Raw genomic sequence first — 67835 nt, 5'->3', positions numbered from 1 at the left:
CTGACGCCAAATGTCGTGCCGTTTGCGCGCCGTGCTGGTTTTCTTTCAAGACGATAACGCTCGTGCTCACCGTACACGTATCATAACTGACTACCTCCAACAGCCAAACATTACCAGAATACAATGGCCATCCACGAGCCATGACCTTTCACCATAGAGCACGTTATGGACATGAAAGGGAGACGTTTATGCCGACGTCAAAGACCACCCGCTACGTTTGCCGAAAAGGGTCAGGTGCAAAAGGAGTTGACAGGACTTTATCAAATTTCTTTTAGGAGACCGATTCGGACCATTACACACCGTATAAATGAATGTTTGACCAATCGTTGAGCAGGACCCATTATTGATCGAGCCATAGTAAACATTCATGTTTTTACTACACCCTTACAATACAAAGCCAACATGTTCTTCATTTCTTTCTTATCCATCCAATGGTATTTCTGTAATCATCTATTTGTTTCAAATATCCCCTACTTTTGTGGAAGAGTATATCGCCAATTATCAGAGGACAAACTTCCTTGTCTATCAAAAAATGTACCAAGAACCATTTACATCATATTCTTTCTGCATATGAATCGGAATTTCTGTTCCTATTTACCGCCACCGTGTTCTAGTGGATAGAGCTTCTACACGGAAAGCAGAATGTCAGTGGATCGATCCCCGGCAGCGTCATAGAAAAAGACGTTAAAAAACACAAGGCAGACACGAGTGTATGGACGTCAATATGTAAAGGGGGGCACGGGTGGCCCAGTCGTCTAAGGCGCCGCTATTCGCTGTGCAGAAACCTATGATTGTGGGTTCGAATCCCGGTTCGCCCCGATTATGTTTCTAGGTTTGTCAGCACCATACCCGTGCTCGTGGGTTTCACCGAAGTGGTAAACGTCTGAGACCTGCATCACTTCGGGCTTTCCTCCCACATTAAGCTGACATGCCGTGATATAACTGGAATACTGTTAAAAGCGGCGTTAAACCCAACTCACTCACTCACTCACTCAATATGTAAACGTTATCATCTTGACCGTGATGTTAAACCCCATTTCACCTCACCTAAGCTTACAGTATACCGATGATCTGATGGTCATAATGTCAAACACATTAGTCCCTTCTACTGATTTACCGACCTCAGCTTGATATACAAGAGTAGAATAGGTCTTCAGCAACCCATGCTTGCCCTAAAAGGCAACTATGCTTGTCGTAAAAGGCGACTAACATGATCGGGTGGTCAAGCTCGCTGACTTGGTTGATGCATGTCATCAACCCCAATTGCGTGGATCGATGCTCACGATATTAATTACTTGGCTCTCTGGTCCAGACTCGATTAAAAACAGACCGCCGTGATATAGCTGGAATATTGCTGAGTGCGGCGTAAAACAACAAACCAACCAAAGATATATAAGAAACTAATGAAACGACCTAATCTGATTCTGATTTTGATCCATGCATACAGAATCAGAGTGACAAAATAACATAAACAAGACTGTGAGATAAATGGATTGTTTCAACTTTCCAATATCAAACTTTCCTTTTATGTCGAGCAATATTCCAGCAGCTCCTACTTTCGTATCCACATGTCACAACCTTTGAGGAACAATAATGCTTCCTTTTTCAAAGAAGATCAAATTACATTTGCTCACAAGTTACAATATCCAGGGCCCCAGTAAAGCGTTAAAAATACAATGGTAAACATGTCAGGATATTGTGACCCGAAAAATACCATATGCACTTCCCTACTTTGTCTTGTTATGAATTTTATTATGATATGCTGGTTTTAAATCTACATCTGTGATAGTCTAGTGTTTTTACTGTCTTTGTCGACAGATTTTTATGTCTATATGTATTAATATATAACTTGATTTAGTCGCTATATGGCTGAAAAATTGCCGCTGTGACTTTAAATATTAACTCACTCACTCACTACTTGAGTGCCACATGATCGCCTGCTTAGTCAGAAGAAAAATCTAATGCCCTGTGTGAGTGAGTGAGTTGGGTTTCACGCCGCTTTTAACAGTATTCCAGTTATATCGCGGCGTGTCAGCTAAATGTGGGAGGAAAGCCCGAAGTGATGCAGGTCTCAGATGTTTACCAGTTCGGTGAAACCCACGAGCACGGGTATGGTGCTGACAAACCTAGAAACATAATCGGGGCGAACCGGGATTCGAACCCACAATCATAGGTTTCCGGCGTGCCCAAGGGACGCAACTCTGCACAGCGAATCGCGGCGCCTTTGGCCACTGGGCCACCCGTACCCCCCTAATGCCCTGTGGTCACCATACATATCGAAATCCTACAAAATATCAATAAAGCACAAAACACCATATTTATAAGCCCTCTCTTTGTAGTCCACTGTACGATCCCGAGTATATTAAGAACATGTGTTAATAAAAAACTAGTTTGTGCGATCGGCGTAACTTGACCTACTTTTGGCACCCGTCACCAACACATGAAAAGGCAAGTCAAGTGTTCACCTGCTAAAACATGGGAACATATGGTACAAGTTAAAAAGTAGGCAATGTTGTTTACAAGGAATGGTCGTAAAGACGATATTCTGTCACAGCCATTGTCACGCCGAAACCCCGAATTAGATCCCCAACATGGATACAACGTGTGAAGTTCATTGCTTGTTTCCCAGGCATGATATTCCTAGTGCTTAACACTGAATCTCTTCATGTCCAAGATGCATTCATTAATAGTATCTTCTGCTTTAACATTGGGCATTACTCATTGTAACGTGATGCATCTACATCTTCAACTTCAAATAACTACTGACACCTAGAAAATATATTATAATAATAAATACATGTAGTTGTTTAAGTTGAGACAATAACGGGTTTATTTTATGATTGATAATAGATTTTAGATAAATCATCACAGATGTGTAACATCAGCTCCTTTAGTTTTACTATTAGTCATAAGTTATTTAACTGTGCCTTACAATATCTTTCTTACGATTGTGAGACATTTTTCTTAGAATTCTATTTGGAATTGTATTCATAATGTTTGTTAAGTGTTTCATGAAAATCATTAGGATTTATAATATAATTTATATAAATTTTATATGGGTATAGGAACATTCTAAACACGGCGTAAAACTCAGGGATCACTTCCCTTACGTTGACCCAATTCAAGCCGGATGTTTGATTCAGAGAAACTTAATACAATATATTGCACACATCCCCTGACAAGGTTTACCGTGTTTTCCACACAAGCTTGTAACTGATATATGACTGTAACATGATGAATGGTGAAGTACGCCCCTTAACTCAAGTGTATCCTCCGGTTACTCTCGCTCTCATATGTAATTTCGATGTTGCACAATTATACTACATCCGTAATGACTAGAATGCTATAACTCATTGAGGAAGAACCAAGTGGTCTTCGTCTAGCAGTCTGGCAGAAAACAAATTCCATGAATGTTAGTTTAATGCTGAACACTATTAAGCTTAATGACGGCGGCCTGAAAAATGGACATGCCAATCCAGTGATAGATAGTATGAGCAAACGTCCGCGACGTCCGAAACGATGGCACACAATCAACATAGTCACCAAGCCTTGTTAGTCGCCGGCCTATTACTTCACATATTACGAATGTAATGATTAAACCAGACCCGTGAAGATTCCGGGGTAGAATAGGTCTTCAGCAACCCATGCTTGTCGTAAAAGGTGACTATGTTGTCGTAAAAGGCGACTAACGGGATCGGGTGGTCAGGCTCGCTGACTTGGTTGATGCATGTCGTCGGTCCCAATTGCGTGGACCGATGCTCATGACATCAATCACTGGATTGTCTGGTCCAGACTCGATTATTTACAGACCGCCGTCATATAGCTGGAATATTGCTGAGTGCGGCGTAAAAAAATAAAAAATAAAAAAAATAAATTGATTAAACCAACATGTGCTGACTAGACAATTTTAATGGAACGATAGATCTGTTATGTAAACCATAAGAATTATAACTCACGAAGTTTTAGATTAAATTAATTGAACTACAGTGGAATTACAGTCGAAGTAAGCAGTAGTGTGTGCGAGTAAAGATGAGAGGATGAAGAATCGCTGACTGATTTAAGTTTGCACATTTGCGAAAAGACCTTTTCTCAAAGGAGTGAGTGAGTATGATTTTACGCCGCTTTTAGCAATATTCCAGCAATATCATGGCGGGGGACACTAGAAATGGGCTTCACACATTGTACCCTTGTCGGGAATCGAACCCGGGTCTTCGGCGTGACGAGCGAACGCTTTAACCACTAGGCTACCCGACCGCCCTTTTCTCAAAGGAAACTCATATATGAAACCAACGCTCGTTATTACACTTACGTAAATATACCGACACTAACAAAGACTATTGAGGCAACTGATACTTGTTAATGGGGACAATAACATAGATTTACCTACTTAGAAATTGTGGACGCTACTTGTTATTTCACTTTCATTGGATTGATGTGTTTTAAATTTCGATGTGAGGGAGTGAGTGAGTGAGTTGGGTTTAACGCCGCTTTTAACAGTATTCCAGTTATATCGCGGCGTGCCAGCTTAATGTGGGAGGAAAGCCCGAAGCGATGCAGGTCTAAGACGTTTACCACTTCGGTGAAACCCACGAGCACGGGTATGGTGCTGACAAACCTAGAAACATAATCGGGGCGAACCGGGATTCGAACCCACAATCATAGGTTTCTGGCGTGCCCAAGGGACGCAACTCTGCACAGCGAATCACGGCGCCTCAGACGACTGGGCCACCCGTGCGCCCTTCGATGTGAGAGGGACTACAGCAAAACTACAGCTGAACATTACAATAACAGAGTTTAACATGCTAAATATTATTTTACACTGGCATCTTCCCGTTACAGAAGTACAAACAGCGGACGTGTGTTCATCAACTGCGTTCTGATGTTCCGTTATCTGATGCCAGAGCCGACGGTGTTTTGATTACTACGTAAGGCCGGGCAACAGAGTCACATCCAGTCTCGTCAAATAACGTAACTTTACGCCAACTCTCGTACTGACGACAGGCGTAGCACTCATGTAGCTTTGTGGAACGATACCCTGGTTGCCACCAGGAAGAACCTGCTCACATCACAGCAACGCGATAACGAAACAACGTGGCGCCCTCGTAACTGAGACCTATCCTGGTATGTGAGAAGACCACACTCGACATGACAGAGAACACTGCCTTGTGACTACCAGGAAGGTGACCGCCTCCGTGGTCTAGAGGTAGAGCGTCCGCCCGGAGAGCGGAAGGTCCGGGGCTCGATCCCCGGCCGCGTTATACCAAAAGAGGGTTCTTGTTGTTACCCTGTCTGGCGCTCGGCATTAAGGGGCTAAAACAAGGACTGGTCGGCTCGGAGTCAGTTTACTGTGTCTGAGTGGGGTATTCATGTTAAACTGCGGCATGGTATCTCAGTGAGCTAGCACTATCAATCGGCATCAGTCCGGACTAGTACAAGCAGCCACACAAACACACACACGTACATGCACGTCGCTTTATAAGTGCAATAATCTTGGACGCGACGTTAAGCCCCATTTCCCCTCCCCTCCCCTCCCCTCCCCTCCCCTCACCTCCCCTCCCCTCACCTCACCTCACCTCACCTCACCTCACCTCACCTCACCGACCTGGAATTTTATCGCCAAAAATTTATCCCTGAAAATTCCCGAAATAATATAATGCGTGAGAATGTTAGATATAAACATATCTAATGCTGTAGCTGTAGCTATTAAAATATTGCTACAAAATCGATTCAAACTTTTACGCATTGATGTAAGTCTTTCAATTTCCTCGGTTGAATGTTGTTGGTTCGACCCCATGTCTGCGTTATATCAAAGACTTATTAGGTTGGTACTTATTGTTTCCATGCCTGGCGTTCTGCATTAAGGGAGCAAAACAAGGGCTGTCCGGCTCGGGGGTCGGTATAATGTGTCTGGGTGGAGTATGCATGTTATACTGGGGCAAGGGAACTCAGTCGGCTAGCACTACGGACATAAGGCCTGATTAGGACGGACTAGGACAGGCAGCCGAACACATACAGCTGCTGAACAAAAGTTTGTTACATTCACAAATTTCGTAACAGTTGTTGCATTCGTTTCCCCAAAAAGTATTAAAGATGGTCTTTTCTTGTCAAAATAAGATAGTCCACACATTTGACATGCAAATAAGGCAAATAAATGTTGGTATTATGCAGAACATTGAGTTAGATTATGGATGCATTACAATTACTGCTCAAGTTGCGGAGGTAATTTCTACAGGTATCGCCAGTCTGTCTCGGTGAGTACATTCTTTTTGAACATGTACTTTCTAATGTTTATGAAACAACTAAACTGCATAATTCTTCGAAACATTAATTGCATTTGAATGTAATATACTCATTTTGGAATCTAATATAAAGATACTTAGAAAATGCCTACACTGTACAAAGGGTTTCATGACTTGATGTCCGGTGCCATTAAAAATTGGCATTACCCTAAAAGATTTGATCTGTTTTCTTTTGCAGAATTGTCTTAGATAACGGATTTTTTCAATATCTGCTGCCGCAAATATGACAAAGCAAAGAAATTTAACTTTTAGTGAAAGAACCCGGATTGTCACCCTCAGGCACACTGGACTGAAATGGAAGGAAATTCAGAAAGTGATGGCCGAAAAATACAATTGCAGTTCCACAATACATGGTATGATAAAGTTGATGAAAACTTGCGATGCCACAGGAGATGTTATTGATGCACCCAGGTCTGGCAGACAAAGATGCACAACAGAAGGAGAAGACAGATTGATACGCAAACAGTGTATGATAAACAGATTCTCAACTCTCAACATTTTGAGGGGTATTGTGCGGAAAAGTGTTGGTTTGCGGATCAGTCACATGACAATCTCAAGACGTCTACAACAATTTGGGTTGAAATGTTACGTCCCTTGTAGAAAACCCCTTCTGAATGCAAGGCACAGAAAACTGAGACGGGACTGGGCAAGAGCACACGCACATTTCAGAGTGTCAGATTGGAACCGTGTACTTTTCTCCGATGAATCTATTTTCAGATGTTTTAGTAATAGGCGTAGGATGAAAGTAAGGCGTCTCCAAAATGAGAGATACCGCAGTTATTGTTCACAGGTGACCGTAAAACACCCACCCCAGGTTCATGTTTGGGGACTCATGTCAGCAAATGGTACCGGTATTCTTAAAAAGGTGCATGGTACTCTTAATTCCCAGAAATATCAGACTGAGATCATCAATGACCTCAAAACACATTGTGAATGCCTTGTATTTCCGAGTAAAACATTCCTATTTCAGCAAGATAAAGCCCCTGCCCATTTTTCCAAGAGCGCTCGTGTGTTTTTGGCTGCCAGAAACATACCATTATTGGAATGGCCTGGTAATTCCCCTGACATGAGCCCTATTGAGACTCTCTGGGACATTATTGGCAAGAGAGTTGCTAGGGAATGCCTACATCAAGCCAGGAGCTCTGGAATTTGGTAAAGAAATATTGGTATTCTGTCTCAAAAGATACCTGTCGTGGTCTCTTGGAATCGATGCCTAAACGAATAAAGGCACTACGAAAAGCAAAAGGGGGTAATACTCCTTATTGAATGTACTTTCTTCTGATACCAATTAGCGCTACAATAAAAGTATTAATAACCTTGTAATATGTGTATAAAGTCTTCATAGCCATGTAAACATAGCAATGTAACAAACTTTTGTTCAGCAGCTGTATGCATGCACGTCGCTATACCAGTGCATGCCCTTCAAAGCGACGTTTATCCTCATTTCACCTCACCTTGAACTTGTTGAGACCCGTGAAGATTCCGGGTTAGAATAGGTCTTCAACAACCCATGCTTGTCGTAAAAGGTGACTGTGCTTGTCGTAAAAGGCGACTAACGGGATCGGGTGGTCGGACTCGCTGACTTGGTTGATACATGCCATCGATCCCAATTGCGTGGGATTGTCTGGTCCAGACTCGATTATTTTACAGACCGCCGTCATATAGCTGGAATATTGCTGAGTGCGGCGTTGAACAACAAACCAACCAAACCAAATTGAACTTGTTGAATCACGCAATTTTTGGGAAAATTTGCTTTAAAAGTTATTTCTTGTTACAAACATACCACATACTCTGGCAAACAATACATTGCTGAAACACAAAACCACGGCTGGAAGTTTCTAAACAGGGGTCCTGGTGCAATGCGTTTGAATATCGTGACTCTGTTTTCTTCCGGCAGATGGCCCCCCGCGTGTCACATTACTGCCGTGTGAATGTGTCAAGCATGTGGGGTCTGTGCCAATTGCGTTTGACATATGTCACACAATCTAAGAGTTGACCATTTACTGTATATATCCAAAGATTAGCTGTATAATTTACTCACGAACGTGATTGTCAAGAGTCATATATATATATATACTAGGGGATTGCCTAAAAGTCGGGCCGGGCCGGGCCAAGACGGGCCAAGTGTTATTGGCTAATTACTTAATTATCGGCGATCATATCTACATATTATTGATGCAACATACACACATGACACTACTGAACAATCACCAATCCAAAACGTGGCATAATTAAGTAATTCGGAGTAAATCACTTAAAAACTAGAAAGTGGAGCTATGTGTTAGCGTCGCTGATCTAGGTAACATGTAAAAGAGCAATCGTTAAACGAAATAGGATTTGACACGTATCAAATACTTCTAGCGAATTAGTAAAGGTTAATTACCTTAACACGTTAATTAATGAAAGAAGATAGTCAAAACACTGTCGTTTCCTGCCCAGGACATCACACCCCCACAGGCTAAGGTCGGTGAGAAGCATTCTAATCAAAGAATACAAAGTCAAGACGCTGACTTTTCTACGAGACTCACGGTATGTAGTCATTATCATCACTTAATTACATTGTTGAAGATGCATTTTTATTCAAACTCAATTAAATGAGCAAAACTATACGTTTGTGGACATTTGAGATCTGCCTAGATATGCGCGTTTCGTTTTATTATTCTGCAATCCATTTTTAGTATTACCCGCTGGCCCGGCCCGGCTCGACTTTTCTTGGCCCGACTTTTAGGCAATCCCATATACTAGTCTACGTTCACGTTAAATCAGAAAAAGGTCCGATTTATAATACAGCAACCAGTAAATAATTATAAAAATAAACATTTTGTTGACAGCATCAACAAGGCCGTGCTACGAGTCGGTACAACTTGCATGCATTCACTCCGATCAGAACCAACAAATCTATATTCCTCTGTTTGGGATGTCTGGCATTTCCTGGTTTATCTACAGGCCTCCATAATAAGACTGGAAACAACAAATAAAAAGACAAAGAAACCTATATGTTGGCAGCGATAACAGTGATATACTGCAATGTCCACTATGAAATGAAGAAAAGGGAGGCAACTTGTGTAGTATTGCATCCTTCTAATTGACATACAACAGTTGGCGTTGATAGTATATACATCAGCATTAACGTTTAGCGGTGTTTTGACATTCCAAGAGATTATCGAGTCCTCCTCTCTAGCACTTATGCAATACTTGAAAATAACAAAATGTGTTGCGTATTAAAAACACAATAGCACGCGTCCTTGGTTGTTTGTTTCATGCATCAGCAAAAAAGCAAAGTGGTGGAAATTGCCCCAGAAAATGCTTGAAACAATAACTATGCTTAAGACTGCTGAAAAAAGTAATTGTCTGCCCCCAAAAAGAAGTTCATTCAGCATGTAATCACCAAATTTAGGCTCATTGTTTTAATAGAAAACAATATCAGATTTTGCAGAAGCTCGTTTTATTAGTTTTGGAATACATAGAGACACTGAAGCTTTTTATCAAAAACGATGTATATCTCTTCGAGTGAAGTTTGAAAACCATATTTTCATGAGTTGTCACTTGTACCCAGCATGTGAAAAATACAGTAGAAAAGTAGTGTTCACGCCATTCTGCCCTGGGGAGGTGGGTTGCCAAGCCGTCTAATGCGCCGCGATTCACTGTGCAGAGTTGCGTCCCTTTGGCACGCTATACATCTACGATTGTGGGTTTGAATCCCGGTTCGGCCCGATCATGTTTCTAGCATCATTTCTATCATTTGTCAGTATCACCAAAGTCGTGAAAGTCTGAGACCTTCGAGCTTTCCCCGTACATTAAGAGGTGAGGTGAGGTGAGGTGAAATGGGGTTTAACGTCGCGTCCAAGATTATTGCACTTATATAGCGACGTGCATGTACGTGTGTGAGTTTGTGTGGCTGCTTGTACTAGTCCGGACCGATGCCGATTTAAAGTGCTAGCTCACTGAGATACCATGCCGCAGTCTAACATGAATACCCCACTCAGACACAGTATACTGACTCCGAGCCGACCAGTCCTTGTTTTAGCCCCTTAATGCCGAGCGCCAGACAGGGTAACAACAAGTATCATCTATTAATGTCTTTTGGTATGGCGCGGTCGGGGATCGAACCCCGGACCTTCCGCTCTCCGGGCGGACGCTCTACCATTAGAGCGTAAGATCCCCGGCCGCGTCATACCAAAAACGACTTTGAAAGATGGTACTTGTTGTTACCCTGCCTGTATCTCAGCATAAATGGGCTAAAACAAGGACTGGTCGGCTCGGAGTCAGTATACTGTGTCTGAGTGGCATATCCATGTTAAACTGCGCATGCTATCTCAGTGAGCTAGCCCTATAAATCGTCATCAGTCCGGACTAGTACAAGCAGCCACACACACGTGCATGCACGTCGCTATATAAGCGCAATAATCTTGGACGAGACGTTAAACCAAATTTCACCTCACCTCAGTTTGATAACATAAATCAAATAAGTAAAAAATTACACAAAAGCATTATTATACGTTTATACACCATGCAGAAGTCAATATTAAATGTGAAAGACCTACATTGACAATGAAAATCACATTCCCTAATCAACCCAAACCACATTTACATAACCAAGAAATCATGCATATTGCTGAAAGATAAAACGAGAGGGTCCGTCGTGTGGCCCATTGTCACATCAGACTGAGCATCTGCGGCGACTCTGTCAAAATACAAATAATAACACTTGTCTATTGTTACCAGTGAAATATCTATATGTGCATCTATTGGTTTACATATACTGCTTACGGTCAATGTAACGGTTCATTCTGCACATTCCATACATTACTAATACACATCAAACATATTGTTCATATTTGTCACTCGGCAATTCATCATTTCTTTCTTTCATAAATGACGTTACAGTAAACTACGGTTATAACGAACACGCTTATAACGAACTGACCGATACAACGAACTTATTTTGTAGTCCCGTCTATGTGTTGCAGATACAGTAAAGTACGGTTATAACGAACTCAAAGGGACTACTAATTTTAGTTCGTTACAACCGTAGTTCGTTATAAGCATATACACAGCATAACTACAGCAAGTAGTCGGGACCAAAAAGTAAGTTCGTTATATCCGTCAGTTCGTTATAAACGTTTTCGTTATAACCGTAGTTTACTGTATGTTGTATATATGCTTATAACGAACTACGGTTATAACGAACTAAAATAAGTAGTCCCTTTGAGTTCGTTATAACCGTAGTTTACTGTATTATTTACGATTAACTCTGTTACGTCACAATATATGACGTTGCAAATTTAGTGAACATTTACAACTCACCCCCAGCTGACTCCGTGAGTGGTATGTTATTGCTGTGAACATGAAGATATTGGTGTTCAAAACAACTTTCACTTTATATCACTCTTTGTAATGATATGAACATATGCAGACAACAGTGAGGCAGGGTTTGAGTAAATAGTGTCAGAAAATCAACAAATGGGGTTGATCACATGCATCTCGAACGTTTCAAAAGATTAATTTTGAGTAAAATATTCTCAGATCTCTACAAAAACAACAAGTTTGCCACGTTTCACACACCCTCATGATAAATTGAAAGGGCTTTTGTTTCCAAGAAAGGGGTTCCTAAATATAATGCTATTGCGGCTTTTCTTTCACGAGTGGTCACATTGTTAAGAATATAGTAAACTGTACTCATAAATCTGAATAGTTGCGTTTCCAGATTGACTGTTTACTTGTTACATTTAGGGACAGAACTTTCTGACGTGTGGTTAGTAGCCACATGATACTGTGATCTGTCTGACTTCTTTACTTAAGTTACATCAAATAAAGAACACGTTGTCAAATAGATCAACCTCAGATTCAGAGGATAACTTCATTTGTTTCAATAATATTTCATCTATCCACCAGAGTTTGAATCAAGAACTGAGAAACTATTGCCAGTGTCGTATCTGGATATTTGCGTAAAAGAACTGAAAACGATGACAACATCTGTACTATACAGTACAACAAGGGATGATTACACTTGTCAACATGATATGAGATGAAATACATTTGACCTTTGCATCGAGCTTTCACACGTCCTCACTCACTGGACCCGTGAAGATTCCGGGGTAGAATAGGTCTTCAGCAACCCATGCTTGCCGTAAAAGGTGACTATGCTTGTCGTAAAATGCGACTAACGGGATCGGGTGGTCAGGCTTGGTTGATGCATGTCATCGATCCCAAATGCGTGGATCGATGCTTATGATATTAATCACTGGATTGTCTGGTCCAGACTCGATTATTTACAGACAGCCGTCATGTAGCTGGAATATTGCGTTAAACAACCAACCAACCAACCTTACTAACTGACACTTATTTTTCCAATGTGCGGATACCACCGGTGGAGCAGGCCCTGGCGCCATTTTCATATACCTTTCACCACCTTGTTCCCTTTTTCTACCTACGTAATCTGTTTCTAAAGATAAATTTATTTATGACTGGTTAATTTCTAGCGTCATGTTGAGTGAGTGAGTGAGTAAGTATGGTTTTACGCCGCTCTTAGCAATATTCCAGCAATATCACAGCGGGCGAAACCAGAAATGGGCTTCACACATTGTACCCACGTCGGGAATCGGACCCGGGTTTTCGGCGTGACGAGCGGACGCTTTAACCACTAGGCTACTCGACCGCCCCGGTCATGTTGTGAATTGCATAATGAATATAGGTGTATAATGACGTCGTACTTACATTTTCTTTTCCAGTCTACCTGAAATAGAAAAAGGATCGTGATACATTAACACTGATTTATGGATTCACTTCATTTATGTGTTCACAAGTTCACATGTTCCAGCATGAAACTACAAACTCCTTCTACAAAGATATTCCATGCTACACAAACAGTATCACGAGCAACACATGAACGTCTTTTACTTTCAAATAAAAAAATTGTTAAAAAAAAGATTTTTATGATCAGCTTTTATGAGGTGAGGTGAAATGGGGTTTAACGTCGCGTCCAAGATTATAGTGTGTTTGTGTGGCTGCTTGTACTAGTCCGGACTGATGCCGATTTATTGTGCTAGCTCACTGAGATACCCTGCCGCAGTTTAACATGAATACCCCACTCAGACACAGTATACTGACTCCGAGCCGACCAGTCCTTGTTTTAGCCCCTAAATGCCGAGCGCCAGACAGGGTAACAACAAGTACCATCTTTTAACGTCTTTAGGTATGACGGGGCCGGGGATCGAACCCCTGACCTTCCGCTCTCAGGGGCGGACATTCTACCACTACACCACGGAGGCGGTCAGCTTTTATGATGATTATTGGGGTTGATTAATGTGTAAATATCCTTATCCTTATCCTTACATATAGTATGATGTATATAGTTCATGCAATGAAGTGAAGAAATTAAACACTACATCTGTACATCTACTTTCCACACAGATTTGTGTTGTAGGCCTGTGGCATGTATTCTGCAATAAAAACCTGAACTGGAAATTCATTAAAGCGCACAGTCTTTATATATTTGTATGTGAAAACACTCTTGACATGATATTTATAACCATTACACAGTGGCTTATGATGGTAACCCTAAACAGTAGACAAACACATCAACCGAATGTAGCTATTAAGCCACGTTGACTCATATGTGTGAGCAAACTAGAGATACATGGAGAAAATGAATGTAATCATGTGTTTATTTCTTCAAGTCCCTTCACGGCAAGGGTGGCCCAGTCGTCTAAGGCGCCGCGCTTCGCTGTGCAGAGTTATGTCCCTTGGAGACGCCAGAAACCTATGATTGTGGGTTCGAACCCCGGTTTGCCTCGATTATGTTTCTAGGTTTGTCAGCACCATACCCGTGCTCGTGGGTTTCACCGAAGTGGGAAACGTCTGAGACCTGAATCACTTTGGGCTTTCCTTTCACATTAAGCTGACACGCCGTGATATAACTGGAATATTGTTAAAAGCGGCGTTAAACCCAACTCACTCACTCACTCAAGTTCAGACGCAGATTGTCACAAATATACAAATATACAGATGGTGACATCCATTGCTGAATGATGTCAACACATTCAAAACTAGCATTTAATGTGAAACCGTCGTCTATATCACTGATTAATGATAACAATAATATAAGTCAGTTTTATGTTTAAGCATGATGTGATGATCTTATGTTTTCATACCATTGGTAGAACTGTTGTTTTGTTTCTTCTTACAGAGGATGAAGATCAAGATGATATTTATTATGCAGACACCACCAAATGCACCTCCAGTGACGTAGATGGCATACAAGGGAAGAGCAATGGCGGACACATCTGTGTCTGACCCTGATGTTTCCGGAGCTAGATAGTAAGAACATATGAACATACACTCTTCAAAAAAAGAAACGCACAGGTAGTAGTTCATTGAACCTGACTACACAAAAAATCCGGTATTTAAATTGGATATATATGTTATTGCAAAATGTCGGTGGCCTGATATTCGACAAACGGTGCGTCAAAAAGACCTACATGTAAATATGATTCATATAAATGTAGTAATAACAAAAGTTAAGTGAGTGGGTGAGTGATGCTTAAAGCCACAGTAGTTGATATTAAAGTACCAACATCCTCCTGTAAATAATTAATTCAGGCAAATAAGCGACTGAAAGCATGAGAATCACCCACCTCCTCGGTGTATCATGAACCAATCAGATAAATCAAAGAGCCTGACCATCTGATCCACATAATGATAATTTATACGTCCTGAATGACATATATTTGGACCTTCAAGAAACCCATCAGGGTTGCGCTTTGTCATTTCTCAGAGGTCAGATACCTGACAAGTGATTGGTCAGTGAGAAGTGTGCATTGTCCAAGATGATGATTGAATCATGGATTTGAACTACAAAAGATATTAAACGAAGAAGAAGAAGAAGAAGAAGAAGAAGGAGAAGAAGAAGAAGAAACCTTACCTGCTTTCTCCTCAGTTTGTATCATGGTAATATTGATCCTGCAGGTTCCGGTTCGAGTTTGACTAACTCCACGGAAGTCTGTCATTGTGTTGGTAGCAGTGCAGACATACACTCCATCATCTGAGACCTTGACACTAGGAGGACTATTCCCAGTTATAATCGTCTTGTTTGAAGACTCTTGTATCCATTTAAAGAGATGAGACATTGGGAAGCCCTCCACAGAGCAGGAAAGAGTGTGTGTTTTGCTTTTTGGTACTGCGCACTCCTTCAGGCAGTGGACAACTGGAGCATCTGTTCCGAAAAGAAATATTTCTATACAAGCACATCATTTTATGCTAAGGTTGCAAAGTACATTATATCACTCGGTAATGCTTTCAAAAAATATTATGATAGTGGAGGACATATCCAAATTTGAAGCACCAGTGGCATATATGATGTCCCTATTTCTTATTTTGACTTCACACTATATGTTTGCCTGTTTTTCAGATAGCAATTGACTTGCCTTTGCATGTGTTTGTGACGGGTTCAGGATACGGCCATCTTTTTGCGAACTACTGGTATCATCACTATTCTATAATGGTTCGAAAACACATGCTAATGTTATGATATTGTCGGAATTGTAAAGTGGCTTGCGGCAGAGATAACCTGGGGGCTGTGGAATAAATTTGTTGCTTTTATTGGCTTTTATTATCAAATGAAATTCAAGCCTCCAAACACATTATTGTTAGCATCATTATGATTATAAAACAGCTTCTAATAGAAAAAGTCTATTGATGTGGACGGGCTAAGAATTAAACTCATAATATCAAACCTCACGTTTCCTTGTGAAATCACAACTTACTAAGGCGAATGTCTAAGAATGATATTTTAGAAATGTAAACAGAAGTGGAATTACTATTTATCCAGGGTACACTTGCGACTGTATCATACCCAAGTGTTTATCAACCACCTTCAATAAGTGATGACACAAGGTCCCATGTACATAAGTCATCAGCTTACCCAAGCTTGATTTCAAATCTGTGGATTATACAAAACACAGGGCAAGTAACAAACTTACACAGAACATTAACGGTGAGCATCAGCACACCATGCCCTTCCTGAGGACCACCCTGTGAGAGGTTCATGATGTTCGTAGCTTTGATGATGTAAGTTCCAGCATCTGTTCTCTGTATATCGTCTAGCACTGGCGTCCCTGTATTAAAATCTGACTCTGTACTCCTCTTCCAACTGTAGAGATGTGGTGAAGGGTTAGACGAGATCAGGCGTGACAAGTTGACACTGGTGCCTTCAAATACGTCCACTTTTGCTGACTTTAAAGGAGGTGGTGGATCTAAATAAGTATAAGAAAAGAGAAAAGTAAACTTCACCATTGAAGCTGTATAAGATATGAAGGATAGTTGAATCAAGACTCATCCCATTCTATCCTTTTTTCATTTAGACACATAACATATGTTTGAAGTGAATGTGTATTGAATATCAAACCATTACCTTTATCATTGCGAACTAAATTGTCATTTGAAGGCATCAAATTGGAACTTACACATTACAACGACTTTGACCCTGCAGGATCCTGTTCCAGTGCGAATCACACCATTGGAATCTACCATCTTGTTGCTTGCACTACATACATACATTCCATGATCTGATATAGTAAGAGTAGCAGTTGAAACGTTGTCGGCAGTCATGACAGTCATGTTTGATGCTTTCTCTATCCAGTTGATGGCATTTGGTGCAGGAAAAGCTTCAGCAGAACAGTTGATGTTAGAGGAGATATTTTGCAGCGTGGTGTACTCTTCAGGGCAGTGTACTTTAGGCGCATCTGTTGTAACGAATGGAAAAATTTACAATATCACCAAGTGATCAATGCATCACGAAGTTCAACTTATTGCAATTCTTTATTGAAGAATTAGTGCATACTGCAATGTAAGCGCTTAGAAAGTATAACCATTCCAACATCAACTCTTCCATTAACGACGTCAAACATAACTTATAATGTTTTATATCAATCTGTTTTGAAATAATAAATAATCTACATAGTAAAACAGTATTTCTAGGAAAAAGGCTGTACTCTCAGGGTTTTCTCCAACTGAAATCAATGTCTCTTTAGGTGATTAACGATGTTCCAATCCTGTAAACGCTTTAGAAAGAAAACAACAGCATGTTTCCTTTACATAGGTCATGTATATGTATAGTGTGGTCATTATGTTCGCTACCAACGACTATCTTGTGCCAACATTGTCGAATGTGAAACAAATGTGTGCAACATGATAAGAGTTTTATTTCCTGTTACGATAAACATTGTGAATAAAACACTATGACACTACAATAAATGTGTAAAAACATTAAACATACACAGAACATTAACGGTGAGCATCAGCACACCATGCCCTTTCTGAGGACCACCCTGTGAGAGGTTCATGATGTTCGTAGCTTTGATGATGTAAGTTCCAGCATCTGTTCTCTGTATATCGGCTAGCACTGGCGTCCCTGTATTAAAATCTGACTCTGTACTCCTCTTCCAACTGTAGAGATGTGGTGAAGGGTTAGACGAGATCAGGCGTGACAAGTTGACACTGACACCTTCAAATACGTCCACTTTTGCTGACATTAAAAGAGGTGGTGGATCTAAATAAGTATAAGAAAAGAGAAAAGTAATCTTCACCATTGTAGCTGTATAAGATATAAAGGATAGATGAATCAAGACTCATCCCATACTATCCTTTTCTCATTTAGACACATAACATATGTTTGAAGTGAATGTGTATTGAAAATCAAACCATTACCTTTATCATTGCGAACTAAATTGTCATTTGAAGGCATCAAATTGGAACTTACACATTACAACGACTTTGACCCTGCAGGATCCTGTTCCAGTACGAATCACACCATTGGAATCTACCATCTTGTTGCTTGCACTACATACATACATTCCATGATCTGATATAGTAAGAGTAGCAGTTGAAACGTTGTCAGCAGTCATGACAGTCATGTTTGATGCTTTCTCTATCCAGTTGATGGCATTTGGTGCAGGAAAAGCATCGGCAGAACAGTTGATGTTAGCGGAGATATTTTGCAGCATGGTGTACTCTTCAGGGCAGTGTACTTTAGGCGCATCTGTTGTAACATTGGACAATTTGACAATATCACCAAGTGATCAATGCATCATGAAGTTCAACTTATTGCAATTCTTTATTGAAGAATTAGTTCATACTGCAATGTAAGCGCTTAGAAAGTATAACCATTCCAACATCAACTCTTCCATTAACGGCGTCAAACACAACTTTTAATGTTTTATATCAATCTGTTTTGAAATAATAAATAATCTACATAGTAAAACAGTATTTCTAGGAAAAAGGCTGTCCTCTCAGGGTTTTCTCCAACTGAAATAAATGTCTCTTTAGGTGATTAACAATGTTCCAATCCTGTAAACGCTTTAGAAAGGAAACAACAACATGTTTCCTTTAAATAGGTCATGTATATATATCTTGTGGTCATTATGTTCGCTATCAACGACTATCTTGTGTCAACTTTGTCGACTGTGAAACAAATGTGTGCAACATGATAAGAGTTTTTTTTCCTGTTACGATAAACATTGTGAATAAAACACTATGACACTACAATAAATGTGTAAAAACATTAAACATACACAGAACATTAACGGTGAGCATCAGCACACCATGCCCTTTCTGAGGACCACCCTGTGAGAGGTTCATGATGTTCGTAGCTTTGATGATGTAAGTTCCAGCATCTGTTCTCTGTATATCGGCTAGCACTGGCGTCCCTGTATTAAAATCTGACTCTGTACTCCTCTTCCAACTGTAGAGATGTGGTGAAGGGTAAGACGAGATCAGGCGTGACAAGTTGACACTGACACCTTCAAATACGTCCACTTTTGCTGACATTAAAGGAGGTGGTGGATCTTAATAAGTATAAAAAAAAGAGGAAAGTAAACTTCACCATTGAAGCTGTATAAGATATGAAGGATAGATGAATCAAGACTCATCCTATACTAATCTTTTTTCATTTAGACACATAACATATATTTGAAGTGAATGTGTATTGAATATCAAACCATTACCTTTAACATTGCGAACTAAATTGTCATTTGAAGGCATCAAATTGGAACTTACACATTACAACGACTTTGACCCTGCAGGATCCTGTTCCAGTACGAATCACACCGTTGGAATCTACCATCTTGTTGCTTGCACTACATACATACATTCCATGATCTGATATAGTGAGAGTAGCAGTTGAAACGTTGTCGGCAGTCATGACAGTCATGTTTGATGCTTTCTCTATCCAGTTGATGGCATTTGGTGCAGGAAAAGCATCGGCAGAACAGTTGATGTTAGAGGAGATATTTTGCAGCATGGTGTACTCTTCATAGCAGTGTACTTTAGGCGCATCTGTTGTAACATTGGACAATTTTACAATATCACCAAGTGATCAATGCATCATGAAGTTCAACTTATTGCAATTCTTTATTGAAGAATTAGTGCATACTGCAATGAAAGCGCTTAGAAAGTATAACCATTCCAACATCAACTCTTCCATTAACGGCGTCAAACATAACTTATAATGTTTTATATCAATCTGTTTTGAAATTATAAATAATCTACATAGTAAAACAGTATTTCTAGGGAAAAGGCTGTACTCTCAGGGTTTTCTCTAACTGAAATCAATGTCTCTTTAGGTGATTAACGATGTTCCAATCCTGTAAACGCTTTAGAAAGGAAACAACAACATGTTTCCTTTAAATAGGTCATGTATATGTATAGTGTGGTCATTATGTTCACTACCAACGACTACCTTGTGTGAACTTTGTCGAATGTGAAACAAATGTGTGCAACATGATAAAAGTTTTTTTCCTGTTACGATAAACATTGTGAATAAAACACTATGACACTACAATAAATGTGTAAAAACATTAAACATACACAGAACATTAACGGTGAGCATCAGCACACCATGCCCTTTCTGAGGACCTCCCTGTGAGAGGTTCATGATGTTCGTAGCTTTGATGATGTAAGTTCCAGCATCTGTTCTCTGTATATCGTCTAGCACTGGCGTCCCTGTATTAAAATCTGACTCTGTACTCCTCTTCCAACTGTAGAGATGTGGTGAAGGGTTAGACGAGATCAGGCGTGACAAGTTGACACTGACACCTTCAAATACGTCCACTTTTGCTGACATTAAAAGAGGTGGTGGATCTAAATAAGTATAAGAAAAGAGAAAAGTAATCTTCACCATTGTAGCTGTATAAGATATAAAGGATAGTTGAATCAAGACTCTCCCATACTATCCTTTTCTCATTTAGACACATAACATATGTTTGAAGTGAATGTGTATTGAAAATCAAACCATTACCTTTATCATTGCGAACTAAATTGTCATTTGAAGGCATCAAATTGGAACTTACACATTTCAACGACTTTGACCCTGCAGGATCCTGTTCCAGTACGAATCACACCATTGGAATCTACCATCTTGTTGCTTGCACTACATACATACATTCCATGATCTGATATAGTAAGAGTAGCAGTTGAAACGTTGTCAGCAGTCATGACAGTCATGTTTGATGCTTTCTCTATCCAGTTGATGGCATTTGGTGCAGGAAAAGCATCGGCAGAACAGTTGATGTTAGCGGAGATATTTTGCAGCATGGTGTACTCTTCAGGGCAGTGTACTTTAGGCGGATCTGTTGTAACGAATGGAAAATTTGACAATATCACCAAGTGATCAATGCATCACGAAGTTCAACTTATTGCAATTCTTTATTGAAGAATTAGTGCATACTGCAATGTAAGCGCTAAGAAAGTATAACCATTCCAACATCAACTCTTCCATTAACGGCATCAAACACAACTTTTAATGTTTTATATCCATCTGTTTTGAAATAATAAATAATCTACATAGTAAAACAGTATTTCTAGCGAAAAGGCTGTCCTCTCAGGGTTTTCTCCAACTGAAATCAATGTCTCTTTAGGTGATTAACGATGTTCCAATCCTGTAAACGCTTTAGAAAGGAAACAACAACATGTTTCCTTTAAATAGGTCATGTATATATATCTTGTGGTCATTATGTTCACTACCAACGACTATCTTGTGTCAACTTTGTCGAATGTGAAACAAATGTGTGCAACATGATAAAAGTTTTTTTCCTGTTACGATAAACATTGTGAATAAAACACTATGACACTACAATAAATGTTTAAAAACATTAAACATACACAGAACATTAACGGTGAGCATCAGCACACCATGCCCTTTCTGAGGACCACCCTGTGAGAGGTTCATGATGTTCGTAGCTTTGATGATGTAAGTTCCAGCATCTGTTCTCTGTATATCGGCTAGCACTGGCGTCCCTGTATTAAAATCTGACTCTGTACTCCTCTTCCAACTGTAGAGATGTGGTGAAGGGTTAGACGAGATCAGGCGTGACAAGTTGACACTGACACCTTCAAATACGTCCACTTTTGCTGACTTTAAAGGAGGTGGTGGATCTAAATAAGTATAAGAAAAGAGAAAAGTAATCTTCACCATTGTAGCTGTATAAGATATAAAGGATAGTTGAATCAAGACTCTCCCATACTATCCTTTTCTCATTTAGACACATAACATATGTTTGAAGTGAATGTGTATTGAAAATCAAACCATTACCTTTATCATTGCGAACTAAATTGTCATTTGAAGGCATCAAATTGGAACTTACACATTTCAACGACTTTGACCCTGCAGGATCCTGTTCCAGTACGAATCACACCATTGGAATCTACCATCTTGTTGCTTGCACTACATACATACATTCCATGATCTGATATAGTAAGAGTAGCAGTTGAAACGTTGTCAGCAGTCATGACAGTCATGTTTGATGCTTTCTCTATCCAGTTGATGGCATTTGGTGCAGGAAAAGCATCGGCAGAACAGTTGATGTTAGCGGAGATATTTTGCAGCATGGTGTACTCTTCAGGGCAGTGTACTTTAGGCGGATCTGTTGTAACGAATGGAAAATTTGACAATATCACCAAGTGATCAATGCATCACGAAGTTCAACTTATTGCAATTCTTTATTGAAGAATTAGTGCATACTGCAATGTAAGCGCTAAGAAAGTATAACCATTCCAACATCAACTCTTCCATTAACGGCATCAAACACAACTTTTAATGTTTTATATCCATCTGTTTTGAAATAATAAATAATCTACATAGTAAAACAGTATTTCTAGCGAAAAGGCTGTCCTCTCAGGGTTTTCTCCAACTGAAATCAATGTCTCTTTAGGTGATTAACGATGTTCCAATCCTGTAAACGCTTTAGAAAGGAAACAACAACATGTTTCCTTTAAATAGGTCATGTATATATATCTTGTGGTCATTATGTTCACTACCAACGACTATCTTGTGTCAACTTTGTCGAATGTGAAACAAATGTGTTCAACATGATAAAAGTTTTTTTCCTGTTACGATAAACATTGTGAATAAAACACTATGACTCTACAATAAATGTGTAAAAACAATTAACATACACAGAACATTAACGGTGAGCATCAGCACACCATGCCCTTTCTGAGGACCACCCTGTGAGAGGTTCATGATGTTCGTAGCTTTGATGATGTAAGTTCCAGCATCTGTTCTCTGTATATCGTCTAGCACTGGCGTCCCTGTATTAAAATCTGACTCTGTACTCCTCTTCCAACTGTAGAGATGTGGTGAAGGGTTAGACGAGATCAGGCGTGACAAGTTGACACTGACACCTTCAAATACGTCCACTTTTGCTGACATTAAAAGAGGTGGTGGATCTAAATAAGTATAAGAAAAGAGAAAAGTAATCTTCACCATTGTAGCTGTATAAGATATAAAGGATAGTTGAATCAAGACTCTCCCATACTATCCTTTTCTCATTTAGACACATAACATATGTTTGAAGTGAATGTGTATTGAAAATCAAACCATTACCTTTATCATTGCGAACTAAATTGTCATTTGAAGGCATCAAATTGGAACTTACACATTACAACGACTTTGACCCTGCAGGATCCTGTTCCAGTACGAATCACACCATTGGAATCTACCATCTTGTTGCTTGCACTACATACATACATTCCATGATCTGATATAGTAAGAGTAGCAGTTGAAACGTTGTCGGCAGTCATGACAGTCATGTTTGATGCTTTCTCTATCCAGTTGATGGCATTTGGTGCAGGAAAAGCATCGGCAGAACAGTTGATGTTAGAGGAGATATTTTGCAGCATGGTGTACTCTTCAGGGCAGTGTACTTTAGGCGCATCTGTTGTAACATTGGACAATTTGACAATATCACCAAGTGATCAATGCATCATGAAGTTCAACTTATTGCAATTCTTTATTGAAGAATTAGTGCATACTGCAATGTAAGCGCTAAGAAAGTATAACCATTCCAACATCAACTCTTCCATTAACGGCATCAAACACAACTTTTAATGTTTTATATCCATCTGTTTTGAAATAATAAATAATCTACATAGTAAAACAGTATTTCTAGCGAAAAGGCTGTCCTCTCAGGGTTTTCTCCAACTGAAATCAATGTCTCTTTAGGTGATTAACGATGTTCCAATCCTGTAAACGCTTTAGAAAGGAAACAACAACATGTTTCCTTTAAATAGGTCATGTATATATATCTTGTGGTCATTATGTTCACTACCAACGACTATCTTGTGTCAACTTTGTCGAATGTGAAACAAATGTGTGCAACATGATAAAAGTTTTTTTCCTGTTACGATAAACATTGTGAATAAAACACTATGACTCTACAATAAATGTGTAAAAACATTAAACATACACAGAACATTAACGGTGAGCATCAGCACACCATGCCCTTTCTGAGGACCTCCCTGTGAGAGGTTCATGATGTTCGTAGCTTTGATGATGTAAGTTCCAGCATCTGTTCTCTGTATATCGGCTAGCACTGGCGTCCCTGTATTAAAATCTGACTCTGTACTCCTCTTCCAACTGTAGAGATGTGGTGAAGGGTTAGACGAGATCAGGCGTGACAAGTTGACACTGACACCTTCAAATACGTCCACTTTTGCTGACATTAAAAGAGGTGGTGGATCTAAATAAGTATAAGAAAAGAGAAAAGTAATCTTCACCATTGTAGCTGTATAAGATATAAAGGATAGTTGAATCAAGACTCTCCCATACTATCCTTTTCTCATTTTGACACATAACATATGTTTGAAGTGAATGTGTATTGAAAATCAAACCATTACCTTTATCATTGCGAACTAAATTGTCATTTGAAGGCATCAAATTGGAACTTACACATTACAACGACTTTGACCCTGCAGGATCCTGTTCCAGTACGAATCACACCATTGGAATCTACCATCTTGTTGCTTGCACTACATACATGCATTCCATGATCTGATATAGTAAGAGTAGCAGTTGAAACGTTGTCGGCAGTCATGACAGTCATGTTTGATGCTTTCTCTATCCAGTTGATGGCATTTGGTGCAGGAAAAGCATCGGCAGAACAGTTGATGTTAGAGGAGATATTTTGCAGCATGGTGTACTCTTCAGGGCAGTGTACTTTAGGCGCATCTGTTGTAACATTGGACAATTTGACAATATCACCAAGTGATCAATGCATCATGAAGTTCAACTTATTGCAATTCTTTATTGAAGAATTAGTGCATACTGCAATGTAAGCGCTAAGAAAGTATAACCATTCCAACATCAACTCTTCCATTAACGGCATCAAACACAACTTTTAATGTTTTATATCCATCTGTTTTGAAATAATAAATAATCTACATAGTAAAACAGTATTTCTAGCGAAAAGGCTGTCCTCTCAGGGTTTTCTCCAACTGAAATCAATGTCTCTTTAGGTGATTAACGATGTTCCAATCCTGTAAACGCTTTAGAAAGGAAACAACAACATGTTTCCTTTAAATAGGTCATGTATATATATCTTGTGGTCATTATGTTCACTACCAACGACTATCTTGTGTCAACTTTGTCGAATGTGAAACAAATGTGTGCAACATGATAAAAGTTTTTTTCCTGTTACGATAAACATTGTGAATAAAACACTATGACTCTACAATAAATGTGTAAAAACATTAAACATACACAGAACATTAACGGTGAGCATCAGCACACCATGCCCTTTCTGAGGACCTCCCTGTGAGAGGTTCATGATGTTCGTAGCTTTGATGATGTAAGTTCCAGCATCTGTTCTCTGTATATCGGCTAGCACTGGCGTCCCTGTATTAAAATCTGACTCTGTACTCCTCTTCCAACTGTAGAGATGTGGTGAAGGGTTAGACGAGATCAGGCGTGACAAGTTGACACTGACACCTTCAAATACGTCCACTTTTGCTGACATTAAAAGAGGTGGTGGATCTAAATAAGTATAAGAAAAGAGAAAAGTAATCTTCACCATTGTAGCTGTATAAGATATAAAGGATAGTTGAATCAAGACTCTCCCATACTATCCTTTTCTCATTTTGACACATAACATATGTTTGAAGTGAATGTGTATTGAAAATCAAACCATTACCTTTATCATTGCGAACTAAATTGTCATTTGAAGGCATCAAATTGGAACTTACACATTACAACGACTTTGACCCTGCAGGATCCTGTTCCAGTACGAATCACACCATTGGAATCTACCATCTTGTTGCTTGCACTACATACATACATTCCATGATCTGATATAGTAAGAGTAGCAGTTGAAACGTTGTCAGCAGTCATGACAGTCATGTTTGATGCTTTCTCTATCCAGTTGATGGCATTTGGTGCAGGAAAAGCATCGGCAGAACAGTTGATGTTAGCGGAGATATTTTGCAGCATGGTGTACTCTTCAGGGCAGTGTACTTTAGGCGCATCTGTTGTAACATTGGACAATTTGACAATATCACCAAGTGATCAATGCATCATGAAGTTCAACTTATTGCAATTCTTTATTGAAGAATTAGTTCATACTGCAATGTAAGCGCTTAGAAAGTATAAACATTCCAACATCAACTCTTCCATTAACGGCGTCAAACACAACTTTTAATGTTTTATATCAATCTGTTTTGAAATAATAAATAATCTACATAGTAAAACAGTATTTCTAGGAAAAAGGCTGTCCTCTCAGGGTTTTCTCCAACTGAAATCAATGTCTCTTTAGGTGATTAACAATGTTCCAATCCTGTAAACGCTTTAGAAAGGAAACAACAACATGTTTCCTTTAAATAGGTCATGTATATATATCTTGTGGTCATTATGTTCGCTATCAACGACTATCTTGTGTCAACTTTGTCGAATGTGAAACAAATGTGTGCAACATGATAAGAGTTTTTTTTCCTGTTACGATAAACATTGTGAATAAAACACTATGACACTACAATAAATGTGTAAAAACATTAAACATACACAGAACATTAACGGTGAGCATCAGCACACCATGCCCTTTCTGAGGACCACCCTGTGAGAGGTTCATGATGTTCGTAGCTTTGATGATGTAAGTTCCAGCATCTGTTCTCTGTATATCGGCTAGCACTGGCGTCCCTGTATTAAAATCTGACTCTGTACTCCTCTTCCAACTGTAGAGATGTGGTGAAGGGTAAGACGAGATCAGGCGTGACAAGTTGACACTGACACCTTCAAATACGTCCACTTTTGCTGACATTAAAGGAGGTGGTGGATCTTAATAAGTATAAAAAAAAGAGGAAAGTAAACTTCACCATTGAAGCTGTATAAGATATGAAGGATAGATGAATCAAGACTCATCCTATACTAATCTTTTTTCATTTAGACACATAACATATATTTGAAGTGAATGTGTATTGAATATCAAACCATTACCTTTAACATTGCGAACTAAATTGTCATTTGAAGGCATCAAATTGGAACTTACACATTACAACGACTTTGACCCTGCAGGATCCTGTTCCAGTACGAATCACACCATTGGAATCTACCATCTTGTTGCTTGCACTACATACATACATTCCATGATCTGATATAGTGAGAGTAGCAGTTGAAACGTTGTCGGCAGTCATGACAGTCATGTTTGATGCTTTCTCTATCCAGTTGATGGCATTTGGTGCAGGAAAAGCATCGGCAGAACAGTTGATGTTAGAGGAGATATTTTGCAGCATGGTGTACTCTTCAGAGCAGTGTACTTTAGGCGCATCTGTTGTAACATTGGACAATTTGACAATATCACCAAGTGATCAATGCATCATGAAGTTCAACTTATTGCAATTCTTTATTGAAGAATTAGTGCATACTGCAATGAAAGCGCTTAGAAAGTATAACCATTCCAACATCAACTCTTCCATTAACGACGTCAAACATAACTTATAATGTTTTATATCAATCTGTTTTGAAATTATAAATAATCTACATAGTAAAACAGTATTTCTAGGGAAAAGGCTGTACTCTCAGGGTTTTCTCTAACTGAAATCAATGTCTCTTTAGGTGATTAACGATGTTCCAATCCTGTAAACGCTTTAGAAAGGAAACAACAACATGTTTCCTTTAAATAGGTCATGTATATGTATAGTGTGGTCATTATGTTCACTACCAACGACTACCTTGTGTGAACTTTGTCGAATGTGAAACAAATGTGTGCAACATGATAAAAGTTTTTTTCCTGTTACGATAAACATTGTGAATAAAACACTATGACACTACAATAAATGTGTAAAAACATTAAACATACACAGAACATTAACGGTGAGCATCAGCACACCATGCCCTTTCTGAGGACCTCCCTGTGAGAGGTTCATGATGTTCGTAGCTTTGATGATGTAAGTTCCAGCATCTGTTCTCTGTATATCGTCTAGCACTGGCGTCCCTGTATTAAAATCTGACTCTGTACTCCTCTTCCAACTGTAGAGATGTGGTGAAGGGTTAGACGAGATCAGGCGTGACAAGTTGACACTGACACCTTCAAATACGTCCACTTTTGCTGACATTAAAAGAGGTGGTGGATCTAAATAAGTATAAGAAAAGAGAAAAGTAATCTTCACCATTGTAGCTGTATAAGATATAAAGGATAGTTGAATCAAGACTCTCCCATACTATCCTTTTCTCATTTAGACACATAACATATGTTTGAAGTGAATGTGTATTGAAAATCAAACCATTACCTTTATCATTGCGAACTAAATTGTCATTTGAAGGCATCAAATTGGAACTTACACATTTCAACGACTTTGACCCTGCAGGATCCTGTTCCAGTACGAATCACACCATTGGAATCTACCATCTTGTTGCTTGCACTACATACATACATTCCATGATCTGATATAGTAAGAGTAGCAGTTGAAACGTTGTCAGCAGTCATGACAGTCATGTTTGATGCTTTCTCTATCCAGTTGATGGCATTTGGTGCAGGAAAAGCATCGGCAGAACAGTTGATGTTAGCGGAGATATTTTGCAGCATGGTGTACTCTTCAGGGCAGTGTACTTTAGGCGGATCTGTTGTAACGAATGGAAAATTTGACAATATCACCAAGTGATCAATGCATCACGAAGTTCAACTTATTGCAATTCTTTATTGAAGAATTAGTGCATACTGCAATGTAAGCGCTAAGAAAGTATAACCATTCCAACATCAACTCTTCCATTAACGGCATCAAACACAACTTTTAATGTTTTATATCCATCTGTTTTGAAATAATAAATAATCTACATAGTAAAACAGTATTTCTAGCGAAAAGGCTGTCCTCTCAGGGTTTTCTCCAACTGAAATCAATGTCTCTTTAGGTGATTAACGATGTTCCAATCCTGTAAACGCTTTAGAAAGGAAACAACAACATGTTTCCTTTAAATAGGTCATGTATATATATCTTGTGGTCATTATGTTCACTACCAACGACTATCTTGTGTCAACTTTGTCGAATGTGAAACAAATGTGTGCAACATGATAAAAGTTTTTTTCCTGTTACGATAAACATTGTGAATAAAACACTATGACACTACAATAAATGTGTAAAAACATTAAACATACACAGAACATTAACGGTGAGCATCAGCACACCATGCCCTTTCTGAGGACCACCCTGTGAGAGGTTCATGATGTTCGTAGCTTTGATGATGTAAGTTCCAGCATCTGTTCTCTGTATATCGGCTAGCACTGGCGTCCCTGTATTAAAATCTGACTCTGTACTCCTCTTCCAACTGTAGAGATGTGGTGAAGGGTTAGACGAGATCAGGCGTGACAAGTTGACACTGACACCTTCAAATACGTCCACTTTTGCTGACTTTAAAGGAGGTGGTGGATCTAAATAAGTATAAGAAAAGAGAAAAGTAATCTTCACCATTGTAGCTGTATAAGATATAAAGGATAGTTGAATCAAGACTCTCCCATACTATCCTTTTCTCATTTAGACACATAACATATGTTTGAAGTGAATGTGTATTGAAAATCAAACCATTACCTTTATCATTGCGAACTAAATTGTCATTTGAAGGCATCAAATTGGAACTTACACATTTCAACGACTTTGACCCTGCAGGATCCTGTTCCAGTACGAATCACACCATTGGAATCTACCATCTTGTTGCTTGCACTACATACATACATTCCATGATCTGATATAGTAAGAGTAGCAGTTGAAACGTTGTCAGCAGTCATGACAGTCATGTTTGATGCTTTCTCTATCCAGTTGATGGCATTTGGTGCAGGAAAAGCATCGGCAGAACAGTTGATGTTAGCGGAGATATTTTGCAGCATGGTGTACTCTTCAGGGCAGTGTACTTTAGGCGGATCTGTTGTAACGAATGGAAAATTTGACAATATCACCAAGTGATCAATGCATCACGAAGTTCAACTTATTGCAATTCTTTATTGAAGAATTAGTGCATACTGCAATGTAAGCGCTAAGAAAGTATAACCATTCCAACATCAACTCTTCCATTAACGGCATCAAACACAACTTTTAATGTTTTATATCCATCTGTTTTGAAATAATAAATAATCTACATAGTAAAACAGTATTTCTAGCGAAAAGGCTGTCCTCTCAGGGTTTTCTCCAACTGAAATCAATGTCTCTTTAGGTGATTAACGATGTTCCAATCCTGTAAACGCTTTAGAAAGGAAACAACAACATGTTTCCTTTAAATAGGTCATGTATATATATCTTGTGGTCATTATGTTCACTACCAACGACTATCTTGTGTCAACTTTGTCGAATGTGAAACAAATGTGTGCAACATGATAAAAGTTTTTTTCCTGTTACGATAAACATTGTGAATAAAACACTATGACACTACAATAAATGTGTAAAAACATTAAACATACACAGAACATTAACGGTGAGCATCAGCACACCATGCCCTTTCTGAGGACCACCCTGTGAGAGGTTCATGATGTTCGTAGCTTTGATGATGTAAGTTCCAGCATCTGTTCTCTGTATATCGGCTAGCACTGGCGTCCCTGTATTAAAATCTGACTCTGTACTCCTCTTCCAACTGTAGAGATGTGGTGAAGGGTTAGACGAGATCAGGCGTGACAAGTTGACACTGACACCTTCAAATACGTCCACTTTTGCTGACTTTAAAGGAGGTGGTGGATCTAAATAAGTATAAGAAAAGAGAAAAGTAATCTTCACCATTGTAGCTGTATCAGATATAAAGGATAGATGAATCAAGACTCTCCCATATAATCCTTTTCTCATTTAGACACATAACATATGTTTGAAGTGAATGTGTATTGAAAATCAAACCATTACCTTTATCATTGCGAACTAAATTGTCATTTGAAGGCATCAAATTGGAACTTACACATTACAACGACTTTGACCCTGCAGGATCCTGTTCCAGTACGAATCACACCATTGGAATCTACCATCTTGTTGCTTGCACTACATACATACATTCCATGATCTGATATAGTAAGAGTAGCAGTTGAAACGTTGTCGGCAGTCATGACAGTCATGTTTGATGCTTTCTCTATCCAGTTGATGGCATTTGGTGCAGGAAAAGCATCGGCAGAACAGTTGATGTTAGCGGAGATATTTTGCAGCATGGTGTACTCTTCAGGGCAGTGTACTTTAGGCGGATCTGTTGTAACGAATGGAAAATTTGACAATATCACCAAGTGATCAATGCATCACGAAGTTCAACTTATTGCAATTCTTTATTGAAGAATTAGTGCATACTGCAATGTAAGCGCTTAGAAAGTATAAACATTCCAACATCAACTCTTCCATTAACGGCTTCAAACATAACTTATAATGTTTTATATCAATCTGTTTTGAAATAATAAATAATCTACATAGTAAAACAGTATTTCTAGGGAAAAGGCTGTCCTCTCAGGGTTTTCTCCAACTGAAATCAATGTCTCTTTAGGTGATTAACGATGTTCCAATCCTGTAAACGCTTTAGAAAGAAAACAACAGCATGTTTCCTTTACATAGGTCATGTATATGTATAGTGTGGTCATTATGTTCACTACCAACGACTATCTTGTGTCAACTTTGTCGAATGTGAAACAAATGTGTGCAACATGATAAAAGCTTTTTTCCTGTTACGATACCCATCATTTTTCAGAACTCTTTCTAACAGTGCAACAGTTATGCATCTCTTACCTCCTCATCGAAGGGATCATGTTTCAGATTAGCATGATTGGGAAATATGTTATGACAGGTTTGTGCTCTCAGGCTAATTATGTGAAGCGGTTTTAGTCGGAACCGTTTTGAGTGGTAATAGTTCATGAGGATATCTGCCTTTGTCTCAACTTGTATATATTAATGGACAGGATCTTTGGTCATATTAAATTCATTTGAAAGCAGTATTTTATTTGCAGGAATTATTGTTTCAAATATCTATATCCCAAAAATATGTGAACAAGAAATACGGTGTGATTCATTCTACTTACACAAAACTTGTAGTGAAATAGTGGATACACCAAGCAAGATGTCGTCTTTGCGCACACTACATTTCAGTGTTTTACCATGGTCTATGTTGCAGATGATTCCAATAAAGGTGTGAGAGAATCCCCGAATGACTCCATCTATAGTCCATGAGTATGTAAAAGGTGACTTGAGTGGCGTTTTCACGGTACAACCAACATGTACCTTAGTTCCTGACATAACTCGAATCCGACTGACGTTTGTCGTTACCGTGATAAACGTCAGAACATCCGCAAAACCTGTATTCAAAACACAATACCGAATATGTGATTTATGCTATGTCGAGGTCATTATCAAATGACAGCAACCCTAAATATTTAAATTGTAATATCCAATCTTAAGAACAATATAAGTACTTTGAAATACTGCGAATTGCAAAAAAGGCTCACGCTCAGCACAAAGGACCCCGACATCCTCGTGTGTGCAGGGTGAATCACTTGAATCATGTCGTGGACAGGTATTAAGTGATGACTCATTTCCGTCACATCCGTTATAGTTGAACAAGACAGGTCCTGATCCACTTGCAAAGAATGCGCCTGATACAGCATACGAATATGAACTGCAAGATTGAAATAGGAATCTTGGTACACATGTATTTATTGTCCTGTCACTTTCAGTACACATAATGTTTAGATAAAATTATACAGGCACTTGTGACGGGTACCACCGTTTAGGACGGATACGCTGACCTTTTCGTTAAAAACAGGGTATCATCACGATTTAATACTGATTCATAAACACCTACTAATTACATAATCTGGATCGCACACTGGCTTTCCTGTATATATGAAAAAGTTGTGTTGCTTTTATTATCAGATTAATGTTTCATGTGTGGTCCACTGTAAATTCTCAATTGGAATGATTATCTGCTCCTTGGTCTTACGTAGGCAGGTCAAGTCCTCTACAGGCTACCCTGGCATCATTGTCATCGAAGTTGTTGCTGCAGACTGTTCCCCACGTCCGACTATACACCTCAAGTCGCCCACTAGCTGACCCTTGTGCAAGACGGGTACGGAAAGCTTTAATAAATAAGAACTTGAATTACGGTTAACGCTAAATAAAGCTAATAAATAGTTCTTTACAAAATTGTTCAGTTACATAGTTCAATAGGTCAGTGCCAAAAATGACGTCTGATGCAATTCCCTATTTTGTTCCAGTGTTCTTTTAGGTGAACAATTGACTTGCCTTTGCATGTGTTTATTTACATGCTTATGTGAATTTGAACATCGCACCATATTGAGATGGTCTAAGAAGTGTATATATACATAGAAAAGGATATTACTACTTATCTTTAACACGATCAGCAACATGTTGCATCACCCTATTCCATGACCTTGTTATTACTTTTCACAAACCTACTTAGTTCATGCTTGGTCATTAAGCCTCGTGCCAGTGTTTAACGATACATATCTCTTCGAATGTATTTCATTCTATCCTTCACATTCACATCAGCACTGAATGGACCGTGTGCAAGCTGCCGCTAATTTGTCTTGCAGAGAGATCCTGAACGATACTCTGAACGTGTTGGTGCCAGATAGTATGACTGTACATTTGATTTTGAATCATGCACAATGTTTGTTTGTTTGTTGTTTAACGCACTACTCAGCAATAATACAGCTATATGACGACGTTCTGTAAATAATCGAGTCCGGACAAGACAACCCAGTGATTGACATCATGAACAATCATCTACGCAAATGGGATACGTTGACATGCATCAATCAAGACAGCGTGTCTGACCACCCGATTCCATTAGTCGCCTCTTATGACAAGCATAAGTATAAAACAAAATATATAATTATTAGGCAATGAATGTACACTGACGTTGTACTCTGATGTTCATTTCACAGGAAGTGTTCCCAGTTCGGTTTTCACCCTCATTATTCACCATTGTGTTTACAACCGTACAAACAATGGATTGTGAAGCTGTGACCCTCTCCATAGTGAATGATGACGATGTTCCTGTCCCAAGTAGTTGTCTGGTCGGAGTTGTCTGCCACCAGGAAATACTGTCATGCTGGGGCGAGGCATCCACTGAACAACTGATTGTCACAGATGTATCATATGGGACATGATATTCCCGTTGACAGGACACGACCGGAGGGTCTGAAGTAGATTTATGTGTCACATGTAGCGATAGTAATGGATGTTCAGAGAACATATCTAAATATCACATCGCTTCCTTCGCCTTTTCGCGAAAACATGATTACGATATAGTCGGAATCTTACATTAGATTATGATAATGGTTTAGAAGCTTTTAGTCACTTTGAAACTGTGTGCATACTGCAAGAGAGTCATGATGTGTTGAATCAGTATGCTTATTGAGAAAACGGACAACTTTATGGATAACAACTACTGATGTTTTGCATATAGCGACGTTTCGATGTAGATTCTTACACCGTTAACAAGCTGGAGTAACAACAACCAAGCGTTGAGAGACATGTATGACATGTTGTGAAAAGCAGCAGATTATCTTTGACAACAGGTAATAGATAACTAGTAGCATACAGTTAATTGGATAAAGCCAAAAGTTCAATAAGAATAACATAGGTAATCAAGCACTCACATAACATCATTTTGATCTTTCTGTACATTTGGCTTCATCCAAGTCATGCTATCATCACTATAAGTGCTTTTGTCAGATGTTTCCTATGAATTTGGAAATGGTTTTGTCGCTTTTATATATTAGCTTGTTGTGGTTTTGCATATATACACATGCACAAAAGTTAAGCGCAACCATATTCATAGTCTCTTGATTCACGTGTGGGAATCAGAAATACGAAATATGATGACGTATTACTGATTTAGGCTTCCATAGATTCATGAACCCAAATGTGTCCAGATACCACAAGGAAAGCGTGCTTTACGTGTTGCTGCAGTTCCCCTACCCTATAAATAGTGAAATTCAAGTTTCAGACACGTGATGGCATTTTGCTCCTGTGTGAGATTCCCCTTCCAATAGGGGTTGAAAATCAGCCATGGTGAGGAGAAAGTTAACGAACGCTGAAAGATGGCAAGTGATAGGCATGAAAAATGCTGGCATGTCATGCAGGGTCATTGCAAGACAAATGGGTCGTCATCACATGGGTTGCCAAACATGGTCAAACCAATGATGTCAATGACAGGCATAGGTCTGGTAGGCCAAGAAAGACCGCTAACAGAGAGGATAGACGTCTTTTCAGGATAGTCAGACGAAATCCATTTGCCACTTCAACAGATTTAAGACTGCAGTGGATTACGCATCAGAGACTCTCGACGATGACCGTAAGGCGTCGCCTCAGAGCGGCTGGTTATAACGCCAGAAGACCAGTAAAACGTCCTCAACTGACTGAGAGGCACATGCGGAATCGTCTGATATGGTGTCGTGCCTGTAGTCGATGGGACTACGCCAACTGGAGAAGGATCCATTGGTCTGACGAGTGTCGAATGCTGCTACGAACTGTTGATGGTCGAATACGTGTTTGGAGGCAAGGTAACACTCGTTTTGCACCAAGGAACATCCAGAAGACCTTAGCATGTGGCGGGGGACTCTCATGATAGGGGGTTGTGTTTCCTTCGGCTGCAAACTTCCGCTGGTGACAATTCGTGGAAACCTGAATGGCCAACAATACCAAGATGCCGTTCTTCGTCCAGTGGTAGTCCCTCATTTTGACAACCATCCTCTTCAGACATGACCTGTTTACATGGACGACAATGCTAGACCACACAGATCTTGGGCAGTTTTGGCATATTTGCGTCAAGAAGCTATTGCCACTCTTCTTTGGCTGGCCTGTAGTCCGGATCTTAATCCAATTGACCATCTCTGGTACATTCTTGGCCGGAAAATCAGACATCGTGATCCCCAAGTTCAAAATCTCGTTGGACTGAAGCCACACTTCATGAAGAATGGATCCGTTTGCCTCAGAGAAGCATTCAACGACTTGTAATGAGTATGAGGCGTAGTGTTGAAGCTGTGGTCAATGTCCGTGGATCATACACACGTCACTGACGTTTCTGTCTTGCAATAGACTCTGCACTCCCTAGGGTGTCTATGTGACACCTGATATGGCCAGCTGATATCATGACAGTCAAAAAAAGTTGTTCAATGTTTTCTAATCCTTCTGGTCTTCGGTAAAATTCCTTTCTGCTCATATTCTTTTCGAACACAAGATAAACTTGCTTTGGGGCAACTTTTGCATCACATGAGGTTTACATATACGGCTTATGACAATCGTACATCTCGTTATAAAAGTCATCATTAAGTGCCAAAAGTAACAGCTCACAAATATGGTGGGTGGCATACGTGTATGTGTATATATGATAATTTTTAAACCAATATAAACTCACACAAAACAGACAGGAAAATAGACGCATTTCCTAATCTTTGTCCATCTTTGTCCACAAGACACGTCAGTGTTTGATTATTGTCCACGTTTACAAGCCGCCAGTTAAAGGTAGAGGATGTTCCGAAACTTGAGCCATTGGTAGACCATGTCAAGGAGTATGGACCGTCCACTATAGAACGTACACTGCACATGATCGTAACGGTACTTCCTGAGAAGACCCGCACAGTGCTCAAGTCTAATGAAACGTTGGTATGCTTCTGAATCCCGGAACTGTCTGTTAAAATAGAAGAATTACTGTTTGTAATATACATTTGAATATGGCACATACTATGAGATACGTTCACTTGTTGTTCTTAGACAATGCAGAGACTTTTAGGTTATGCCTATCTGTAGTCTACTAATGATATCATGGGAAAAGGAGAGAAGAAAGGCATACATGTATTTGTGGTAGAAAATGATATTGGTTAGAGGTAACATCATTGTAGTTAACTCTTTTGGAGTATTATTACTAATGAAATATTTGTTTTATAATCTGGTTAACGAGTTGGGATCTTGCGTCAATTAGAGTGCGAATTGATAGTCCTGATGATGTAACCAAAGTGATGCATTTTGTGTCTTTATCGATAATGTATGGGTTTTGTTGATGCTTTTGGAAGCAGTTATACGTAACGTGTCAAAAAAGTAGTTAGAATACCAAAACTATCGCTAAGGAATTTATTGATTAATTTAGTCGATGACAACCATTTTGGACCTGCATCATAAGGATTAAAATAATTAGGAAATTCATTTGTGGATACGTCTTTGATTTAGAGCCGCCGACAAATATGTTCAGATATAAATGTGCAAGCACCTGCGAAACAAGCTACACCAACGTCCTCGGAATGGTGACAGTTGTGAGAGTTCCACCCTCTGTGTGAACATAAGTCTATGGAGGTTTCAGTGCCACTGCATCCAACATCATCCATCACGATGTTGCCACTGCCTTGTCCGAAATAAGCTAAACCCTTGACATAGACATGTTTTCTGGAATGTGAAGATGGTAATACATAAGAATTAAAGAACGGTAAATGAATGACCATGCCAGAACCCAATATATGCATTTAAATACAGATAGCATACATACCAATGAAAACCCATGTCAACCAATATATACGGACTTGTATTTTCAAAACGACGACAGAGTATAAATGATCTCCATTAAACTACCGAAACAGATTCTATTGGGCCCATAATTGCAAAATAGTGATGACATTTAATTCTGAATGGAAATCGGTGATGACCCCCCACAAAAAATAAAAAATAAATAAAATGTAAACATATTATTGATACATACAGCCCAAGTCCAAGTCCTCTACAGGCTACCTCAGCATCGGGTTGACCAAATCGATCATCACACACCGTTCCCCATGATCCCCCATAGTAGACCTCGAGACGTCCGGCATTAGGACCAGGAACAAGGCGGGTACGGAGTCCACTGCAGACTACAGGGAACCCAGGCGGTGAACACAACACAAATGACTTTCAAGAATCTGTCATTTTGAATGAGTGGATTACATTAATACAGGTCATTGACCTTCATTTAAGCTCAAATGTTAATATTTTCGGTCTTTCGGTCAATGTTTTTCTACTGACAGAAAACAACAACATTGGCACGCTTTAGTCTATGTTATTATCAACATGACAATGAAATGATATAAAAAAGAACAAGTGTTAAATGCAGGATTGAATTTCATCAGCACTGCAAACAAGAAAACGTCACTATGTTCCGCCATTGGACTAAGGATCGAATAAAAAGCCAATGAGTTGGAGACTTGCCTCAAACACACATGACACGTTAAAGAGTTTAGTGGGTCAGGTATAGCTTGCAATATCAGATTTCTGATCTCCGTTGGATGGTGGCAAAGGTTACCGGTGAACACAGCTGACGTATTCTGACTTGACACTTCAAGTAAATAAACAAATATGCCGCATAGAACGATGTTGGCGCAGCAGGATTCAAATTAAGCAAAACATACCTGGTTTGTCGGTAAACTCACATTTTATGAGGCATAATAATCTTGCAGGTGTGTGACGATCATAATTGAACACACACACACACGCACACACACGCACACACACACACACACACACACACACACACACACACACACACACACACACACACACACACACACACACACACACACACACACACAAAAACAACAAACACAGATAGACATACAAAACATGAATTTTTTAATCAAGGTGCTCAAATGATTTGATGCACTTCGCGAGGCAACACCCGTTTTATTACAATATAGATAATGATCATCAATAAGATCGTCTTGACTGGGCGCCTCAATTTCCGTACCACGTGGCAATACATTTCAATGAAGACCCCCAAATCACGTGACTTTACACAGACATCAAATATTGACTCGTCACTTGATCAGTATTGACCAGTCTTGTGATGAATATTGACTCATCTGCTAGAAAACAAGATGCTGTCTGGTAGTAACATTTCGTGGTTCGCATAATGATCACTGCAATGAAACAGAGGACGGCTATACCATTACACGCACACCCCCAAACTGTAACGCAAGCGTCGCTAAAACTTTATCCTGGACGTCTGTAGACACCTACACGACCATCAGAGCTGTACTCATCTGTGAATGGTATACTGTCTTCGGAACCTCGTATGATGTCTACACCAAACTAGGCGCACCTGGCGGTGGCGTGGAAGCAAAATGTGACGACCTGCTGGACGTCAGATGTGGATGTTGTACTCCATAAACCAGTTGCGTACAGTTCAGCCAGTAATTGTCCCAAACCAAGGAATTGTCCGAGATGCTTATGTACCTGCCGGTTGTCGATTCCGTTGATGCACCAACCGAATATGGTTGTCCTGTTGACGGTCATTCGTGGACGACCGGTCCGTGGCAAGTCATGAGTTTTGCCCTGCTGCAGATAACGTCTCCAAAGATATGTTTTGATAAAAATAAAAAGGTCTGACAATTTTGTATTGAGCGAGTGAGTGAGTTGTGTTTAACGCCGCTTTAACAGTATTCCAGTTATATCACGGCGTGTCAGCTTGGTGTGGGTGGAAAGTCCGATGTGATGCAGGTCTCAGACGTTTACCACTTCGGTGAAACCCACGAGCACGGGTATGGTGCTGACAAACCTAGAAACAAAATCGGGGCGAAGCAGGATTTGAACCCACAATCATGGGTTTCTGGCGTGCCCAAGGGACGCAACTCTGCACAGCGAATTGCGGCGCCTTAGTCGACTGAGTCACCCGTGCCCCCAACTTTAGTATTGAGCCATGTCTGAATGGTGCATGTTTTTATTTCAGAATAATTTTATATTTATTTTCAACCTTACTTGAAGCAGTTGCTTGTATTCGTAAGTATATAAAGATGTTCTCGACATGTTCACTTGTACCCCAGAAGTTGTGAAATGTTGACTCCAAAAGCTTGAGGTGCTTGAATATTGCTCGACATAAAGGAAAGTTAAAGTCATCCGTCTTGTCACACAGTCTTGTGGAGATGTTTGAGTCTTATGCAAGATCTTACTATGAAACAGACGAGGCGGTCTGACTGGCCATGGTCTCCTGTATTTCTGGTTCGAGTGAGTAAATCAGTGGACGGGAACTGACTTTTTGACTGTCATGATACGATATCATATCTTCGATGTACCTGAAGTTACACTTAGTGGCCAGTTTCTCTTGGTTCAATATTGCCAATCCGTTCAGAAATTCCATGAAGACACAGACCAGGAAGAAGGGGAGAACAATTGGTGCCCATGGAGATGCCTACTTCTTGCCAAAATGTCTTACCCCAAAACTGTTGTCAACGAGGAAGTACAGCTTTGGGTGGCATTTCCTTTCATTTTTGCAAATTGTTCCAAACCTCTGAAGATAGATATGTAACCATATGTATGGTCACAACGTTTTGTAAAAAAAGCACCTTGGATCAAAGTATGATTGTGTTCATGTTGTTTAACGCCGCACTCAGCAATATTCCAGCTATATGATGGCGGTCTGTAAATAATCGAGTGTGGACCAGACAATCAAGTGATTGACCTCATGAGCATCGATCCAGGAAATTTGGATACGATGACATGCATCAACCAAGTCAGCGTGCCTGACCACCCGATCCCGATGGTCACCTCTCACATCAATCATGAGTTGTTGAAGACCTATTCTACCCCGAATCTTCACGGGCCGGATCAAAGTATGAAGGTTTTTCTTAAGTTTATCATTGTGGGATAGTCGTGGCCAAATTAAATGTAGTACTTTTCGGGGATTTCAAAAATTCACATGGCATTATTTCTACACGCCTCAAAACATACACTTCGGGGTGAGGGGTTTTAATAGGAAACTCAAATATTGAATCCTCGCTGCATTGAGGCTATAGGAGTAGGCCCCGCAGGAAATCCGGATTTTGGATCTCTATGCCAGCCCTGTGATGTTATCAACAACTTTCTGGGAGCACCTGTGACGTCTCTGATACCAGGTGATACTGACTTTGGCCTTTTCCTTAGATCTATCCAAGTCTCTCACTGAACAGCTTCCGTCCACTTTAAGCTTGGCAGCCCAATTCAGTATGAATCTGTCCCACCACAGACCGCCTCTGCTGGTTGGTTCGGGCCTAGGGCTCTGGCCAACTGCAGGGAAAGACGCAGGGCAGACTATGCAGGTAGAGACAACAGGTTCCTCTGGCAGGGAAAGTGAGCTAATCAAACCAGAGAGCACAGCAGATCATTTGCATTTGGATATTTGTTTGGTTATATATATATGTTTGACAGCGTAAGTATTATCTATGTTCGATAGCCAATTCTGAGCCTTGTCTTTGTCCAACTGATCTTGACTAAAATTCTTACCTTTGCAATATCATTGCAATATTTAATGGGCAAATAGGATGAAAGCTTGCAGCAGTTACAATGAGTTAGATAAAGAATTTTGCTGTAAACAATCTTCAAAATTGCTTAACACACAGAAAGGCAAATTTGAGCAAGAAAGCAAACAGTCTCCATGCATCAAACGTGTAATCTAACATGCGATAGTTGACCAATGAAATACATGTAAACGCTGTAGTTCAATCAAATTTGTCAGTCAAGAAAATGAGGATTTTGATAACATCGTACTGTCGCACTAAATTCCGATATCAATTTTCGACGCGTTTAGGGAGCGCCGAAAAGCGTCCAATGCCTATATATGTTAAAAACGACGCTTTCATACTTGCAGTCACTGTATATATTTTTATATATGTTTAGGAATGAATGAGAGTTAGTGAGTGGGTTAACATTCTACATCGCAATATTGCAGCCATATCGCGATCAGAAATTAAAAGGACACTAAAACAGTAAGGTAAATATCAGATATGAAACAAACCTGATATAAAAAAAGGTGTCAAATGATAATAGTTATCTCTTGTGAGAGAAAAAATCAACAGTCAAGCAAAACATGCTTCACTGTCATTCTCTCATCACAAGGTACACAAAACAGAGGATCCTCAACTTTCAATATATACTCTTCAAGAAACTTGACATAGATGTAAAACCACTTTTTGCCAAATATCTCAAATTATTACATTAAATGAGAACCAAATAAGTCAAACAGAAAGATGATGTGTCTAAGATTCGCGAAAACACATGCAAAGCACATACACGTAGCGTTTGGGGATCAATTTACAGCTTCATCCAAACGCAACCGCCCGTAAAAAACGTGCAGCACAGGATCCTGCATTTAGGCATGCAGGCCCCCTTGCTGAATTGGTATAAAAATCCACATCAACGGCTGTTCATACAGTCCTTATAACGGCAGTAGAGGCGGTGACAGAATGCCAAGACTGAATGCAGCTCAACGGAACAACGCCATTGAGAGATTACAAGCTGGAGCAATTCAGCAAGAAGTGGCCAGGCACTTTGGCGTATCCAGACAGAAAATCTCCGCACTGTGGACCCGATACAACAACACCAACAGAGTTGACGACAGACCAAGGTCAGGAAGACCAAGGGTGACAACCCAAGCACAAGATCGATACATCCGGCTGCGACACCTCCGAGACCGCACTACCACAGCCACGTCTACAACCACACAGATCCCTGGGGTACGCAGAATATCAGATCAAACGGTACGCAACAGACTGAGGGAGGCTGGACTTTTTTGCACGAAGACCTGTTCGACGTCATGTATTGACCCCACGTCATCTGGCGGACCGTCTGCTTTGGTGCCAACAGAGGGTTAGATGGGCGCGTGCAATGTGGAGAAATGTACTGTTTACTGACGAGTCCCGTTTCCTACTCACACGTGCTGATGGGCGCGCACGTGTCTACAGACGTCGGGGTGAACGTTACGTCCCCAACTGTGTGCAGCAGGTTGTCCCATTTGGCGGCGGGAGTGTCATGGTATGGGCCTGAATTCATCACGGTGGTAGGACGCCTCTCGTGCATGTGGCAAGTGCATTGAAAGGTGTGCGTTACAGAGTCTTGATCCTACAGCCTTACGTTCTTCCTCACGTCAAAGTTCATGGCGGACAGTTCCAGCAGGACAACGCTCGACCGCATATTGCACGTGTTTGTCAGGACTTCTTTCAGCACAACAACATCCAGACATTACCTTGGCCAGCCCGGTCACCAGATTTGTCCCCGATTGAGCATCTGTGGGTCGAGTTGGATCGACGCGTTCGCAGAAGGAATCCACCGCCCCAAACACTTTCGGCGCTTCTTGATGCACTTCAGCATGAATGGCAGCACATCCAACAGCGTGTTATTGACAACTTGATTGCATCTATGGGTCGTCGGTGTCAAGCGGTGATTGATGCACGTGGTGGGTACAACCGATACTGACATTTTCTGTACCCCTGTGACATTAACTGTATCGTGTACGTGTGTCTGTCTAGGTGACACGATTGATGTTTTGAACATTGTGTACATTGATCTTCAAACAGTGTTACAGTTATGGTTTCTGTGTCCTATTTTGAAACAATCGCATTATATTACATTTTGAAAGTCAATGTCAAGTTTCTTTTTTTGAAGAGTATATATTCATGGGAATATCGACTGTGGCCAATACGAAATCGTCGCAAAACAACTTTGCATGTGTCGAATGGCAATCCAAAGAGGTATGACCTAGGGTTGATTTTTTCCACTCCTTTTGAATTATATCTTTGATGTAGCATCTAATCATGGGTTTGTATATGGTAAAAGAAGTGGTGTTACTTATTTGTTGAGTGCTGCCTTTGCCACAGTATCATCAGCCCTAGTGTTACCAGCAATTCCAACATGACTGGGCAACCAGCAAAGGACGATGTCGTATTTGGCCAGTGGCGAGAATATTAGTCAATTCTAAAATTTCAAGTAGTGTAAATCTTAAAATTAACGCGAGCGTGAATTAAATGCGAAAAATGCGAGTGGTCTTTGCTCGCATTATTAAACAACGCATTTATATCAACAATAAGACATTTTGGATAGCAGAAATACCACTGTTTTTTTAGCAGCTCTTGTAATAAGTATATAAACAATGCCATTCAAACACTAATTACATCCTGTGAATTGTCACTGCTGGGGTCAAGACAAGAGTTCTACTCACTTATGTCATCACTGATCACACCTGCAAGTCCAGACAGACGCCACCCACACAACACGGTGTCTTTGTTCTTTGTGACTGCGTCAGAGGCCGACACGAGCCAGCGCGCATGTATTGTTTTAGCGGAAGTACTCTAATCAGTGCTAATGAGCGGTGCTATTTGGTGTGTGATTGGATTAACGTAAGGTTGGATGAGGGTGAGGATTCTCCTGTAAACCTGACAGAGGACATTTTCTTTAGATATAAATCCACTAATGCTTGAGAGGAGGGGGGTGTCGCATTCATATTGAGTCGCATAATTGACTAGGGTCCAGCGGTCGCATTCTTTTGGAGACGCATTAATTTCACGATTTACAGTATCAACGAATGATTGGGAGAACAATTGTGTATTGCCTAAAGGCATGACAAACAATCAAACCATTCTTGGAACCATCAATAAAAACAGAGCCATGAGACTCATATTTTGGCATTATCTTGTTGACAGACCAATTGGTTTGTGTCAGATATGTTTAGGGAAGTTGGTCTTAGGTTACCTCCGGTTAAACTACTTGCCAAGGAGGTGTAGACAGCAGCTGGGATGGCGAGATAGTGTAAAGATCGACATTAGCTGCGATAAGGTGTGGCTTAACTCTGTACCCTAGAGGTTGAACAAGTTTGGGTTTTGATTGATATAATGTTTCATTCATGGGATTATACACACAATCATATACTGGTTTAGAGAGATTTGAGTGTAGTTTAGTAACATGTTCAATGAAAGTTCAATTCGACATTGCTTGAGAGATGGTATATCAGCCTCCACACACAAGCTATCGACTGGCCTTGATGATGTACTGAATGTAATATTTGTAAGTTGCTTTTGCAGCCCCCCACCCCTAAATTATGGAGCCATAATCGAGTTTGGAACGGATAAGAGAACGATATAAATGAAGGAGGGTTGTCTGATCCCCTCCCCATTTTGAAATGAGAACTAAAGTCAAATAATAGGATACCAGCCAAAAATAGGGTTCAGGGTCATTCTGTGGGTTATATTTTCGAAAAATTCGATACAGTTTGCCTTCGCTTTATAGAATTTAAACCCAATCTCCAGTGACCATTTCTTAATTTTATGAGACATAATTGTAGCTGTCTCTCAATATTAGATTGAAGATGTCAACTAAGGATTGTCGTCGAATCATATTGCCATTTCTCACAATATGGTTGGAAATATATAAGGAATGTATGTATACATATGGCAAAGAGAACCTTAACATCTGTACAGAAAAGCAATGAATCTTGATCCTACCTTGTATCGCAGCGATAGACAACAGTACCAGGATATTGACGTTGGTCATGGTCTGGATATTGCTTATATAGACATGTATCCGCATGTAACTTTGCCACTGAAAACAAATAAATCACTGCAACTGACTATTTTCGGGGACAAACATAAAAACACATAGACACACACCCCTATCCTAAATCATATCATGGATATATCTAAGAGAATTTCTCACTACCATCTGAAATGCTTCTTCTCAAAAGTGATGAACTTCAAGATAAAGGTACAACAGATTATGATAAAGTTGGGACCGAGTCTAAGCTTCTTGATTGCACCATGTGTTTTTCTCTCGATCTTTGTATCGAGAAAAGGTCAATAATATGCGAAAACAAGGGACCTGAGGTGGTCTGACAGGACCGAGGCCGCCGAAGAGGTTGGTGCTTGTTTTCGCATATTGACCTCGTCAAAAGTAGTGTTTAACGCCACTTTTAACATCATTCCAGTTATATCACGGCGTGTCAGCTTAATGTGGGAGGAAAGCGCGAAGTGATGCAGGTCTCAGACGTTTACCACTTCGGTGAAACCCACGTGCACGGGTATGGTGCTGACAAACCTAGAAACATAATTTGGATTCGAACCCACAACCGTAGGTTTCTGGCGTGCCCAAGCGACGCAGCTCTGCACAGCGAATCGCGGTGCCTTAGACAACTCGGCCACCCGTGCCTGCTGTAATGTTTCGTTTTCGTTATACCGAAATCTAAGTTATGAAGACTTTTATAAGGTTTTCATTGAAATGTATAATTTCATTTCGCCACGTTGTACGGATGAACCAATGGAATATTGCAAGATTTTTAATAGAGGTATAGCAAATGCATTAATAGAGTGAGGCGGGAAGGACCGGAGAATAGTTCGAGATATCGGTATATTCGAGATAACGGATCTCCAGATGAGTGAGTGAGTGAGTGAGTGAGTGTGTGTGTGTGTGTGTGAACAAAATGGAGGCGCCCAGTCAAGACGATCTGATCGATAATCAATATCTATATTGTAATAAAACGGGTGTTACCTTGCAGAGTGCTTCAAATCATCTGAGCACCTTGATTAAAAAAAATAAAATGATTCATGTTTTGTATGTCATGTTCTTGTCATGGGTACATGGGTACAATGTGTGAGACCCATTTCTGGTGTCCCCCGCCGTGAAATTGCTGGAATATTGTTAAAAGCGGCGTAAAACCATACTCACTCACTCTATCAATAAGGTAGCACGGCATCCATACTACCATTGAAATTTACCTTGTCTTTATGTTTTTATGTATTGATAGGTCGTTTTGTCGTTACACCTCTGTTTGCTTGTGCGACAAATTTTGAAGTAAAATAATTCTCACTTTCTTTCATATTCTGGAATGAATAAAGCAAATGCTTCTTCAGTTTATACTTCGATATCAATTTCCATCAAAACTTACCTCTTTCTCCGGATCCTCGTCAGCCTGCGACTGTTCTCCAACCTTCGTTTGTCATGTGGGAGTTTTGTTCACGAAATGAATCTAAAAGGAAGTCATACGACAATGTGTTTACTTTATAATTTTTGACTCTGAGTTGAACCTCTCCATCCTGATGAGTATGTTAATGGGTTGCTTGAGGCAAAGGATAAGTGCTGTTCCGACTCCGCGTTCACATTCATGACACAAACACATAGTAATACGATACGGTTGTCTAAAGTTGAAATCGGGGCGGTCGGGTAGCCTAGTGGTTAAAGCGTTCGCTCGTCACGCCGAGAGACCCGGGTTTGATTCCCGACATTGGTACAATGTGTGAGACCCATTTCTGGTATCCCCCGCCGTGATATTGCTGGAATATTGCTAAACGCGGCGTAAAAACCAAACTCACTCACTCAATCAAATTTTTTTTGCATTAAACTGTCGGAGGCAAACGCCGTCGACGTTTTCTTGGCAAATATCTATCCGTTGTCACCAATGTTACATGTTTATAAGAAATCAACTTCCATTTATTTCGAAACACCCTAAGGCACACCTTAATCCTTGCCAGAACCTTATTGGCGTGTGTCTGGATCCCGGTTTGACCCGAATATGTTTCTAATGCGCCTCAAAACGCTGTTCAGAGTTGCGTCCCTTTGAAGTGCCAGGAACACGTGTATTCCAATCCCGGTTCGGCCTGATTGTTTCTTGGTTTGTCAGCACCATACACGCCCGTCGGTTTAACTGAAGTGTGCAATGTCTAAGACCTGCATCACTTCAGGCTTTCCTCCTACATTTAGCTGACACGCCGTGATATAACAGGAATACTGTTAAAAGCGGCGTTAAACCCAACTCACTTATGTTTCTTGGTTTGTCAGCACCATACACGCCCGTCGGTTTAACTGAAGTGTGCAATGTCTAAGACCTGCATCACTTCAGGCTTTCCTCCTACATTTAGCTGACACGCCGTGATATAACAGGAATACTGTTAAAAGCGGCGTTAAACCCAACTCACTTATGTTTCTTCGTTTGTCAGCACCATACACGCCCGTCGGTTTAACTGAAGTTTGCAATGTCTAAGACCTGCATAACCTCAGGCTTCCCTGTCACATTAAGCTGGCACACCGTGATATAACAGGAATACTGTTAAAAGCGGCGTTAAACCCAACTCACTTATGTTTCTTGGTTTGTCAGCACCATACATGCCCGTCGGTTTAACTGAAGTGTGCAATGTCTAAGACCTGCATAACCTCGGTCTTCCCTGCCACATTTAGCTGACACGCCGTGATATAAAGGGCATACTGTTCTAACCGTCACTCAGTAACATTTTGGAAGAATGTATTATTCAATAAGAGATCGGTATGTTTGTTGCATGCAATTCGACAGACATTTCTGAACAACGTCATGCATGCTGGTACAGTGTACAGCGTATGGTTTAATACTGTAACAATTTTGTTTCTCAAATATAACCCGAAAACATACTTTTAATATTTGTAAATGAGTTCAGTCCCACAAACGGAAGTACCCACATGCAGACAGTACATCCAAGGCTGAATTCCTCCATAGGGCTCGCGCGGTCTAATATCGGTATTTAGACTCCCCAAAGTTGTTCAGTTGGCGTCGCCTGGTTTTCGTTTTATTTCATCGAGTTGAGAACATAACGATTTTGTCATCGTTAGGGAAACAAATTGCTGGAAATGATACATAATTATGTATTGAATAATGTGTACGTGTACTATGCATACAGAATTACATGAAGCAAACACTCTCTGATGAGGTGAGGTGAGGTGAAATTGGGTTTAACGTCGCGTCCAAGATTATTGCACTTATATAGCGACGTGCATGCACGTGTGTGTGTGTGGCTGCTTGTACTAGTCTGGACTGATGCCGATTTATAGTGCTAACATACTGAGATACCATGCCGCAGTTTAACATGAATACCCCACTCAGACACAGTATACTGACTCCGAGCCGACCAGTCCTTGTTTTAGCCCCTTAATGTCGAGCGCCAGACAGGGTAACAACAAGTACCATCTTTTAACGTCTTTTGGTATGACGCGGCCGGGGATCGAACCCTGGACCTTCCGCTCTCCGGGCGGACGCTCTACCACTAGACCACGGAGGCGGCACTCTCTGATGAAGGCAAAGAGTATCAGATCATCCAAGTTCGGATAAATAGAAACGACAAAACCCTTTCCATATTTATAAGAAATTTGTGCTAAAAGCAGAGTCGATTGTACGATTTAGACTGTATCTTGAGCAGGTGTTTATGAATCACTATCCAATCGTGATGACACCAGGTGCGGCGAAAAGGTGAGCGTATCCTGCCCATCTAGCCGTCACAAACACATGCAAAGGTAAGTCAATTGTTCACCTGAAAAACACAACACGGAACATATGGTACAAGTCAAAATAAGGAATTGCATCGGACATAATTTTGTCCTCCACACATTTTAAGGACCACATTTGACAACATAAATAGAACAAAATAGTTTATCATATCAAAATTAAAAAGCATGTACACCCAGAAAATTCAAGATTGTGTGATTCTACGATTTACAAAACATAACTAAATTCAGTTACACAATTATTTATCCTGCCCTTTAATCCGCTGACACCAACATACCAGTACATAATTACGCACATATTGAATTCAAATTATTATCATTAAAAAATGTCATGAAGCAGTTCACAATCATATCATGATACTTATAAAAAAATAATTGTAAAACATATTTTAAAAATCATTATTAATTGAGTGAGTTAGTATGCTTTTACGCCGCTTTTAGCAATATTCCAACAATATCACGGCGGGGGACACCAGAAATAGGCTTCACACATTGTACCTATGTCGGGAATCGAACCCGGGTTTTCAGCGTGACGAGCGAAAGCTTTAACCACTAGGCTACACGACCGCCCCTTCATTATTAAGACAAAGACAAAATTATCTCGTGACCTGACAAGGAGATCTACTATAACTTCCTTGTTCTTAATGTGTTCTTCTTGTGGTGGGTGTTGTTAAATGTTGATTTTGTTCCTGGTTCATAGCACAGTGTTCAACGTATCGTATCTCAGTGTACATACTTTGTCGGGTCGCATTGCTTGGTATTGCCTTGCTCATTAGCTATTTGACAACTGTTCTATAACGTATCTAAGTCATACAGTTCATACATAGTCGTCGCAATCCAATGTACAGAGTAGCATCACTTTGGCGTGACCTGAACCTATATATGTGGGATCGAAACCTATGATTGTGAGCACAATATCGGTGCGCGTTGGTTTCACCAAACTGAAAAGACTGAGAGAAATACTCGTTAAAGTGACGTTAACTTCCGGGACACTCTATCATTGATGAAGGGCGTTCAAGTAGCCTAGTGGTTAAAGCGTGATATTGCTGGAATATTGCTAAAAGCGGCGTAAAATCATACTGACTCACTCACAAAACTACGTCTGCGTTGTGTGTAAACAACAATTGCTGACCATTTGACACCTGTCAAAGTGAATGACCTCGTTAAAGTGGACGGAGATCTGACAGGAAGAGTTATTCGCTTAATTCAACCTCTAAAGCTAAAGCTCGGAACTTATAACATTAATTCAACTCGTGACATATTTTCCGTAATCACTCGTACCTCGTGGGTTCTTCTATAAATAGTTTTAAAGACCGCCGTAAAAAAACTGGAATTGCTGAGTGCGGCCTTAAACAACAAACAAACACACTGATTCATAACAGAAGAAACTAACACAGATGTACTTATTATGTTTGAACATGATCCCTTGAACATGATCCAAGTTGGCTTCACATCACAAATGAATCAACTCATTCTGACAAGGAAGAACTGTCACAAGGATAATGTTCAAGTGCAGCTGGTATTGTAATGATACGCTTAGTATTTCATTTCAGTTGTTCTGCACGTCGGGGGCACGGGTGGCCCAGTCGTCTAAGGCGCCGCGATTCGCTGTGCAGAGTTGCGTCCCTTGGGCACGCCAGAAACCTATGATTGTGGGTTCGAATCCCGGTTCGCCCCGATTATGTTTCTAGGTTTGTCAGCACCATACCCGTGCTCGTGGGTTTCACCGAAGTGGTAAACGTCTGAGACCTGCATCACTTCGGGCTTTCCTCCCACATTAAGCTGACACGCCGTGGTATGACTGGAATACTGTTAAAAGCGGCGTGAAACCAGACTCACTCACTCACTGTTCTGCAAGTCAAGTTAATAATACGTTGGATGCATTGTTATGTTTGAATGAGTGAGTGAGTGTGTGAGTGAGTGAGTGAGTGAGTTAAAGTTTAACGCCACATCGGCATTACTTCAGCCATATCGTGACGAGACAACATTTGACATTAATAATATATATTTAAACTGTAAGAAATTATGTCGTATGTTTGAACACGGAAGATGATGTTTATGGTGTTTCTGAATCTTCAAGTAGTGCACTTGTCATGATGCACAGAGAGAGGAAGAGAGAACAATTGCCTATTATGACCAATTACACGACGTGGACTGTGACATTGTGTTCTGAGTATTCATGTCTGGCTGGGCGCGACTCAACAGGATTTCCTGTTACTGCCTCAAGGATTACTTCTATCATGTCTCTTGAAGCTCATTGTAGAAATATAATCTATAAGCCAATTTTATGCATAAGGCTGAGAAAAAAATGTATTAGTTTGGACGTCAAATGTTAGCCATTGTTGGATGTTTGGTTTGGTTTGGTTTGGTTTGGTTTGGTTGTTGTTTAACGCCGCACTCAGCAATATTCCAGCTATATGACGGCCATGCTTGCCATAAAAGGCGACTATGCTTGTTGTAAAGGCGACAAACGGGATCGGGCGGTCAGGCTCGCTGACTTGGCTAATGCATGTCATCGATCCCAATTGCGTGGATCGATGCTCGTGATATCGATCACTGGATTGTCTGGTCCGGACTCGATTATTTACACAATATATAAACAACAAACCAACCAACCAAATTCAAGGCATCAATAATGCCCCCAAGGTTATAAAACTTTCCTGAAGACGATTCCATGCTCACATCTGTTTCGTGGTCAACTCACTACTCAGCCTCGGTAAGCGGAGGTTATAAATAATCTGAGTACGTGTTCGTGCTCAACTTGAGCATTACATACAAACGATCTCAAGTACGCTTTGGGCCATGCTCAACACTGAGGTCGATCTCAACAATGGGGGGGGGGGGGGGGGGGGGGGGGGGGGGTTCCGGTGTGGTTCTTTTTGTTTCAGTTTGGCAGTTCAATGCCACTCCTCTTAGAAAAAAACTATGTATTACAGGAATTATTCATTTACCATTAGTAAAATCAGTTTGCAGGATCTAACAAATTAGAACTTCATATTTCCTACTATGTTTCTCTCATCTTGTCCCGGGGAGCACGGGGGGCCCAGTCGTCTAAGGCGCCGCGATTCGCTGTGCAGAGTTGCGTCCCTTAGGCATGCCTGAAACCTATGATTGTGGGTTCGAATCCCGGTTCGCCCCGATTATGTTTCTAGGTTTGTCAGTACCATACCCGTGCTCGTGGGCTTCACCGAAGTGGTAAACGTCTGAGACCTGCATCACTTCGGGCTTTCTTCCCACATTAAGCTGACACGCCGCGATATAACATGAATATTGTTAAACGCGGCGTTAAACCTCACTCACTTTAATTTATGGGTACAATAATTCAGGCCAAAATCAAAATATTAATGTCATACAAAAAAAACTGTTCAAATTGTGATAAACTGTTTTAACGTTTGTTATTTTCCATAGATTTTTTATTTGGAAATCCTGGAAGTGGGTGGTGATGTTATTTTCCAGGGATATACCAATGATAGTAAACAACAATCGCATGTTGTGTTGAGGATGTCTGTGATATTTTGCCATCCATGGGTCCGCTGTCGATGGATGGATTTCACACCACTTCCTTTTATCTCCCCAAACAAAAGTTGTTCTCTCTGGACCAATTCCTGAATGAGACACACACCCTCCGCCTCTGACCACCCCTTACCCTGCCTTCTTGAATCGGGCACATCATCCGTTGCCATTTTAAATGAGCAGACAACAACATCCGGGTTGTTTTCTTACCTTTCTTGACGGGAGAGTTCAAAATTGCCGCTTATGTCATCAGCAAAGAATCCTTTGAACAAGCTCAAGCCGAGCGAGAGTTGTGCTCAGCTGGGAATAGACTCAAGATGTTTTATAACATCTACTTGAGAACAAATCTGAGTATAAAAGGTCATAAGCATGAATTTGAGCATAAAATTGAGTAAAGCACGAAATATTTTTAAAACCTCGGGGCCTGATCGTATTGCTGAAAATAACAGTGAGTTGGTGCGAGATGACGCACTATTTCGCAGGAATTAATGACATTGAATTTTGAATAAAAATGTTGTAATAGAAATTAAATTGAAGTCCAGATTTACAATGAACACAACAGTATGTGTAATAACGTGATTAGTGAGTGAGTAAGTATGGTTTTACGCCGCTTTTAGCAATATTCCAGCAATATGACGGCGGGGGACACCAGAAAATAACGTGATTAAATAAACACTGCTATAACATGATACCCGCCCTTTGGATGTTGGATGCCGAGTGATGAATTGCATAAAAAACGTCGTCAAGTGCGATCGCTGTCCGGAAGGTGGCACGCAATAGTGTTTTTTACACTGATGGACCGGATCCGGAAACTGGATTTCAGGATAAATGAAACATTTATTGTAGTATTTATTTCGTTTCACGTCAATATCGTACAGCAATCGATGTTCCGGATTTCTGGGGTCCGGATAAGCGAGGTTCCACTGTATATAGTGTTTTTAAAAAATACTTTTGCACCCCTAATATGGGGTTATAGATATGGCAATTGCGAAAGAAATAGTTGTCCACCCGTTCTTTAAACCATCTGTTGGTCTCTAGGTACAGTAAATTACGGTTATAACGAACTCAAAGGGGCCACTAATTTGAGTTCGTTATAACCGTAGTTCGTTCAAAGCATACGTGCAACAAATATGCAGCAAATGGACGGGGCCAATAATAGTTCGTAATATCGGTCAATTCGTCATCAGCGTGTTCGTTATAAACATAGTTCACTGAATAATTTTGATCCGATATATGAACGCGATTAACATCCATTTGAACTGCATTCGACTTATAGGTGTATGTATGTTAATGTCGATGAAGTCTCCGAAGTAGATGTCCCACATATTTACTACATTGGTGATATGTTGTGTTTGTTTGTTTGTTGCTTAACGCCGCACTCAGCAATATTACAGCTGTATGACGGCGGTCGGTAAATAATCGAGTCCGGACCACACAATCCAGTGATTGACATCATGAGCATCGATCAACGCAATTGGTATACGATGACATGCATCAACCAAGTCAGCGAGCCTGACTACCCGATACCGTTAGTCGCCTTTTACGACAAGCATAGTCGCCTTTTACGGCAAGCATGGGTTGCTGAAGACCTATTCTACCCCGGATCTTCACAACTGGTTATATGTACGAGCATTGGTACAGTGCTGACAAACGAAGGGTCGTCATTATTGCGAATCAGAGATTCCAATTCACCACCACCGAGTCATTTATGGACGGAATTCTACACATTCGTCAAGCTCCAGACGAATGGACAACTCATGCCCTATCCTAATAACTATACGATTCAAGTGGATTAAATTATTACGGTGGCGTAGAGGCAAAGGTTAGATTGTACGTACCAGGAAAAGGCCTTTTCGCAAAATTAGCATGAGCATTACGGAAGTTTGCATCTTGAAACAACACTTTAACTCCAGTTTCAATAGTGATAGAGACAGCTCCGATACAACTGGTTATATCATTTTATAAATACACGTGTCTGCTTTCCCCGAGCTACCTTGAGAAATATGCTTGGTGTGGTATACCTTTATGTGCTGGCGACAGTCTGTGTGTTGTCTGGAGTTCTCTGCACCGAAGAGCGTAAGTATCTTTTGAACAAATGTCACCAATATTTTTGTTGATTGCCCAGTATTTAAACACGGAAACTAGGCGCATAGACAGATGTGACTTTTATTATTATAATAGGTCTCAGTAATGTTCACACGTGTATCATTACGTGTTGCAGTGATGATTGATCCACCCACAAGTCCATACAACGTTGCAGAGGGGACGAACGTCATGCTCACCTGCCACACAAGGAACAGAGAGGGTATTACAGCCGCTGTGTGGAGAAAAGAACATGCTTTCAAAGCCAAAACACAGAGAAAGCCTTCTGGAAATTGCCATATATTGTATGGACCGAACTATGCATACTCAGGGGAAGCCATTACTGCCTCGTGCAACCGCACATCGTCGTCAATAATGATTAAGATCATTCCTCATGCTGAAGCACAAAACTGGTCGTGCAGTTCGGGAGGTCTTCATGTTGATATCAACCTGAAAATTGTCGCTCAAAAAGGTACCTTCTCCAAAATATGTCAATTGGGATTTGTGTGTTTATTGTATCTACACCGTGTGTATTTTCCGAATCAACTTATGTTTTCTAGGTGTTATGATTTTATCTCTTGTATAATTCATCGCCTTTCATCTTTCTGCCCCACTGAACGCACCTATGATATGTTAACATAACATAATTAATGTTAACATTAATTTGTATGTTCACTGATGGTTAACAGGGATAAATACCCTAGCTGTTTAAATTCCACACGATATACCTGACACGCAGGGAAAAGAATTATACAGTGGATATAAATCACTTATATATACTTAGAGAATAAACTGGTAAACGTGAGACGTAAGATTATCTGTAAATATGGCCATTTCATATTCCATCACACGAAGTGAGTCAGTGAGTGAGTTTGGTTTTACGTCGCTTTTAGCAATATTCCATCAATATCACGGCGGGGGACACCAGAAATGGACTTCACACATTGTACCCATGTCGGGAATCGAACCCGGGTCTTCGGCGTGACGAGCGAACGCTTTAACCACTAGGCTACCCGACCGCCCCCGTCACACAAAGACAGATTATGTGAGGTGAAATGGGGTTTAACGTCGCGTTCGAGATTATTGCACTTATGGAGCAACGTGCATGAACGTGTGCGTCTTTTGGTATGACGCGGCCAGAGATCGAACCCCTGATCGTCCGCAGATGCTCTACCACTAGACCACGAAGGCGCCCCCTTAAACAGAATAGACACATGGAACAGTATCAAATCTTATGTATGTATATGAACTACAAGTGAGCAATATAATTCATCAGAATATTTGATAAAATAAATGCCTGAACATCCTTATATATACCAATATGTCTTCAATTGGATGGAATATTGTTTTAATATACTGCTCGCTGAAACGTGTAGTACAATGCGATTTACTTGGTCAATGAAATACACAAAAACCTGATTTATGCAAAACATCTTACTGATGACTAACTTAAAAAAAATTTAATATTAAAATTTGTTGTAATAATTTATAAACTTCTTAGGAAACACGGTATTACACTTTCCGGTGTGGTTCTTTTTGTTTCAGTTTGGCAGTTCAATGCCACTTCTCTTAGAGAAAAACTATGTATTACAGGAATTATTCATTTACCATTAGTAAAGCAGTTAGCAGGATCTAACAAATTAGAACTTCATATTTCCTACTATATTTCTGTCATCTTGTCCCGGGGGGCACGGGTGGCCCAGTCGTCTAAGGCGCCGCGATTCGCTGTTCAGAGTTGCGTCCCTCGGGCACGCCAGAAACCTATGATTGTGAGTTCGAATCCCTGTTCGCCCCGATTATGTTTCTAGGTTTGTCAGCACCATACCCGTGCTCGTGGGTTTCACCGAAGTGGTAAACGTCTGAGACCTGCATCACTTCGGGCTTTCCTCCCACATTAAGCTGACACGCCGCGATATAAATGCAATAATGTTAAAAGCGGTGTTAAAACCAACTCACTCACTCACTCACTCATCTTGGCCCAATATGGTAACACGTTTCACTTTCATTTTAGAAATGCAGCGTTCGCAACAGGAGGTTTCAACCACGCCTACCACGTATACAGAAGAAGCCATTACCCCCGAATGTAACGCATCACTAACTGAGATCTCGGGGAAGTTCGTTACATGTTCAGCTGGGACATGTGCCGGGGCAATAATGGTTCTCTCGCTGACGATCATTGTCCTTGTGTGTGGCTATGTTTAGAGACAATTATCGACCTAAAATGGATACAGTTTGTCAAATAGCCTTCTTTATTGGTTTGACCTAGCTGTACTTAAATATTGAAACACTTTAACTGTTTGTCAAATACTCAATAATGTATGCCTCATATGAATTTTATCATCCAAAACTGGCTCCCACAGGAGATATCGCTTGGAGACCATTGTGACGTCACTGGTTACCATGACGTCACAATCAAATGACATCAGTAATGGCTCTGCTACTGAAGCTGTTAGCAGTACTTTTTACACTGAAGACACTGCTAATTACTGTCTACAAATTGAAAAAGTTGAAAGAATGATAAATAAAATCTCACCCTCGTGTCTTTTGATATCAAATATATCAACACTCGTGGATAAAAGTGGCAAAAATCCATGGCAAGCCTCGGAATTTTTCCACTTTTATCAACTCGTGTTTATATATTTGATATCAAAAGTCACGCGGGTGAGATTCTCTATATGTTAAACAAAAATGCTACCTGTGAATATAACTAGGCCGTTGTAACCATCCGTTTAGAACGCGAGCCAAATGACGTAAATCAATCTCAATCAACTTTTATTTCAGACGAAATTTCAGTCGTTTCAATATTTGGAAAGCTCGGAATCAGGATGTTGAATGGTACCGGGAGTTTCACCTCACCAGGCATACGTGATCGATGAGGCATTTTAGAGACGTATAGGTAATAATCCTTTACATTACATATGTGTTTTTAGCTTTTGAACAATATTCTTTATGATCATGTCACAATGACACGCCATGTTGCACAAAATATTGTTTCCAACACAAAATATAGATGTGAAGCAGACCACGGCGGGAGATAATGAGTGAGTGAGTGAAGATTTATAGTCACATCGGCACTATTTCAGCCATATCGTGACTAAATCAAGTTGTACATGAATCATATATAAATAAAGACATTAAAATCTGTCGACAAAGGACAGTAAGAACACTAGACGAACACAGATGTAGATTTAAAACTAGCATATCATCATAAAATTTGGAACAATTCATAACAGTTCACAATAAAAATAGGCTATAGATCACCAATAACCAAAGGTAGGTCACCATACTAGGTACGGCGGGAGATAATGCGGGCGTTTGAGCTTGGGTAGGAGATAGATTCTGGGAAAGAAATAGGAATATCTTAGATGACTTGGACAGTGTAAAGGGGTCTGCTTCAGATTAAATATGCTTCAGATGATGATAATGCGTGCGGCCATGGGAGAACGTAAACACAATGTGCATCCATCTATCAGAATCACATTACACCAACTATAAAAATGACCAATACAATACATCTAAGCGATAAATTAAAAATCACCAATACCCGCTTTATGTCCTCTGTTCAATATATAATGCATTCTAAATTAATATAGGGGTAGAATGGAACATATCAAGGTTACAGATTCTACAAATTGCTTACCTGAACAAACCCTAATCCACAGGTGTTATCAGTAACTAGCGATATGCTAATGCTAAGTGCAGAAAGCTGCGTGCTTGTATTTTAATACCGATTTCTTGTTGGATGAGATGAACGAAGGGTGATTGATGTGATGTGATGTGAGCCTCACATGGAAAGACTTGACCTAATGATTTAGTTTATCAATATAATCTCCTTCCTCAATCATACCCCTTTCCCAAGGATGTTGGAGATATTTTACCCCAGTCTCGTAGAGTGAGTGAGCTGGGTTTAACGCCGCTTTTAACATTATTCCAGTTATATCGCGGCGTGTCAGCTTAATGTGGGAGGAAAGCCCGAAGTGATGCAGGTCTCAGACGTTTACCACTTCGGTGAAACCCACGAGCACGGGTATGGTGCTGACAAACCTAGAAACATAATCGGGGCGAACCGGGATTCGAACCCACAATCAAAGGTTTCTGGCGTGCCCGAGGGACGCAACTCTGCACAGCGAATCGCGGCACCTTAGACGACTGGGCCACTCGTGTCCCCCAGTCTCTTAGAAGTCCTACTCTTGCCTTTCCAAAAGGTTTTCAACAGCTGCTATGACACCATCGTTCGAGTAGAAATGGGTTGAAGCAAGAGACAGACTGAAGTCTGACGGAGCAAGATCAGGAAAATATGATGGTCCTGAAGAATTTCAAAGCCACACTCGTGGATTGTATCCATGGCAATGGCTGATTGGTGCATTTTCCTGATGGAAGAGCCCACATTTAGCTTTCCACGTGTCAGTCTTATTTTTATCTTTCTAATTACGACTAGGAGTAATGCATACAATTATATACCTCTGACAATATATCCAAATAAAAGATTTTACACCTTTACAATGTCTTCTATGTGGGGCTCAGAATATCAATCAACCCTCGTATGTTTTACTTGTTTGCCCAATGTATGTTGACATGAAAAAACTATTTCTATTTTAACTAGATCCTCATTCAAACGTTCTACTTATGAAAACTGATCGCAGTGTAGTTATAAGTGAGTATGTTTTTACGCCGCTTTTAGCAATATTCCAGCAATATCACGGCGGGGGACACCAGAAATGGGCTTCACAAATTGTACCCATGTCGGGAATCGAACCCGGGTCTTCGGCGTGACGAGCGAACGCTTTAACCACTAGGCTACCCGACCGCCCCATAGTAGTTATAAAGAACCTATCAGTGTACATTTTTCATGCCATACATTTGAGGATGTCGGTGTCATCTTGATGTTATGTATGTCACATAGATGCACTCTGCCACATGCAACTAGTTATTGTGTTTTAGGCCTATAGAATCATTGTATAATAAAAAAGATTGATTCACTGAGTCATGATTTATCGTGCGTACTTGTGCTTATAGTTAAACATATAGAAAAAAACCGATAAACATTGTTACTTTTGTAAATTTGGGGTCATGGACGAAACCGCATTATCAGCTCCTGGAGAAGGTAGCTAACGCTGCCTAATTGAGAGTGCACGACATACGTGCATCCGAAACTAAGCGCAGTTGTTATAGTGAACATGTTTATAAAAACGACAAAACACTTTCAACATTCATAGAAAATCGCTGCCAAAAGGAGTGAGTGAGTGAGTGAGTTAAAATTTTACATCGCATCGGCAATATTGCAGCCATATTGCGATGAAAACAAGTTAATTATGATTAAATATCCGTCGACAAAGGACAGTAAAACAGTAAGTCATGTATCACAGTTAAGGTATAAAACAAACCAGTTCACAATAAAAACAAAGAATTCTTCAGTAGATTTGGTACAAGTTAAAACTGGGCTATATACCTCTGGCAACGAAAGCTAGACCACCTAACTGGGGATCACGGGGACTTACAGTGCCTTTGCTACCTGCATGATTCCCAGCAGGATTTATGTCATCACTTTGGTCACAAGTGGTCATCTTCAATGTTAACCAATATTAAAAGATCAAACCATAGTCAAGTAGTTAAAACACTAGTTGATATTACACACTTTTTTTTAGATGGACTTGCGTGCCAGAGTCAAGCTGCCAAAAGGAGACCATTGTATGATTCCTACTTTATCAAGCTCATGTATTTATAAATTACTATCAAATACTGATGGTGCCAGGCGTTCCCGAAAAGGCGAGCACCCGCGTTCAACCGCTTTGTATTAAAAATTAATGTTTTGCCAATATATTGTAAATCTTCTGACTTTAAATTTGATTGGAATGTAAAAATGTGTAGAAACCTCAGCATAACTAGCTGCTACGAATATGCCGTGATAATATTATACGATGGACAAAAGTGGGCTCCAAATTAAAATGAATATCATAGGACACACATATCAAATTCTATATTCTAGAACTAGTCATTTTTAAATGTTTATAATACACTACAGAATAAGGGTGAAGAGATGATGACAAATAAATAGAAACGTATGATGAGAAAACTGTGTACCTGGGGATTAGATGGATAATTAATATTAGCGTTTGCACACATGTGACATTTTTGTCACATCGCAGATATGAAAAAGAAATGAGGTAGTTCCAGTTTGTAATAAGAGGAACCTCCATTTCCTTAAATGAACCACTGATAATGCTGTCTCGCTAAAAATGTATTGTTAAGACTATTTCTGAACGTGGAGGAAGCGTGCCCTTTGTTACAAATAGTGATGACGGACGTCAACACCCTATTCCACTTGTACTGGGCGGAGACATATCGCATCAGCATCACACTATGTATGACTGTACATAGCTACTGTACAGGCATATTGCATTTGACCGGGTTGCGAAAGGTTGGTCATCTGGAAAATTATGCATAACTTGTATGTGGTTGTGATAGTGGCATCCTGTGTGTTTTCTGGAGTTTGTTCAGAAGAGGAACGTAAGTACATGCATACATTCGCTTCCCGATATTTTCTAGTTTCCTTTGAAGCAGTCACTGATGTATCACGTTCAGCACTGTAAACGAATGGCTGTGCACATAGGAGCACATAATGACGTATGATTTGTTTTACAGTTAATTTAACTATGCTTCTGCCTTTACCCACACATTGTATTCCTTGTCCTATGAAGTATAACTGCATGATATAGTGTAATAGTATATGTACTTGCGAGTTATAATTCCACTATGATGTTTCCTCCTTTTAGGGCTGATCCAGTTCATGGTCCAAGTGTGTATGTCAGGGATAAAAATTTACAACATTTTCAACAACTATATGGGCATGTGTAAAGTTACAACTCATATTTATGCACGTCACCCCAAACAAGACAAAATGAATTTATAGTCCTTCAATACATTGGAAATCGCACATAAATATATTTTTACCAATGAATATACTTTCTCCAGATCTTACAAAAACGTGTATATATGTCTGTATACATAGCCAGATTCAAAACATTGGAACCTTAACAAAACGTGATATGTCAGAACAACCCTAAAACAATATCCCTTTTAAGTATGGAGTTCACATGACATGGCTATTTTAGGATAAAAAATGTCACTTTAAGTTAATGTCACTTTAAGATTATTTGCCAACATTTCGCCTCTGATATCATGCTCATGACAGTATCCCGATACCCAATGTCTGTGCATACTGCGTTTTGAAGAATGCATCGATGATTTCTTACGTCACCGTCAGACACGAACTGTCACATCTTTACAGTCAAATATCATTCTTGTCATCATTATCATTGCCATTGCAGTTGAAATTGATGGTGACATGTTATTAATTTATTTTACTTTGTTCAGGGTCACATGCCACGATTAACGCCGTGGTGTGTTCTCATTGTACCGACATTAATTCCAAAAGGAACTATTTAATGATATGTCTTGTTAATGAATAGGTAACATTGTTGCAGTGTGGATTGTCCCATCTACAAGTCCATACATGGTGGTGGAGGGGGCGGATGTCAAGCTCACCTGCTACACCAGGAAAATGAAGGCTATTACTAAGTGGAATATAGAAGACATATTCGTAGCCCAAACAAAACGAAACGAAACGCAGTGTCGAGTAGTGTATGCACCGAACAACATATACAGATCAGAAAAAACGACAGCCTCATGCAACCGAACATCTTTTTCGATAATGATTGAGAAGGTTACCAATGCAGAAGCAAAAAACTGGTCATGCAGTTCCGGAGGGTTTCACGCACATGTGCTGCTGAAAATGGTCACCCCAAAAGGTATATTTCTTCTTAACATATCAGTCTATGTAATATTTGCTACATGGTGCCACCGTTTGGTGTGCTGTTCATATACACAGAGAAAAAAGTAAGCACACCTTAATATATTTCATTAATGTTTCGTCCCAATATTTGTAACAGTCATGAAAGATATTATAACGGGGAGAATTATGTTTTCTCGAGATGATGTAATCTGTCATGCGTGACTAAAGCTCACGTGCCATGCATGGTATGCCCGTGCAGCATGCTACCCACGAGTATCTCTAAACGCAGTATATCCAAACGTTAAAATTGTTTTCTTAAGCTCGGTTTTAGACAGTTATTCCATTACATTGTGTGACCATGGCACGAAGGCAAATAATCGGCAAACGCCATAAGATGGCAAATAATCGGCATACTTAACGCAGGAATGTCTTGTAATGCCATTGGTAGGCACTGGGGGTATCATCACACTGTCATAAGCCGTTTAGTCGAGAAACATGCTCAGACGGGTGTTGTACAGGACCGTCCCAGATCCGGAGGACCTCCTGTGACGACACATCGCGAAGACAGGGACCTTCTTCGTCTCATACGCCGACAACCATTTTATAACAAGTACTCGCCAAATTAGCTGTGGTTGCCCAATCGTCGGTTCAGCACCAGAACCGTTAGGAACCGGCTGAAAGCAGCAAGACTGAGGGCTAGACAACTCATAAAGCGTCCCTTGTTGAGACATCACCACAAAGCTGCTTGTTTAGCATGGTGTATTGCGCGACAGAACTGAAATCTGAGAACTTGGAGACGGATCCATTGGTCAGACGAAAGTCGCTTTCTGCTCCACGTCACTGATGGAAGAACGAGAGTTTGGAGGCACCGGAACACGGCCTACACCCCCAGGAACATTAAACCGACTGTTGCATACGGCGGGAGCTCGGTAATGGTTTGGGGGTGTATCTCTCATGATTGCAAGTTGGATTTGGTCACCATAAGGGGCAACTTAACAGGGGCTCAGTACATCCGGGACGTTTTGAGGCCAGTCGTCGTTCCTCATTTTGACAACCACCCTCTTGCTACTCGACCTCAGTACATGGATGACAATGCCAGGCCTCATCGTTCGCATGTAGTCGTGGATTACATGAGGGAAAATGCAATTAAGACTCTACCCTGGCCAGCAATGAGCACCGATTTGAACCCCCTTGAACATGTTTGGGATATTCTTGGGCGGCGCATACAGGCACGAGATGCTCCTGTACAAGAGTGACGCCAATTGGAAGCAGCATGGCATCAGGAGTGGTTGTTGTTGACCCATCAACAGATCCAACGTCTGACTGGAGGCATGAGACGTAGGGGGGAATGCGTCATCCGGGCACTTGGCGGTTATACCCGCTACTGATCTGTTTCACGTGTCATGACAAGTAGAGACTTTAAAGAACATTTTCACATGAAACATCAAACGTAATTCGTTTACTTAATCCTGCAGCTCTATACTTTTTTTAGGTATTTGCTAAGGTAAAAAACAGTACCTGTGCTACCATGATGTTTTTGTCAGTAAATATCAAACACAACTCACCAATATCTTCTTTATTTGTTGTCAAATGTGTGTTCTATCCGATGGCATTTGTATCGCCCAGCTCCTGTGGTCAGTCACCCCATGCCATGATTTTTGCCATTTGTCATGGTTCAGAAATAGGGGTGTGCTTAACGTTTTTTTTTGTGTGTATATATACAGCTTCATACCCAGGCACGCTTAATGATCTTCCTCATCACAACAATTCAGTGAAACTGTGTTAGGTTGGCCCCATCTTTCGGGACGATCGTGTAATGAACGTCAAACCTCTACAAAGCAAGTTACCCTGTTTCCATTACCCGGTATATTCGGAAATAATCCGCTACATTTCATTAGCGACGGTACCGTCAAGGTTGTCAAGATTTCCTGAGATTTTCGAGAATATGGAAAGGGTTTTAACGTTTCAGAGAATACACCTCTTCCTCCAGTTCTGGTGACATCACCTCAAACCACTGATGTGTCCCGTGAATCGGAGAACACGTCTCATTCTACATATCTGCTAACATCACCACCAACCACTGATGTGTCCCGCGAATCAGAGAACACGTCTCATTCTACATATCTGCTAACATCACAACCAACCACTGATGTGCCAGGTGAATCAGAAAATGCAAGTACGACATTTCAACAATCTGACATGGATGTGGACTACAACCTGGTCATCATATGTGCTGGGACTGCTGGGGGCATCCTGGCGTTTGTTCTTCTTCTCGTTGGCCTCCTAAAGGTAGTGGCTTCTGTACGAGGTTAGTTCACGACTATCCCTTATCAGACACCATATCAGTGATAGAACCAAGCACAGCAACCTGTCCAATATTTGATATATGCTATTGCTGGGTGCGCATGTATTCATCCTGTTATACGCTATTATGTGATGTATTGTCGCAACAAGTTAAATGCCCACTAACGTTTGTGAGAACAAGTTGAATAAGTTATATGAATAGCAATAGACATGATTTTGCAATGACATATTTCAGAAAAAATATGCTTCATTTCGTATTCATATTTGCAATATGTAGAAGATGCCTTACTTACCCTACTGCTCTCTGCCCTAATACACATGCTATCGTATGGACATGCCAAAGAGATAATACTGAAATCACTTGAATATCTCCCCTGTTAATTGTATTTCAATAAAAAGCAATTATTGACAATGTTTATATTTTTTCTCCTCATCAGATCATGTCTCTAAAAGAGAGAGGTAAGTTACAATATTCTTATATTGACTTCAGCCATCCGGCTTGATATGATTCCGAAACAGGTCATCAAAAGGCAGATGAGCATGTGATACCAATTCCCTATACACAGAATATAACTAACGTTTTTTTGCCAGCATGACAAGTTTGAAGCCTCGGTGGCCGAGTGGTTTAAATCGCAGACTTCGTACACTGGTGATTAGGTGCCTCACTCTAGCAGTGTAGGTTCGAATCCCCGGAAGTGTTATCCCAAAATATAGCATTTGTTCTCTTTAAATATTTACATTCTTATAACCATCAATAGTCTACAACTGATGTAATGAGTAATTATATGCTGACCTCTGGACTACTGTAACAAGATTACCCGTTTGTCTGAAAATATCAGTCTACAGGGGGGAAATGCAATACGATACTTTACTACCAATAAGAACCACAACCATGCGTCAAGATGTAAACAGTTCTCAGATGGTGCTGTAAGCAGACGGACACAACGGGATGCGATAGTTTGTCCACCTAATCTGGGTCAATGGGCTGAAACTTTGCAGTACAATGTACTTCCTGGTTGTTCCCATGTCTGGTGTTTCGACTCTACACGACTTTTCTCCTGTGAATGAGAGCTATACGAATGTGTTACCCTCTCATAAATTGTCGCTGTACATCCCAAAACGTTTGCTTGGAAGACCAACCTATCAATATTTGATTGACAATCACTATAGTTCTCGGTAGGGAGCAGGTTATGACATGTTTGGTAAAATCATTGTTTGTACGACAGTGAGTTATTCACGCTTGTAAACATATGTTAAATGTGTGGCCAACATATTTGTTATGAGGGAAATAATAAAATAGACCTACACTGGAGCCCTGATCATATGCTGACTAAAATTATAGCTGTGCATCCCCTGTAAGATGAACCATGAGGTCACCATGCCGTGACCATATGATAGTTTTAGCAGAATTGAAAATATGTATTTGGCTATAATCTTCTTGTTGGTTAATGTGTCTGAATTAATTTCTTTTCAGGACGAGAGCATACTCGACATCTTCCCTGGCTGAAATTGCAGGTGACTACTTTAGCATGGGGACATTATTCTGATGCTTCCTCACTAACTTATTGAAACGACACAGTAGGGGGAAATAAATCTTCCCGAGGCAGGGGAGTCAACTGACTGTAAAAGTCCAGTTTTCACACTGAGAATTTCGTGGCTCGATCGTAGCGCCATCAGTAGTTATAACGAATGATTTCCTGCCTGCAGACCAATCAAATGCCACCTCTCAAATCATATGCATTTAATTCAAACAAAATGGCGGCGTATTGTCAAGACGATCTGATGGATAATCAAGGTCTTAATTGCAATAAAACGTGTCTTACCAAAAGAAGTGCATCATATCACTTGAGCACCTTGATTAAAAAATGTGTTAAGATTTACGCCCAGTTGACGGTACACATGCTTTGCAATTCATGCAATCGGCCGAAATCTACACGGCAGTCGCCATGTTGTTTATGAACCGCTAGGCGATTTCGATTGGACTACTGCATAGACTGGAAACGGGACATTTATAGTTAGTTAACTCCCTTGTCATTTGACGATGCGTCTACATTTCGTGAATCTGCTTACACTGGTACGAGTATTGTGCCTAGAGTAGACTGATCACAATAAGTCCAATCTGTCTTCAATTTATCGCAGCTTCTAGCATGCCACCAATATTAAATGTTTGTAAGTGAGTTTTACGTATTTCATGTGAGAGGATAACCGGATCTGGTGCATGTATTAGATCCTTACGATTTTGTTGAAAAATATGAGTATGGGTATGGTGCTGACATACCCAGATACATTATCAGTGAGGAATCTGGAATTCGAACCCACGAGAACCACTCAATATGGTTTTGTAGTCAGTTAAAATTAGTGAGTGAGAGATCGAGTTAGATATATCGTCTCTCATACAATATCTAGTTTTAAATATTGAAGAAAATTGGAACATGATTTACATAGAAGCCAATAAACAAGTCACGTATCCTAATCAGCGTTAAGCTAGGATTCGAACCCATGACAAGCGCATTCGTAGCTTTTTCGTGCATACATTCTCCGTCTTTCAAAGTTACAAATAGACCGTGTCGAGACTTGTTCAATCATTAAATTTTGGTTATTGCGCCTTGAAGCAAAACAGGCTATGCAATGATATGGTATATCAATATGCCAAGACTGGTTGCGAAATGGTCTCTGTACATATATCTACAAGTGATATTTTCCTTTTGAATCCTTCCAGGAACTATTATTAAATGTATACAGATCCATTCGGTTGATCCATGGTTCTGGTTAAACAGCATTGTCATGTTCCGTCTGTGGAGTTCATTCATATATACTCTCTCAAAAAGGAAACGCATAACGCAAATAATAATTTGATGCCGCAATGTATTGATACAGGGTGGGTTTTTCAAAAATATTTGTTTTGTTTATGATTTCTCTTGTGTTTTTGTCTTAAAACGTTATATCCAAACGCATCCCGCATGAAAAACCCGTATGTTAAAGCATGATTTTCGATAGACGCATTTAATGTCACAGAACACGTATTGCACGTGCAATGCGCGGGAAACTCGGGGATC

The 67835-nt window shown here is 40.2% G+C and overlaps 1 protein-coding gene across 1 annotated transcript; it reads right to left on the bottom strand.

Moving 5' to 3' along the window:
* Positions 1 to 10639: 10639 nt before the first annotated feature.
* On the bottom strand, positions 10640 to 46860 carry LOC124144081 (hemicentin-1-like). The gene is made up of 38 exons (XM_048390217.1): positions 46729 to 46860; positions 45293 to 45389; positions 37777 to 37924; positions 37294 to 37466; positions 36445 to 36717; positions 33942 to 34223; positions 33001 to 33136; positions 32507 to 32676; positions 32084 to 32356; positions 30988 to 31266; positions 30506 to 30778; positions 29695 to 29973; positions 29213 to 29485; positions 28402 to 28680; positions 27920 to 28192; positions 27110 to 27388; positions 26626 to 26898; positions 25815 to 26093; positions 25333 to 25605; positions 24523 to 24801; positions 24041 to 24313; positions 23231 to 23509; positions 22749 to 23021; positions 21938 to 22216; positions 21456 to 21728; positions 20645 to 20923; positions 20163 to 20435; positions 19353 to 19631; positions 18869 to 19141; positions 18058 to 18336; positions 17575 to 17847; positions 16763 to 17041; positions 16280 to 16552; positions 15223 to 15513; positions 14453 to 14611; positions 13017 to 13035; positions 11607 to 11638; positions 10640 to 10983 (listed from the first exon to the last, which is right to left on the bottom strand). The coding sequence occupies exons 2-38, from the start codon at positions 45375 to 45377 to the stop codon at positions 10955 to 10957; spliced, it is 8694 nt and encodes a 2897-aa protein (XP_048246174.1). The 5' UTR covers positions 45378 to 45389; positions 46729 to 46860; the 3' UTR covers positions 10640 to 10954.
* Between the last annotated feature and the right edge of the window lie 20975 nt (positions 46861 to 67835).

The sequence above is a fragment of the Haliotis rufescens genome, unplaced genomic scaffold, assembly GCF_023055435.1.
Source record: "Haliotis rufescens isolate VD_foot unplaced genomic scaffold, xgHalRufe1.0.p SCAF_87, whole genome shotgun sequence".
Classification (NCBI taxonomy): Eukaryota; Metazoa; Mollusca; class Gastropoda; order Lepetellida; family Haliotidae; genus Haliotis; species Haliotis rufescens.
The sequence above is the reverse complement of the archived record's forward strand: the minus strand, read 5'-3'. Positions and strand labels throughout refer to the sequence as shown.

Bases quoted from the DNA above. Each gene is read 5' to 3' on its own strand.
- LOC124144081 (XM_048390217.1), bottom strand. From the start codon at position 45,377: ATGCGGATACATGTCTATATAAGCAATATCCAGACCATGACCAACGTC. The intron at 29,974-30,505 runs GTATGTTTAATG...TCGTTACAACAG, and splicing joins GCTCACCGTTAATGTTCTGT to ATCCGCCTAAAGTACACTGC. The intron at 20,436-20,644 runs GTAAGTTCCAAT...ATACTTATTTAG, and splicing joins GGTCAAAGTCGTTGAAATGT to ATCCACCACCTCTTTTAATG.